Consider the following 72,089-nt stretch of genomic DNA (forward strand, 5'->3'; position numbering starts at 1 on the left):
CACACACACACACACACCTATGCATTCCTCTCTATTGTTTTCCTCCCGTCTTTTATCTGTCCATAAAATTATATCTCGTAGATTTTTAAGTCATTGTTTACCATCAGATATAATATAAAAGTTATACACCGCGCACCAGAGAACTGAGATGACGCGCCAAATTCAGTCTTGATATTCTCTGCACTGAAATAAAGGCAAATAAATAATCCCCATTGTCAATGATGAGAAGGCAAGTTATTACGGATACAATATACGTAAGTTAATTTGTTCTCGATTAGGTAGAAACTAACGAGACTACTGTTACATTGAGATTATCTACCAGTTTAGGTCTTTGTCTTCACCAAAGAGGACAACCTATTCTTCTGACCTCCTCCACTTTATATCGTGTTCCACTCTGATCCCTGTTACCTGCAGAAAGACAGCAGAGAACACCACGGAATAGAACTATCCTCGTTTTCTCCACGCCTACACCGGGAACTTTGTTGTCTATCATATTTTTCTCTCACTCCCTCTTCTCTTGATACAGGTTCAGCCCCGTGAGGATTCCGGCTTCCTCCTCCTCTAGCCTTCTATGCCACTCACCTTCTATAATTGCTGTTATGGACGTGAAAATTGGTGGAAAGGTAGAGAAAATCTTCCTGGTGGTGGCGTAGACATCACCAGTGCCCACCCTTCCACTCCCGCTTATTTACCCGGTGGGACATAAGCGGGTATCGAGCCCAACATTCCCGGTGTAACGGTCTGTTTTTGCCCCTGTCCGAAATTCCCCCCGGGGGAAACATGGCCCAGGATATATATCCCCCTGGGAGAATTTCGTCCCAGGATAATACTCCCCCCTCTGGGCCAAGATTCCCCCAACCCCACGCTGTTATAAGAGTATGGCTATGGCGACGTGTAGCAACGACAGCCTGCCACACAGGACAGTTATCGTCACGACAAAACTACCATCACGGGCTGTTGACAGTTGCACTCTTTTTATCTGTTTTCCTTCTGGTCATGGCGCCAACAGGCTTAACAGTTGTCCGAGCTGTGGCAGTGGAAACAGCTGCAATGGAGCTCACTTACCACACATACTATACACATACCAATATCTGGATAGCGGAAAGTATCCTGATGAACTGAACAAAGACGAAAAGCGTGATTTTAGAAAAAAAAAAAAAAAAAAAAGTGCGAACCATTTTGTGTTAAAGATGGACATTTAATGTATAAACGAAAAATAAATAATGAAGTTCAGTTACGTCGTGTTGATGAAAAAACGAAAGTGAGCCGAAGCTTGTCATGAAGGGTTTGGTGGTGCACATATGGGAAGGGATAAGACTATTGCTAAAAAAAATAAAAAATACTGCGAAGTATTATTTTAAAAGCTTCAAAGAACTTGTTAGTGATTATGTTTTTTAAATGTGACAAGTGCCAGAGAGCAAGTAATAAATCAGTAATGCAAGCTCCAGAGTTACATCCAGTGCCTGTTCCTGAAAAAGTTTGGTCTCAAGTAGGAAAGGACTTCATCGGACCCTTGCCCCAGACAGAGAGAGAGGACACAGTGTAACAATGACGGATTACTTTACGAAATCTCCAGTTGCTTCACCTTTAAAACACAAATCTGCAGCAGAAGTTGCACAGTTCTTTTTAGATATCATATCTAAATTTGGCTGTATAGAAACCTTGGTCAGAGAATTTGTCCACGAACTGAATACATCACATTTGCCAAGTTACAGATAGATCACGGAATTGCTTCAGCCTATCATCCACAAACAAATGGATTGTAGGAGATATTTAATCAAAAGATTTAATCAAACTTACCGTTGATTATGTAATTCATTAAAATAGTTTATGTAGGGGGGAGAAATGGCCTAAAGAGGGGAAAAATATCCTTGGTCTGAAATTTCCCCCGGGGGAAAAACAGCCCGGGCTGTTATTCCCCCGGGGGGAAATCAATCCTAGGTTAATTTTCCCGGGGGGAATTTCAGTCAGGGGGGAAAAAATTTCCTGCTACACCGGAATACATCTTCCTTCTTTTATCTGTCAGTCTTTTAGAAAGTAAAAAAAAAAAAAAAAAAAGTCTTGTTTAGTTAAGAAAGTATTATTATGTTACAATTTCAACACCACACAGTGAACAGTTGTTAAAAGAAAAATGTATTGGCGTTATAACTTTTCATATGTAAAATAAAAAAAAGAAAAAAAAACTTTTCTTAACTTAGTATCTTGCGCGCGCGCGCGAGCACACACACACACACACACACACACTTCGGATGTTTTATTTTATTTTATTTTATTTTATTTTACTTATTTTTTGTTTCCAACGTTGAATGGTTGAACTGTATTTTCATATTATTATTATTATTATTATTATTATTATTATTATTATTATGCAATTTTTTCCTCTGCACTTCTATAAGATCTTATATAAATATTCTGTAAACATGACAAAAAAAAAAAATCATACTGGACAGTGGAAAGATTAACATAAAAAATGGTGACAGCTAGACTTGTAAGGGTGTTGAAAGGCAAGTTAATTAAAAATATATATTCAGAAGAATCTGTGGGATAATATTCTATTTGCACTAACACATGAATGTAAAGCCTAGACAGTGAGCAAAGGAGAACCTTCCAAGGATTATGGTGGTGGTGATGATGAATGACTCTATGGACCATATTCTAAAACACTTCTGTACCACACCACTACTTTCACCATAAGGCTCTAGTTGATGTGATGCAAGTTTTTAAGGATGTTTTTTTTTTTTTTTTTTTTTATGATTCCAGTGACAGATTAACAAGATTTCTATATCATTGACAGGAAAAACACTCTTGACAACCCAGCTAACCACATCTTCAGCCTATGAAAATAATTGTGGTGAGAAAGAAAAGTGTTTCTGAATAATGGCTGTAAATAATGGAAGAGAATAGTGATGGTAGTGTGTGAAATGATGGAGTGGATTATTAGGAATGAATTGTGGAGTTCTGGAAGAGCAAAGGATACCATATGGATGTTCAGGAAATGGATGAAGACACATAGTTCATGGTGTTTGATAGCACAATAAAAGGTACAAATCAATGTGGAAATCTTTTAAGGATATTGTAAAGACATTTCCACCATGGTCATCTCTTATTTGAGGGAAGAAGTTGCATGAAGAACATGAGATGTCAAAGATTATGATAACATGATGGAATAACAGTTTTTAAGATAGAGATCATGGCCAAAAGCAATTGTTATCTCTTGAATCAACTTTCTTGCCTCCATAACCTGCTCACAGTGAAAAATTTGGTGATGATGAGTGATGTTAATGCATCAACACCCTGAAGTACAAATAATAATTTCTAAAACAGATCAAGACTCAGAACCTCAACTGTTCCCTTCTTTCTATAAGTGCTGAGGGATTTTTGAAGCTGCAGCCCATTCACTCGGCAATTTCATCTTTCCTTACCTCAATTAAATATTTGATATGATAAAACACATGACAGACACCTCCCAGTAAATACTTTCTGAATTTCTTTTAGTGTACCAGAGTATCAAATAAACTTACAAATTTGTTTCCTCCTCTGAAAATATAACATGTACAACTACAGAAATCTTTAGAATCCATTGCTTGGTTGTGTAGCATATCAAATGAAAATTTTCAATACCTGTGTGTTTTTACCATATGCAAATTAAAAGTATAACATATTTCATTTTTTTAATTATATGGAAAATACATATACAAAAAAATTTATGAATCCTCAACACATTTTCAACTTTACAACTGAATTGCAATGTCTCTGGTAAATCACATATGAGAATTACTAAAAAGGATGGGGGAGCATTTAAGAAAAAGGGATATATGAAATTTCTATGTGAAAAAAAAAAGAATAATAATAATAATAATAATAATAATAATAATAATAATAATAATAATAATAATAATAATAATAATAAATAAATAAATGTATTATATTCACTGCTACTTACACTCATTTAACTTATGACATGAAAAACATTTGGGCTGGAATAGTCACATGAAAAGAGTGTCAGTATGGACAAAGAGTTTATCATGTCACTATATATCTACAGACATCACCAAATATACAGATGTGTCCTCTAAGATGTACAGTATATTTACATGTCACAGCCTAAAAAAGAGACAAAAATGTCTCACCAGTGCCCTGTTGAACAAGACAATGAGGTACAGTGTAAACTTCATTGTTTCTTTACTTATATAAAAGCACCATCTACTCATCCAGTGAAGTCTTTGTAATACAATATGCATTAACTTTGACTTTCAATGTACACTTTTCAATGTACACTTTTTCTTTTCTGAGGTTTGATTTCATATATCACTACTTTCAAATTATTCATCAGTCAATATCACAAAAGTTCACTACATATCTATTGGTAGTCTTTTTGATAAGAGGGAGGCCGATCAGGTCGGTCTTTACCCCAGTCTTGAGGAGGCCTGTCTGGTCGATCAGGTCTCTCCTTTTGGCCCCAGTCTTGGCGGTGGACACCAAATGGGGGAGGCCTGTGAGGCATCTGACTTGCTTGAGAAGGTGATGGGCCAAAAAGACCAGGACCAGAGGGACGGGGAGGGTAGTATGCTGGACCATAGCCACCGGGAGGGCCATAGTTAGGGTGCTTGGGGTGATGTGGACGTGCTCCCCACTCTCCTCCACCCCTATAGCCATGCATTTTGTAGCTATCACGATGGTATCCCCCACCACCTCCATCTCTCTTGTTATAATCTTGTGGATACCGACTGAAAGAAGAAAAGAGAAATGCAACATTTTTGACAGAAAGGTTTAAGCATACTTGTAATACTGTCATAAAAAAACACAGGAATATTTGCACATAATAGTATCTTTAATGGATATTTCCTAAAACACACACACACACACACACACAAATACATCATGAAATAATTCATACTTCCTATTTGTCTATCACTGGAGAAAAAAATAAATAAAAATAAAAATAAAAATAGAAAATAAATAAAATAATAATAATAATAACTATGTTAAGATATTATCATCACTGTAAGTCAACTGTAATAAAATATACCATTTTAAAATCCTGAGCACTAGGATTCAGTGTCACAGTTTAGAGTACATCCCTTCAAAAGATTACAGATGACACTGTTTCACAAGGCATGTCATACAATATTGGCTACCTGACTTTACAAGGACCTCAGCCTGGTATATAGACAGATAGATAATGTTTAATATTTTCTAATTTATTAAAGGTTGTCACAGACAAACTTCTACCGTTCCCAGTCTTTTAATATTGTTATTCAATGATCCTTCAGTATTCAACTCACCTTTTAGGCCAGTGTCTCCATATCTGTTTTCATCCACCACAATTTAATGAGTGTGTGGGTTTGACATACAGGAAAAGGGCTGTGTTCCTACAGATTTCTATGACTGTGTGTGCCACACATACATACATAAAACATTTGCAACAGAACACCAAAGTAATGCAAGCAATTCCAAATGAAGTTAGGTATATAAGAGATAAAAATAAAAAAGGATGACATGAGAACACAATTTGCTTCTTCTGAAGTAGTTGCCGCCTATCTTCAAATTGTTTCTCAAAGTAAATTAACATGCATTCAGTGGATACACATTGTAGGCCATCTTCTACATCTAAAACCTATTGTGAAGAAAGAAAATACCACAATCAATGATTCAATCACCAGGTAGAAAATAAGAACAAAGAATAAATAACTGAGTTAATAAATCAATCAATCAATCAATAAACAAATAAATAAATAAACAAATAAAAATTTCCTACTTTCTGTGCTAGAATTAAACTTAAGAAAAATAAGTTATAAGTAATTATTTGACAATGTTATGTTTTTTTTTCAAACCTGAATATTTTCATACCAACAAAATCAGAACCATAACATATGCTTCTTTCTTATATGGGTGGAACTGGAGGCCCAACCATTCTTGTGCACTTTTCTATTCCCTAAGAGGTAATGGGGATTCACAAGTGCTGTGTGACTGTCTCTTAGAGCCAACTGGGTTTCCAAGAATAAATGGCGACTGGCACCATGCATAGCTCAACTGTCTGGCTACCCTAGTCTATCTAGGCACCTCGGAGTCCTCTTATGAGTGATGGGGAAACCCATGACACCCTCCCAATGTAGGGCCTGGATATAAGTATCTGTGGTGTGAGATGGTTGCTTGCATGAAAACCACTATCTTTGATTCAGGATGATATAAGAGCCCTTATAAGGGTTATTAAATCTTTTCCAAAGAACCCCCTATAAGGGATTCTTAGGAACAGACATCATATATCTAGAAATATATTTGATTGAAAGGATACAATATGTGCTTCTGCACATATGAAATTCAAAAGCGATGGAGTGATTCTTCAACTCAGTTCAACCTGTCAGTGAGCACCAGTTGTTGCTGACAGAATCACAGCACAAATTGCTGTTATTTGGTCAGTTCCCCTAAAGTGCTTCCCAGTTGTTCTTTTGTGTGGTACTTGGCTGCTGTCCTGTGGAACCCTATCACAGCCATTCCCTTATACAGGGTTCTTGGGAACAATGTCAGATATCTAAAAATATAAATGATTTAAAAAATACAATAAAGATTGGTGCATCTGCACACCTGAAATTCAAGAGGGATGGAGTGACTCTTTAACTGCAGGGAAATATACCCTTTGTATATGAGTCTCTTAAATGAAATCTTATGAATACAAATAAAAAAAAAAAAAAAGTAAAAAGTTCATGAATTTTACAATACCTTTCTTTGAACTCTCTTGGGCCTGGACTATTATGCCAATCTCGACCAGGGCCAGCATGATTCCTTGAGTAGTAACGATCACGGTCTCGGTCACGGTCTCGAGGCCTGTCTCCACGGTCTTTATCTCGATCTCGGTCTCTACTCTTTTCTCGTTCACCCCATTTCTCGAGTTCGCGACCTCTATAAACAAAATAGGAAATTAACATCATGTTGAAAAGTATCATCATAATTATCATCATCCACTCCCACATTCAGCCAGGCGGGAGTTCAGGTGGTGAAAAAATTAAACCTCAACACATTAAATAAAACATGCAATATATATACAGGATGTCTGTGGTTATAGTTCCTGTATTTGACAACCCTTGACAATCTTGGATGCTGTACAGTATTTGGAGAGAGAGAGAGAGAGAGAGAGAGAGAGAGAGAGAGAGAGAGAGAGAGAGAGAGAGAGAGAGAGAGAGAGAGAGAGAGAGAGAGAGAGAGAGAGAGAGAGAGAGAGAGAGAGAGAGAGAGAGAGAGAGAGAGAGAGAGAGAGAGAGAGAGAGAGAGAGAGAGAAATCACTGAAATGAAGTACTGGAAGAGGCAACACAGAACATTTAACTTTATAGAGGTTGTTCCAGTTTTCCAGAGATGACTCATTATAATCACCAGTATGTAGTAGCATCATGGACATATTTACAGCACTGTGAGAATCAATAATCATTATACATCTGTGCCTGTGGCCTGCGGTGGAGGATATCTGTTGCATCATTTACGTATAATTTTCTACTAGAGAGATGATGTCACTTACTGTGATTTCTTTCATTTTTCTGTTCCCATAGTAATTAACATTCCATATGGTTTTATTTCTATTGATATATTCTATTTCATTCAATTAAATATTCTTAAAACTTCCACCAAGGAAGAATTATCTTTATTGTGCTGTACTGTGCATAAGTGTATAAATAATCACGTGCAACTAGTAACAAAATATGGAACACTCTGTTGATTACATTTTAATGTATGAAAATGAAGACTAGGCTATGTCACAGGACACTGCCCCATCACACCATAAATACTGTATCAGCTTCGAGACTGTACCAAGACTAGTAGTCAAAATCAGTTACTTTTAAAGCAAAATAAATATCTATCAACTAAAATAAATTAAAGAAATTGTTAAATTAAAGAAACTGTTCAAAGTAAATTTTGTAAATTACAACACTGCTCCATTTGATATCACTACAAAACAAAAATCATGCCTGAGCATGAGTCTGATGCATATATAACTACATATATCAACTTAAAAAGATCAGCTTAAAGAACATTTATTTAGTCTTGCCACCATAAGATAGCAAATAAAAATGCACAAACAACTTAAGCAAACATAGGCATCAAGTATTTTGCAAAGGTGTCTTGATAAGTACTACCACAAAGCTTACATCTTTTGACCAGAGATTGGATACATACATAGGCAATCAGTTTTGCCAGAACAATTAAAAGATTAAACACTAAAGTAACAACATAACCAATATTTAATATAATGAGTATATATCACCTCATTTGTCTATATATATATATATATATATATATATATATATATATATATATATATATATATATATATATATATATATATATATATATATATATATATATATATATACCAGGCTGACATCTAGTGAAAACAGGGACACCTGAGCCATGGTATCAATATATTTACATTCACAAGCATTCCCTCCCATGTGGCATCTGAGCCTCTAGAAGAGAGAGAACTGATCCTTACTGAACGACACTGCATTATAATCAATTGTATAGTATATCCAGTCACTTCTGCAGCAGAGCTCAACAGTAGAGCTTATTTATCTTTGTTGAACTATAACAGATCTAACCATTGCCTTCACCTCACTGGACATCATTAAGTGATTGGGTCAAATGTGGAAAATTTTCACATTGAGGCTGCATTCATTCCTATCACATGTAACCAGTCTTCCTTGCTTCACAAGCATCCTTTTTGCATCTAGTGCTCTCTTCATGCTATCCATCTATCCCATTCACTTTATACTCCACACATCAGATTCAGCTACCTTTTTCAGTTCTCAACACAAATTCAAACCAACATAACATTCCTTGTTGTGTAATGAGAAACTATTCCAACAGCAGTTCTCCTTTTGTGTTCACATGATGAGTCAATTAATTCTGATGAAAAATTCTGCATTTTCTTGGTCACCTTTCAGTCAAGAATATTTGTCCTTACAATATGCAGGTAAGTATCAGCAGCAAACACATGTTTAAACAAAAACCAATAATTCAGAAAACATTTAATGGTCTACTTCAACCTGTTGGCTATGGACTTTGAACTGCAAATGTTAAGAGTGGATTCTTACCACGCATTTGCCACTGATAGAACCCATTGTAATCATTTGATGCCTAAACCCACTGGCATGCATAACCAACCTCTGTTCCCACCCGTTATAAGGTTTCTTTGAAGGGCTGTGGCCACCTGTCTCTTCTGATCTTCTCTTTTGGGAATGGTGGTGCTTATCCCGTTCATCTCTCTCCTTCTTCTTTTCATGGTCCTTTTCTTTTTTCTCTTTCTTCTCTTTGTCTTCTTTGTCTCCTTCTTTTTTCTCTTGTTTTATCTTCTTGTTCTTCTTATAAAGCTTGTGTAGCTTTCTTGCATCATATTCAGTAAACTTTGATACAAACTGCCACAAGAGACTGAAAGTAAAATAAAAAATTAATAAAAAACAAACACATGTCAAGTATCAAGAAAACATTTATAAAATACAGAGAGGAAAAACACATGTGGATGCCAACAGTTGTGATTATAAAATTTTTTTCCCATTAACTATGCATAGTTATGCATATGGAGTTTTTTTTTTTTTTTGTCTCCTTACTTTACTTCATCCAAACATGTAACAAACTACCATCATCATAACCACTTTGACAGCCTTCACATATGCTTGCATGTGATGGTCTTGTTCACCTAATGGTTAACTGTCTTATACAAGTCTCTAATTTTCAGATATCATTCAGGATTTACCATTTCAATAACAGGTCTTAGCTCTTATGTGGATAAATATGAATATTTATCCACATGCAATATATAAATATTAACTTTACCCCTCAAGTTCAGAGAAAGAGAGGAAGAGAGGGAGAAGATTTCATAAGTTCAAGACAAAACCAAGTGGGGTAAAGAAGACACAGAAACACATACCTCTTCCATTCACGTACGGCATCAGGATCTTTGATGCTCTCCAGACAACGTTCAATGTGGTCTCCAATTTGTACTAGGCAGCGACGGGTATGCATTATCTGCTCTTCTTGACTTAAACTTTCATTTGGATTGTCAAGCGTTTTCAAAGCCTTCTTCATTGGCCTCATCTTTTCTTTGCACTGTAAGAAAGCATAATAAGCCATAACAGATTACTGACATCAAATCAGGAGATATTTAGGATTCAGATATGAGAATACTTATAGGGGCTTTCCCAAACTACTCCATAAAAAAAAAAAGCAAAAAGATATTACTTATACACCCATCCACATAAGGACCTCATATTTCCTCAAGACAGATAGCAAAGATAAAGTACTTTCACACACATAAACAAACACACATTTTCATGCTAACTGCTCTTCTGATCTTGCTAACTGCATGCCTCCCCTCCTCCTGCGGCCTCGCTGCACAAGACTTTCTTCTTTTTCTCACCCCTATTCTGTCCACCTCTCTTACGCAAGAGTTAACCAGTATTCTCAATCATTCATCCCTTTCTCTGGTAAACTCTGGAACTCCCTACCTTCTTCTGTATTTCCACCTTCCTATGACTTGAATTCCTTCAAGAGGGAGGTTTCAAGACACTTATTCATCAATTTTTGAATACTGCTTTGACCCTTTTATGGGACTGGCATTTCAGTGGGCATTGTTTTTTTTATTGGATTTTTGTTGCCCTTGGCCAGTGTCCTTCCTACATAAAAAAAAAATAAATAAAAAAAAAAAAAAAAAAAAAAAAAGTTGAGACTTTGAGTATAAAAATTTTACAAGCATAAATTACAAACCTCATCCCACAATGGGTGGTTCTTGTCCAACTCCTTTGCTTCATCCAGAGGAACAGGCTGTCCATTGGCAGTGATGTGCATTGGTCCTGCATTTTTATCCTTTTCTTTCTTTTCTTTCTTCTCTTTTTTGTCTTTTTTCTTTTTACTTTTATCAGGTTCCTTGTAATCTGGTTCTTCTTTGATTTTGGCTTTCTCCCAATCCTCCTTTTCCTCCTTGACCTTGACTTTCGTATCTTTTGAGTCCTTGTTTTCTTTTGATTCCTGGTCAGAATTAAATGGGGTAAGTTACCACACCAGGAAAAGGTGTTAGGAACATAGAACCATAGTAAGATAGGAATACAGATGTAACAAATAAGAATTTGATATGAGATACAAAATCATTACCCACTTTAATATATGCCTAGAAGTAGTAGTTATTGCACAGTATAATAGTATTACTAGCACAAGGTTATTAATCCTTTCAATTTTATTTGGCACAACTTACATTAATTACCAACCACTCCAAGACAATTTTTTCTCATTCTAAATATTATACAAGCTAAGAACTACAAAATCCATTCTTTTAATACCCTTTTTTCTTTCTTGCAGGACTTGACTTTGTACACTGTTTTAGTGCTGTGAATTGTTGCATATCACAGTGAAGGTGTTCAGTGTAATGGAAATTAGTTATTTAACAAACATAACGTCAAATGGATAATAAGAAATATGGGAGTGTGGAGGAAAATTGGTGTTGTAACAGTTTGTAGATAATGCACAGAAAAGTTATAATAGTTTGGGTGAGCAGAAAAGATGAAAGAGGGGTTTGGTGAAGAGCATGATGGGATAAGATGTTAATGATGTGAGACCTGGGTTGAGATCTATAATGGGATGGAAGGACAGAAGAGAGCCTTAGATGCAAGACACATGTCTGGAGAGCAGTAAAGACTGGTTGTGCCTGATAAGGTTGAGTGAAAAGCAATTTTGGATACTTCATCTAAAATATGAATGAGAAACAAAGAAGCAATAACAACAGAAAATGAGTACATAATATTCACCTTGGGTATTTTCTTGGAAAGACTGGTTGAGGTTGCTGGAGAATTTCCTCCATCATCAGAACTATCATCATTTTCTATGATGGGCTTTGATATGCCTTTAACATCTCTGATACCCTTGCGGGGCTTGGCTCCTCGCCGAATCTTTGGTGTCTGGAAAAAATAAGATAGTTTCAAGAAAGTGACTTTGCTTCTTCACTTAAGTATCATATACTGAGCAAAATTTGTACACACATGTAATCCATGGTGAACCAATAAATAAATGTAGACCTATGCCAGTGACACATTTAAGACAAGAACAACAATAGTACAAACTAACCTTGACTGGACCTAATCCCATGTGTTTCTTAATGAGTTTCAGCAGGTACTGTGCTCTACTTTCCAAGTGCTTGGGCTGAGGCTTGACTTCACCCCCAAGCAATATTTTGTCATCCAGATTTAGGGCTGGATCACCTTTGATCTGCTCCCAGGACCCCATCCCATACTCATAGATGCCACGTAGTAATCTGAGGAAATGCATTTGTTTGAAAAAAAGTTATGATTTCTACTTTAATGCTTCAGTCAAGACATGAATACTTTTTGTACGAGACAGTTGCAAGTAAATTTAATATTACTTTTATTAAATTTGGAAAACATAAATATTACACAGACCTTTCCAAGTTCTTCATTGGGCCAATAGTTTCATAAATTTTATCTACCTATATACCAGACTGACATCCCTCTCCAGGAAAACTTGAGAAGAGAAGAATACTTACTTGGAGTCATCAGTTATACCCCATGGAGTATCCCAATGAGCATCTTTGACTCTTTTAATTTGTAATATCCAAGATGCTCTTTCTACTGGTGCATGAGGAACCACAGAATCCAGGGGTGCTAACTCATCTAATGTTGCAAGGGTTGTCTTGGCATTGATGGCCACTCCAGAGAGCTTGATGGAGGGGCCACGATCACGACGCACCTTAGGTTGAGCTGTAAAAAGTGCATATTAAACTGAAGCCTTAAGATAATAGTATGACATCATTTAACATCCTTACTTTCTTTTTTTCTTACAGGTCTGGGTATCTCTCCAATTTTCAGCTATGTGATAACTTACATTAAAATATTTTACATAAACAGAATAATGAAACAAAGTATTTCCACTCTTACCTTCACCATCTACTTCTGAAGCTTTTTCAGTCTCTCTTTGACTTTCATATTCTTTCATTGCATCTGTGCACCGTTCAATGATGGTTTCACCTAATTTTCGCAAGTCATTCTGGGGCTTCTCTCTTAAATCAGCATCTTGAGCAATAGTGTCCAGCCGACGAAGTGGATTGCTAAACCTCTTGAAGCTTTTGACAAATCTTCTAACCTGAAATTGAAAATCATATTTATCATCAAGAGAGAGAGAGAGAGAGAGAGAGAGAGAGAGAGAGAGAGAGAGAGAGAGAGAGAGAGAGAGAGAGAGAGAGAGAGAGAGAGCGAGAGCGAGAGCGAGAGCGAGAGAGAGTATTCTTCCAATTCAACCACAGAGTATGTAAGCAGGAAGTGTTTCTTACACATGGGGGACATAACACTAATTCTTTTCTCTTACCTCAACATCAGTGAAACCTTTGAAGGTCTCTTTATTGCGCATGGGTGGACGGCCACGCTTCCTCGGTCTTTCATCATCTGTGTCATCGTTGCTTGAGTCTGTTGCATCCCTTTTCCTCTTGCCACGAGGAGACTTATCGTCCTGAATCATAAGATGTTTAGAATGTAAAAGATATTCATGATTTATATACAGATTGAAAGTATTCTTTCTTAACTTTTCAGTATGTTCTAAAAGTATTCATGCCAATTACAGAAATTTATAGATTCACATTTTAGATTAAAACAAAAATACTACAAAAAACTGGTACTCAGTTACAATATCCCTCAAAATGCATTTATCACTGTGATTAGAACAGCTGGTAATATGCTGGTATCTTCACCAATAAACAGACATATGAGAGAAGGAGATTAATAGATAACAACAGACATTGACACATAAACAGTAAATACAACAGGTCCTCCTTCACTCTAACATACCTTCTGGCCTGCCTGGTTCACAGTTGTGCGTTTCCGTGGCGGCAAATAAAGGTCTGCCATTTCCTTTTGGTGTTCCTCCTCCGCCACTTTGTTCCGGAAATCTTCAGGAATGATTTCATCCTACCAATGGAGAGGATAAAGGAAAGTGATCTCATGATGAATACAATTACTTAAAAAATCTCATAATATTCTAGGTGCAAATGCTGGAAAAAATGCTAGTTAATATTAAGTAATAAACATTTTTTTTCAACATCTTTTAATCTTAGTCCAGTTCAGTTAGGTCTTTCAGTTTTCCATCACTTCAAGCCATGTCTTTGCAGTTCCCTAAACTCCAACTCTCTCATATGTATCTACACATTTGCATGTGACCATGTCTAAAAATGTCAGGATGGCAACATAAATAAAACCATACACTTCTCACAAGAGTTTAAATCTCAGTGAAGTCAGGACAAGCATCAAGTCTGGGGTTTAACAGGTTTAACTCACATCTACGTAAACCTTATCAAATGAGCAAATATGGACTTGTGATGTGACTTTCTTGTGTTCTTATTCCTTTATACATATTTTTTCTTATAAGTTCTCAATTTTCCTGGCATTCCTAAAGAACAAATGGCAAGGGATTCTTACCCAGTCCTTAGTGTTCTCATCTGTGATAGACTCAAGCTTAGAGACTTCCTCATCTTCTTCTAGAGTGAAGGAAGCCACTTTGAAGGCAGATAAGAGCTCCTCTCCTGCCATTGTTGGTGCTTCTTCTCTTGTTTCTGCCCTCTTCAATATTTCATCAATATCACACTGTTGGGAGAAATTATATTAATAGTTTCCTTATCTCAGTCTTCCCAGTATAGCTAAAAATATGCATTCTATCCCAAGTGAAAAGGAGAGTTAAAGCTTTGTTCTATTCTGTCAGTATGTTCTAAGGGATCTTTTGCAGCATTAGAACAGGGTACTTAATAAGAATCTGAATCAAATCTTGTGATAATGACAAAGCTAAGAATGATGAAGAGTGTTGCACAACATTCATACTGATTTTAGACTTTTACATTTTACATTATCTTACTATTTATATGAAACACTTACAACAGGTTCTTCTTCATTTTCATCATCATCTTTGAAAAGTTCCTCTGCACCGAACTTTAGAATTGCATTCAATTCCTCACGATTGAATGGAGTAGAATTTGAACCTGCAAAAAAAGACACATTTTCATTAAAAGCACTGCATAAATAAGGTAATTTAGAGTTGCAGGGCACTACTTTTCAATGTCATGACTCACTAAGTTGCTATCACTTACTGGATATCTTTTTGTTGAACACAGTCCGTCCTGAAGTGTCCATAGACTGAATGACTAAGTGATCCAACACCATCTTCTGCTTGGCTCTTTCTATAATATTTTCTTCAATACTGTTTTTGGTAACTAGACGATAAATGTTCACCTGAAAGAAATTATTTGTTTTAAGCTTATTTTAATTGCATTTTTCACAAGTGTGTGCATCATTAACTAAAAACATTTGAAAATCATTCAAAGTGCATCAACATTACAAACATAACATAATTATTCATTCAAAAAACAGTTTTACTCTCATAACTGATGTCAAAGTAAATAAATTAAGCACACTTCTTTATGATTTCTCTAACCAAAAATAAAGAAAAGACTTCAAATGCTATAAATATTAATATGAAAACACATCCCATCAATGTCATCATCCTTTTTATACAATATTACTGTAATATGCAAATGCAGGAGGAAAATCACAAATGAGCATTAATCAAAAAAAAAGAAAAGGAAGTCTTCTCACCTGATTCTTCTGTCCAATACGGTGAGCTCTTGCCTGTGCCTGAAGGTCATTTTGAGGGTTCCAGTCAGAATCAAAGATAACAACAGTGTCAGCTGTTGCAAGATTGATTCCCAGACCTCCAGCTCGCGTTGAAAGTAAGAAACAAAAATCCTGGAAGAAAATTAGAAATGAGTGAAAAATCAAGTCTTGTGGGAGTGGATTAGTGGAATGGCAATGACCCTGTATTCTTGTGTGTGTGTGTGTGTGTGTGTGTGTGTGTGTGTGTGTGTGTGTGTGTGTGTGTGTGTGTGTGTGTGTGTGTGTGTGTGTGTGTGTGTGTGTGTGTGTGTGTGTGTGTGTGTGTGTGTGTTCCAGGAGCCTGTGCTTACTTCTTAAAGGATTATAGTGAGACAGAAAGGATAACCAAAGTTATACCTGTCTGCTCATGTCCATCCTCAGTGTACTCACCACCAAAGACAAGGATAATAGCTTGTGGGTAATCTTTAGTCACTTGCCAGTTTTTGGAAGGAGTCTTATTCTTTTACCTCAAAATGCAAGCAAGGATTATGCTGAGACACTACTGTACAGGTGAAAGATATAACAATCTACAAATAAATGATGCCTTAATTAAAACTCTGTGAAAACAAGCCTGATATAGTTTCAATTCAACTTACACTTGATCCTTCAGCATTGAAGTGATCTAAAGCTTGTCTTCGAACTTCCCCTTTTATAGAGCCATCAAGGCGCTGGAAGGGGAAGCGTCGGTACTGCAGGTACTGTGCCAGGATATCCAGCATGCGAACCATCTGGGAGAAGATGAGTACCCGGTGTCCTGTCTCTCGCAGCCGCACTAAAAGCTTATCCAGGAGCATCAACTTTCCACTTCCTCTAAGCAAGTGCTGAAAAGTTGTACACACTCATTATTTCTACTGAAAGCTTTAACCTATCACAGCTACTAATGTTTTCCAAACCAAATATATTCAAACATTATGAAATTGATCATAGATATAAAACATTGCACAGCAATATGTATTTCTAAGACTGAGAAAAAATAGAACTATATCAGTGATAACTGCATAACAGATGAGAATAAATAACTGAGGCTAAGAATTACTTCTGTTAAAAAAATATGGACTGAAACATTTGGACAACATAAGAACACAAGAGCATAAGGAAATTCTCAGAGATTGTTCAATTACTATGCCCCAAAACCATAAAGAAACTTACTTGCAACATGTCACCCGTAGTCAAATCATCAGGAGGTTTGGTGAGAAAACAATGATTGCAGCACTTCTTCAGTTCCATTACAATATTTACAAAACTAGATGTCGATCCTTTATTACCTGTTACAAAGAGAATAATTGTTAAAATTTATACAATATAGTGAAGAATAATCACTAAACATATACAAATTCATAATAATCCCACAATATCTTACATATGTCATGAAAGATTGTAATTATCACATTTCTTTTCAAAATATACTGTATTTGATGGCATGGGCTCATAAGACACACCCAGTTTTGGTAGACATTGAAATGAAAAAAAAAGATAAATGAGTGGATTTAAGCTCTGAATATGAAGTGATGGATTTCACCTGACAATGGAAGACTCTCACATGCATTTAGATCAATATTTGATCCCAATATTTTGCATTTAAAAACTTTAATATTTGCTAGTAGCCTATGTACCAATCCTGTTGTGAGATGTAACCATATACCTGGCATATGGCATCAGCAGTGACTGTGAGAGACTAAGAGGGTAATAAAGTTTGTTCATAAGAATGTTAAAAGATAGGTGCAATTTTAATTATATGAAAGTGTGACTTACCTCAAGGAGTAACGGCATCACATTATAAAGAACGCAGTGAAGCTTGCCCATGTCACCGGGTTCAGCATGTAACTGACCGCGTGTTTGTTTTGGTACATGCAATGCATGGTGCATGGTCATGTAGGCAAATTCTTCCTGACTGGTGTCATTCTATATGAATTACTGGTAAGTATTATATATTGCTACCTTGAAAGAAGGAGTTGTTTTGTGGTCTAGTACCAATCATCACTTTGTTTACATGTGCGAAGATGTCTTGGGTTTGATTTTAGACCCTCTGTTGCCATAGACTTACCACCAACCACTGTCTTAATACTGAACCTTGGCCTCATAGGACGCGGGCTCATTTCCTGAGACTTTTTTTTTTTGGAGAAAAGGTGCGTCTCATGAGCCATCAAATACAGTAGTATTATTATAAGTTACTTTTTTTCAATTTTGAACATTTGCTAAAAGATTTATGTAAGATCTGCAAGGATTATGTAACTTTTTCACTTCCAATCTTGCATCTTGATGGCACACACAAAAGCATCTTATTGCATTATAACAGTTATATAAAAAATCTACAAGGATTAAATTATTTCTTTCACTTCCAATCCTGCATCACAAAAAGCATTTTCCAAACCTGAAATGATTCCTTTGGCTATCAAAGTATATTATCAATTAATCAGACATTACCAATAGACCTATAATAAGCACCTTTCTTTAACATGTCATAGTTTTTGGTGAGGATCCACTTGTAATACTGCTTCTGCTGTTGCATCATGTCAACCCGCAGAATTTGTTCAACCTTGGATGGAAGAGACTTTTCTACGTCCTTTTTAACTCTCCGCAGCAAAAAAGGCTCCAGCTGTCGATGCAAACGATGAATACCCTTCTTCATGTTATCTCCGTCATGCTGAGATTCAAAATATTCCCAATCATCAAACTTTTCTGGCATGATAAAATGAAGAAGTGCCCAGAGTTCCTTTAGTGAATTCTGCAATGGGGTGCCTGTGATGAGCAGTCGATGATGTGTGCGGAACTCTTTCAAAGCCAGATACAGTTGTGATTCTTCATTCTTTAACCTGTAGAGACATAGACATAACATTACATGCTGATAAGGTAAAAATAAGTACATTATATTTTTTAGGATAAATTTGTGTAGTAACTGTTCATCTTCATATTACTATCATTCCAAATGACCTACAATTAAACATCCTTTTCATTCCTCTCTGCATCCTTCTTGCTGCAATCATCTAAATTTCAACTCTACATTTACAAATTTGAACTCTACATCTACTCCTCCAACTGCAGCAACTGTCAAGTGTGTTGATTAATGGTTACCTATGAGCCTCGTCCACCATGAGACACGCCCAGTGGCAAGCATCTCGCAGCTGTTCTTTGTCCCGCAAGAGGATTTCATAAGTAGTGAGGATGGCATTGAACTTGAGCCGCTTGTTTGGGTGTGACCATTCATATTCCCGGACCTGTAAAACACCAAGCACATTTGTTATGGCTGTGTGTGTGTGAATTCATCAATCTTTCCACTTTATCTTGATGTATGACAAAATTCATTTGTGTAAAACTATGTAATGCGCCTCATTAACCTGTAGATAATTTATTTTTGCCATGTTTGTGCCACTAAAACCTGAAGTTATATTTCAAAAAGATGTAGCAGAATTACAGAAAGATGAATAAATATCAATATGTGTGAGAAATACTAAAGAATGTTAAGTAGAAAGATGAATAAATATCCATATGTGTGAGGAATAATAAAGAATGTTAAGAGTGAAAACTGACAGGAAGGCATAAAAGGAGGAACCAATTTCAGTAAATGTATGGACACAAGAAAACAACAACAAAATTCATGAAAGTAATCTCTTCAGAGACATGGTGGTTTGTAACACCTATATACCACTTTCTAGGGTGCCATCAAACATCTGCAAGGAAAAATTATGTGATACATGTTACTTACACATCTCCTGGAGTCTCTGTCACCTATGTACACTATTACGTTCATGTCAGGAGCCCAGTTTGCAAATTCTCGCTGCCAAGCATTAAGGGTCGACAAAGGCACAACGAGGATAAAAGGGCCGTACATATGGTGTGCATGAAACAGATAACTTAGGAAGGCTATAGTCTGGATGGTTTTACCTGGAAAAAGGGAAAAAATATCAAAACTATCATCTTAGAATTTATGTACACAAACACTATTTATTATGAGCATATGATACGACTACATCATGAAAATTTATTCTTACCAAGACCCATTTCATCAGCTAGGATTGCAGAGTTATGTTTGCACCAAGCATGTATGAGCCAATTAACTCCTTCCATTTGGTAGTCTCTTAATATAAGTTCCTGGAGAAAAGAACAAATAGCATGAATCAATTTGTATTCTGAATACAAAAAAAAAAATTCTTTCTCATAGGATAGCATTATGATATTCATCTTAAGATAACTTTAATCAGGACTATCTTCATTTCCCAGGCTATGGAACTCATTTTCAATATATGTATAGAAACTACTAGCAAATAAAGAATCCACTGATTAACACATCTATTCAGTCAAGTGAGTCTCCTCTGATTCCCGTTCTTGGGGAGAAAACACAAACTTAATAAGTAGTAGCACAAAACTTAATTTTCCTTCCTGTAACAGCAACACCACATGCTAAATATGATCATGATAATCTTCATGCTTGCATTGACATAAATTCTCATAAGTTAAGCCTTCATATCAACATCTCATCAAATATAATACTCTCGTCTCTACTATATAGCTTCTCTTATCATCACAGCTTTACTCTGCTCTCATACAGAATCCTAGTAACTTCACTCTCTTTACTTTAAATATAAGCTTAATCATCAGTAAAAGCTTTATATCAAATATTTAGTCTGCTATTTTGTAATATTTCACATAATTTCAATCAGCAGATTCACTTACAAACAAGAGTAATATATCAAAAGACATCAGTACAAACCGGGTTATCACCACCAATGTAATCAGGCTGTTTCTTTAATGGGGAGAATTTTGGTCTGTGTTTGAGCGCCGGACACTGCTTTGGGGTACAGGACGACTTCTGGCGAGCCTCAAAGCTTTTCAACTGGGGAAATGGAAATCATCATCAACTTAGCCTTCCATCATAATGACACTGATATATTAAGTGAATTACTTATCATCATGAACACAACACGAGAAAAGAATAAATAAAATAACAGAAATAGCACATAAGAGATTTTATTCATATTTAATATCAAAATTAGAGGCCAATACACTGATCAATTCTATGGTATGTCTGATAAGAATTAAATGAACCATCCAAATGATATTAATAAAAAAATAAATAAAGCAAAATAATAGTAATAATAATAATAATAATAATAATAATAATAATAATAATAATAATAATAATAATAATAATAATAATAAAGATCCCCCCAAAAAGTGATCCCTTTTATCTTACAAGGCTTATTTCTCCTCTCAGACCTGCCCACACTACACATAAAATCTCATGACAATAAAGTAAGCCTACTATACATACTTGTGAACTGAACCTTGACTTGACAAGATCCTCTAATTCCCAAGTGGCTTCTGAGTATGGTAGATTTTCCCACTTCACATAATAGTAATGATTGCCATTTTCTTCAGCTTCAGCAAATATTCTTTCAGCCCTGTAAAGTATTGATGCACATAACAACTTACCCAGTTATTGTATGACTATCCATATAACTATTCATCATCAACACCCAATTAAGAAGGCAAAAAACACACCTCTTCCTCCAGCTGACGGAAAGTAATGCTGCTATTATTGCCATATCAATAGACAATGGATGTGTAATGTACATGACCAATAAAAGAAATGGCAGCAACATTCTCTTTGTGTGCTGAATCCTGGGTGTTATTGTGGATACTTAAATATTTAGGGATTGCCATAAAATATGGATTCATGAATTAAGATTCTATAAAACTTGGCATATCACTATACAGTATATTCATCTTAGAAATTCTCTCTCTCTCTCTCTCTCTCTCTCTCTCTCTCTCTCTCTCTCTCTCTCTCTCTCTCTCTCTCTCTCTCTCTCTCTCTCTCTGTCTTCCTTACCCTATATGGCATCAAAGAACTTACCTCACATGTGAAGTGTAAAGCTCTTTTTCTAACTCGGACTGGATTTCCATGTACTCTACTTCTTCTGGGGAAGCCTGATTTCTCCACAACAACATCTCCTCTTCTTTTCTCAGATAATTTTCCAGTTTTTTCAACCCTTTGACCTGAAATGCATTGTACTGGTCCACAAAGGGAAAGCAATTAATAAGGTGCACACACTTGATCCATTTAAAACAGTGGGGGATTTTAATTGCTTGAAGTAAAATTCTGAGAAAAGTACTTGCTACACTTATGCTAGTTGATTACAACTGAATATAAACTATTAGTGACAAGAATCTCAATAATGTGAAAGCAAAAAAGCAACTGTGTTATGAGATTAAATATCACAACTTAAATTATTCTTAAGAGTTGGTCTAACAGTTTTGCTAGTTTTGTAATTAAAAAAAAAAAAAAAGGGAATGTATCATGCAGTGCACAGCCCAAGTGCTTCCCTCTTCTTCCTTTGGCAACTCATTTGCTATCTACCTTAGGAACAGGCCACTGCTTTGCGTACATTATCATAGATGCCTCCCTTGTGTCTTACTAACTGACCAATCATAAAGACTGATTTAAAAGTGAAATTGGCTGTGAGTAGGAGACCACAACTAAGATTCAAATCTCAACCATTTTTGGTCATGAGATGATATTACATAACTGACACTCAGATCACCACAATGTCAAACTTGAGACTGTTGATTTAATGTACAATGTCAAACTTGAGTGTTGATTTAATGTACATCTCATAATACTTTTTATGAAAGGGAAGCAGTGGCGAGTTTTTCTCAGCTGCTGCACTGGTACTAGGGTGATGAACTATGTGATTGGTGCAAACTTCTCAGCAAAAGCCAAAATTGTGCCAATTGTCAAGTGGCTTAGAATTATATGCATTATGGTTACTGTGTGTTAATAAAAGTGCAACAGGCTGTTGGCACCTAAATTCCTTTTCTTCTTCAAAGCTTCATCTGTGCTAATAAAAACAACCATAACTTCTTCACTTGATATGATTTGGAAGTGGTTATGAATTATAGAACTTCATTTGCATCTTAATCATGATCAACTTTATCAGCAGCAGTTCCACATTGAGGTATCAACAATATAACAATTACTATTACTTGTAATAATGAAGGGTTACCTAAACCCAATAATTTCATATACAAGCAATGAGCTGTAAATCATAAAACCTTCTTTTCAACATGAATTTTCTTCAATTTATCTTTTTACTTCAAAGTTATTATTGTCTATTGCACCTTTCTTAACAGAAAACCATAATGGATGTTATAATGGACACAAAGAAGGCAATTTCAAAGTAATTGACACTTAAGAAGAGGAATAGTTTTGCATTCACGGCTGAAATAGCCACCACAGCAACATTTGCCCCAGAGACACAGTGCACCACAAATTCTTGTACATATATCCTCCCTAGACTTGTGGACTGCATTGCTTTGCATGGGTGAAAAATTAATGTGTAACATTATAAGTAACTTACTGATTATATTAAGTTACATTATCTTAACAATAGGAATCCCAATGTCAGAAGGAAACATTTTAACCTGCCAAATGCCAAAGACTCTTTATCCTTCTGTCACCCTCAATGCCAAGGATTTTTTAAAGAGTTATCCTGTCTGGAGAAAACAATGTTAGAACATAAAAGCCTCCCATTTTGTTCATCTGCAGAAGAAAATGGCATCCAAGAAATTCATGGTTGATCAGCAAAACTTGGTGCCTCATCTTATAAAATACTTCACTGCCATCATTACCAGTACCATGCAGAATTGTTCATTGAACAGAGGCAGATCTTGATGTAGGAGGTAGGAATACAAATAGGTCTGTGATGATACAGTACACAGCTCTGGTACTGCTCTGACCTATGCATTCTGACTGTTCAGCTTGTGTTGACAAATTATGAATGCCATTTCCCCTAGGCATAGTCAGGCTGCTTAGCAGACAGTGGCATAATTACACAAGCAGACTATTCAAATGTAAAAAAAAAAATATGAATCAATATTAGTAATTTGCAATACTAGTTGCAATCTGTAGATGAAAGATCTCAGTCATGGTAAGCTACATATTCATTATAATGTGTAATTTATATAAATATAAAACTTTTCAGAGTAATAATTGACAAATACAAAAACTATTACAACATTGTATCAGCATTTACAATCACCCTTAGGTTTGTTACTTTCTTCAGGTAGTATTCTTGGAAGCTAGAGTGCAGAGAAAGTACTGGTTTGTATTCCCTCCACTCATACCAGGAGGCCTTAATCTTGTTCTGGGGAAGGGCTGTGTCAACCATGTGATGTTTATAAGGTGTAGGAAGGATACACTAAACACCCACTACCTATATTTTAGGTCATACTTAACTATCTGCAACCAATGCTATAAATATATGGATGTAGCAATGAGGGGTTTCAGAGGGTTATCCACACACAAAAGAATTTGGCACCTGGCAGGTTAAGGTTAAGGATGTTCTGTCATGTGGCAAAAACAAAAGATAAAATACTGAAAACACAGACACATCAAAGATGATCCACAAAAGCTTCAGTTGCAGAGCTCAAAGGAAACAGAAAGCATGAACATTCTATGAAGAATGCTCAGTTACTGCTACTAGCAAAAAAAAAAAAAAAAAAAAAAAAAAAAAAAAAAAAAAAAAAAAAAAAAAAAAAAAAAAAAAAAGCATCATGCAGGTTACAGCCTAAGCAATATCTATGCAACTACTCTAATAGGCTACAAGGCAAGTCAAAGAGGCAGTGATTGAGCCAGGGACAAAGATTATGTAGTAATATGTACAACAAAACTGCCACGACAAATACTGAAAACTAAACTCCCAATAGCAGCTCTCAGATTTGGATGGAAAATGAACTAACCCCTCCCCTGATCAGATATTCCTTTAAAAAATTAAAAACTATCAGCTTTGCAAAGTTTATGATCTTCATTTAGGTAATATGCTATGTGCACCTTCCATCTACTAATCATTGCTGTCATGGGCATTTCTTATTGAACAATTCCAGTTGCCTATGATATGTTGCATATACATTTTGACAAGTTTGTTTTTACTGATATATATTCCAAGCCTGTTATGCTGGCAACATGTTTTCCTCCAATAAAATTCAAGCTTCGAATTCTTTTCTTCTTCAAGACTGTTAAACAAGCTATACTATCAGCATAAAAAAAAAAAAAAAATAAAAAAATAAATAAATATATATATATATATATATATATATATATATATATATATATATATATATATATATATATATATATATATATATATATATATATATATATATATATATATATATATATATATATATATATATATATATAATATATAATATATAAATGCATAATATGTTATCCAGTGCATATAAGTTTTATCTCTCCCACAAGAATGACATTAATGATAAGTGTTCTATTAGCTCCCTTATGTCATATCTCATATGTTTTAATTTTTAGGTTTGGTATTACAGGAAGAAAGTATGGGGATTCAGACAGAAGCACATCCTAGGATCGAATCCCAGCTTGGTAAGGATTTTTCTCAGGTACACTCCTAGGTTCACCCAACTTTTTATATGGACACCAGTTAGCAATGACTGGGGAAGTCCAAGATAGTGGAGAAAGAAACTGGCTATCTTATTCCATATGCCAAGACCCAGAATTGGGCTGTGCTTCTAGCCCACTTTCTACATTTCATGAGTATGGCATACTTAAACCTTTATTACAGGGGGATTTTACTTGAAAAGAGGTAATCACACTGGTCAATTATTATGTTGTAAGTGGGTTGGCAAGAAAAGCATGGGCTCTACATACAAAGAAGTTCCCATCTCACCTAAAAAGAGGTCTTTTGGTGGGGCTAATGACGGCAGCAATGATTCAAGGTAAGAGCCGATTTGAAAATAATTTTGTAATAAAACAATGATCTGATGACATGAAATTCTTACCATCAAATATCAGGCTGTTACTAATAAACTTTGGTGTAAATCCTTATTATTGGCAGGACTTGCTAGTCACACCCAATCTACTTTTATTGATTTTATAAAATTCTAAGCCATTTCCAAAACATGAGACAGGCTTTAGATCATTATGATTATTATTTGTATTTCTTAAATATGAAATGGACCCATACCTAAGTTAAAGCAAGAATTAACTATACAAACTGGTTATGCTATTCACAACCAAGAAAATAATTATCCTGATCATGAAATCACTACCATAAATGAAAATAGTAAACAATAAAATGAATGCCTGAATGCAAACCCATTAATGATAATGTAAAAACAGCAGTAAATAATCCCCGACTGCCATTCATTTAGCACAAGGGAAAGCTTTATATGTATTGCAATGATTAAAATAAGCCTTGCTAAGAAATCAGTGAGATTAGCAGCAAACGTATCAGGTCAACAAAAGCACATTTACACTTTTTTAAATCTCTTGGTAACCATTCAAGATAGGCAAATGCCTCTTCTATCTATCCAAGAGCAACCAGCAAAACAGTTTTCTCTCTCATGGCAAGAACATTTCCATATTTTGCTGCCTAACTTTGATACTCAAAATCCCCCATTGTGATCAAGTGTGTATTTACCACCTCGGAGACTGGGATGCAGCAGTGACATCCACTCTTGTCTCAGCCATCTAGGTGAATAGTTGAGGATGTTTGGTGCAGATGAAGAGACTGGAGTCCCTGGCTTAGCTCTCTCAGAAACAAATATGATCAGAGAAAATTATAGAAAGAAATTGAATAACTGAAGCTCACACATGCCTCTACTCAATACCATAGACAGTGAGAGATGTCATGTACAAATGGAAAAAAAAAAAAAAATCTGATTATAATGATTAAACTAATGGATAAATATGAGGGATTCAGTAACAGGAAACTATTTAGCACACTAGCATTAATGAAAAGAAAATAATGTCAATTTAGGTAACTAAGGAACATCTTTCCAATGGCAAGGTCTCACAACAAAAGCCCATTCAGCAGCTGTTGCAATATTTAATGGCTCAAATTATGTAATAGAAATTTTCAAGAATGTCACAAGCATATAAGCTTCTTTCAAACCAGTTCATGACAGTAGTGATATGAAGATACATATATCACAACTGAGCACACACAGACACACACGTTCTCTCTCTCTCTCTCTCTCTCTCTCTCTCTCTCTCTCTCTCTCTCTCTCTCTCTCTCTCTCTCTCTCTCTCTCTCTCTCTCTCTCTCTCTCTCTCTCTCCTACACAAATTCAGGAGTATCTAATTATTAGTCAGTCATAAAATGGCAGTCATTCTGAAACATCCTCACAGTATGATCCTAAGCATGTAAACACATTACTTGACTGAAGGAAAATACAAAAGAAGAATGCTGAGCAAACACAAACACAGGATGATTTTGTACCTTCTGTGTTTTGAGAGATTCATCAGATTCCCAAGTGTTGTGCAGGTGGGCCCAACCTTTCCACTTGACAAGATATTGAGTCTCTACTTGTTCTGGGTCATTGGGATCAAAGTCAGAATTGGGGTCTCCATTTTTTTCAATTTCATATAAGTACGTCTGCATTCCAACAGCTGGAATAAATGTACAAGTGTATGTAGATGTGCCATCCATAAAGTAATGCATAATTATATATAGTTATCTATATACCACACTGATAAACTCATAAGGGAAGTAACCAGATCAATATTTAACATACATACACATCCACCTAAACACACAACTTTAAGGGGAATATAACTCCTATATACAAAGAGAAATAAACAGATGGATCCTTACTAACCTCCTCTTTTGCCAACCCGCTGATCTAAAATCTTTTCTATGGTGTGAGCATTTTCATCTTCAGCAGGAACTGTCTGAGACCAATCAACTTCAATCAAGTCGTCTTCATCCTCCTCTTCTTCTCCACTTTCTTCCTCCTTGTAGCTGACTTCCTTGGCAGCACGACTTGACCCTCGCCTGGTAATAAAATTGTCATAAAAGGCACAATAAAAGATTAAGACCATGATAATGAAATACATAAAACAACCAATAAACCATAATGATTTCTGAAGAAAAATTCTCAGTTATGAACAGTATTACTCTAGGCTCTTGGAGACAAGACCGTAATATCAATCCTAATCTCAACAATGCTAATCAACACAGCACACTACAACTGGAAACTCTTCAGAGTAGACACTAACGAAAAGCTGAAGAGATACTATATGGGTCCTCTGATCCCCTAATATTACAATGATTTCCATATCAAAGAATAAAATGGAAGAAGCATACAGTAGCATATCTGTGGGGCCTAATGAGGATCTTTAAGTGGCCCAAATGAATACAATTCTTCAAACTCACCTTTTGCCTCCATCCTCACTATCACTTGCTTCACTACTACTCCTCTGTTTCTTATGAGACTTCTTTTTAGATGATGAGGAACTTGATTTCTTGCTAGGAACTGGTTTTCTTGCTTTCAAGGAATCATAGTCTGAATTGTCACTGTCGGACTGCTCAGAACTATGCCACTGACTAGAACTGAAAGTAGTAAAGATAAACTGTAAGACAAGAACACAACAGCACAAGAAGAATTATTAATTCTCTCATAATGTTCAAAACTAGCAAGTCATCTAAAAAAAAAAAATGATGTACATATCTATATCATGTGTCTTTGAATTTCAGGACTTTCTCTTCTCTGGAGGACTTCCTGTATGAGATAACTATGACTGAAAAGTTTGCAGACACACTTATTAAAAATACAAAACTAATTACATTTATACAGAAAATGTTCCTTTAAAATCTCATAAAAACAAATATTTCAAACCACATCTATTTGGAAAACTAAACAGCTATTCATACAAGACTCACTTGGATCTTTTTCTGTGTTTTTTAGGTGCTGCCTTGATTTCAACTTTAATGCGTTCAGGTTCTTTCCTTTCCCTGGCAGATCTCCGGATTCCATAGATGTCAGGATTCTCCTCCCAACACTAAAACACAGAAATGGTAGAGCTTCACTATCATTAAGGTTAATAAATCATCAATCACATGAATCTCACTTCTACTTCCATGAATTATCTCACTGCCATCACTTCGCTCAACATCATTAATTTCCCTTATGGGGTTTGGATGGCTCATGTGTTTGTAGCAGAAAGTTTCCTCCCCAAGATAATGTTCTCTGGCAATATTTCTACTTGTAAAACTTTTCCTTTCAACTTGACTTCCTCATGTGATGATCATTGAAATAACTGTCCACATACATAGGTTAGGTTACGCAGCTAGAAGTACACCATCCTACATCCTATCCCCTTTCACTGCTATTTGACATATCTTTCCTTATCACTAACCATTCTAAGACATCTATTTCTTGTTCTACAGCCACCTTCGAGCACTGTATTGGCTAGAAATTGCAAAATCTATTCTTTTCATTCCCTTCTTTTTTTGTAGATGCTTGTCAAGCTTCCATACATTGCTTTTACTGCTGCAAATTAATACATACTGCTGTGAAAGGGGTTAACACTACATATATAAATAAAAGGTTAGCTCATTACAATGCTAAGAAATTATCCTATTGCTTAGTAGACCATAAAAGCTTTACAAGGACATGCCTATTAATCTACCAACACACACTAAAACTAACCACTTTTAAATCATCCCTCTTGCTTTTCCTTGATTTTTCCTGACTGCTATTAGAACTTCTCGAATGATCATTGTCATCTTGCTCCTCATCCTGGTCATCATCTTGCTCCTCGTCACCATCATCATCATCAGACCCTGACTGTTTGTTATCTGAGTCTGAGTCTGAATTGTTGTTGTCGGATGAATCGGATGAGCTTCCAGACCCTGAGCCACTATAAATAAATGAATACATAAATAAATAGGTATATATGTAAATAGCATTGAGTGAATCTCATTTCAGAATAATCAGAAAATGAGACTCATTCTGAATAAAAGTTGTAACTGATGAAAAAATATTAAAAAGAATAATTTCAGGTAGAAGCTAGTGTTTGGCACCCTTATCCTTCATTAAAAATTTACCATGTTAAAACAAAATCATGTGATGAGAGAGAGAGAGAGAGAGAGAGAGAGAGAGAGAGAGAGAGAGAGAGAGAGAGAGAGAGAGAGAGAGAGAGAGAGAGAGAGAGAGAGAGAGAGAGAGAGAGAGAGAGAGAGAGAGAGAGAGAGAGAGAGAGATTTCAATCAGGTAAAGAGAATATACAATAAATGCTTATTAAAATTATGAAAATATAATCCAAACTCTGAACATTACCTTCCACTTCCTGACCCAGAGCCTGAGTCACTCCCACCTCCTGATTTGCTGTCATTTTCATTATTATCAGAATCATTATCATTATCCGAGTCACTTCCAGACCCAGACCGCTCCTCTTCACTGTCTGAGCCACTGTCTTCTGTGTACTGCAAACATGAACAAGTCAAATCTCAAATAAAAAAATAGAAACACTTACAGTCAATAACACTGTATTCATTATCATACTTTCAACATGAACATTTAAAAAGGCAAGGTCAGTGTTTCACATGTTGGGCTAAGACACTTCACAGAAATCAGTGTTAGAAGCTACACATGAAATATAAATGTCAAATCCTACAATTCTTAAATCTTTCTTCACAACTGTATCTTACCTATAGTTTGTGTATAAGTACTACACTTTTTACATCCTTCAACAATTATTTAATTTCAGTCCTTTCTCCCACAGAAACAAACCAATATCCATCCACCATTACACTGGTCCACTCCACCTCAACTATATTAGCTGGAACATTTCACTCAGGTATTTCTCACTCTGTTCCTGTCAACTGCAATGATCTCTTAATTTCATCTGTTCACACTCAAAATTTCAATATACCAAAAGGCATTCAAAGTTTACACTAGTTGGTATATTTCATACAGATATTTCTCACCCTGCTCCTGTCAACTGCTGTGATCTCAATCTCATCTGTTCACATCCAGATTTCAATATACCATAAACCATCGCATTCCCTACTGATGGGGTATTCCAGCTTTCTCATGATCCTTGAGAGAGAGAGAGAGAGAGAGAGAGAGAGAGAGAGAGAGAGAGAGAGAGAGAGAGAGAGAGAGAGAGAGAGAGAGAGAGAGAGAGAGAGAGAGAGAGAGAGAGAGAGAGAGAGAGAGAGAGAGAGAGAGAGAGAGAGAGTTATAAAAAATAAAAGGGATATACTTCAAGAGGCATAGCATTTCTAGCAAGCCAGTATGTATCAGCACTATTTCTGTCCTTGCCAGAAACTACACATTTTTCTGTGAGCAATGTTCTCTGTTATTTTGTTGCTGTATGCTTTAGGAAGTACTGCTGTATACAAGTGCTTGGTGACCATTGACTGAAAATACCACAAATCTCCCCATTTCTACATTAGTGACCTTGACAATGACTATGTTAGTTCTATACACTCTAACTACCATTTATTTATCCCTACCCTTGCTTCACAGGACAATGATGAAGTCTAGTAACTGCTACCTCATTACCACTGTCATATTCAGCTTTCTTCAACTTCTAATCACTCTATTAAAAGCCTCATCGCAAAAAAACAGGATGCAGTTATTTTCATACCCACCATAATCTTCCTTTTATCTAACTAATGATTGTAATTCAGCTTGTAATAAAACAAAATCGCTTCATTACTTCATTTAACATCCTTATTTTCTCTTGTATGATTGGGCAGCTTACAAGCATCTCTTACTTTCCACAGATATTGACAATTTCTTCCCTTCTCACCTCCTATTCCACATACCATCTCCAGGTTTTCTTTGTCTTTCTATATTCTTTGAATGTTTCTTTACCTCAGCTGTATATTATTAAGCACCATCCAGCCATCTGTTGTATCTTTCATTATTCTTAGGCTTAATTATTTGTGAGCTGGCATATCATGTGTGGCTTCTGTAATGATACCCAGGTAAGGTTCCAACAAGGTATTACTTCACCTCTGAGAAAATATACTACCTCAAGATTCTATGCACTCTTACCTTATGTATCATGAATATACCTGCTTTATTTTCCCCCCCATCCCTTCTTTTACTGGTTAATTAACAAACTGATGATTTTAGCAATCTGGTTAAAAATAGTTTATTCTCTTTATTTCTTTAGTGTGGCTTATGGATATTGTAGGTAGTAGCAATACAATCCATAGTCTGCATACTTGGTGGGCTTCCCAGTTCCTCAGCCTCATAAGTTGACTCCTCTCTCTCCTTACCTGTTGCAGCTTCACCTGGTTGACTACTCCCGGGTGTCAGCTGCCAAGTATCACCTCTGTAACCACTCCTTTTCAGCTTTTTTCTTTTGTCTATGTATTTCTCGATTTTTTTTTTTTTTTTTTTTTAAGCATTTACCTTTGCTTACCATCAGTTATACCATTGAAACTTTCCTATTATGTATTATCTGGGATAGACTTAATAAATTCAGGTGTAGAACGCTAGTATCAATGTAAATGATACCACCCTTTGATGTTATCATTCTTTTGTTTTATATATCCTGTAATATACTTCTAGTGTATTCCCTCTTCTAATCCTACTAATTTTCTGGCATGATAAAGCACTGCAGGTAATTAGACAGTTCAGTTAGCCATGAATAATGTCCAGTTGTGTTTCCTTCTCTACCTTGACTTCTTCCTATTAAGCACCACTGTGTGTTTGTTTAGTTTAAAAATTAATATGAGGATATAAGGAAGGACTGAAGAAGGTAAATATTTTCATTCTGGTATCACTATTGTAAAACATCATATGGTGGCATGATAGCATTCAGTACCATTATATATTGAGTAGGAATTGTATGTGTGTGTGAAGGGACTTTTTATTAGTGTTGATAAAGCCCTCAAATCATCATTTTATTTAACATTCTTATTTTCTCTCATGTAGATGGATGGCTTACAAGTTCCTCCCACTTCAGCAGTAACAGATCTCTCATGTTCATCCTTCACGTCTTTCTCCACAATATTAAAAAAACTAGAGTAGGTTCAGCAACACATTACTAAGCTTGTGCCAGAATCACTGAACCTCTACGAGCAAAGACCGACAACACGGGGTTAAGAGGTGACAAGAGACCCTTAAAATAGTCAAGGACACAACCTAGATCAAGGTCAGCAGCATCTTGGAGCTAGCCAGCCCCCATTAAGAGTAGTTATGTTACAAAGTCATGGACCCACAGTGTGCCTTTCTTTCACCTCTTGTGATTCTAGGTGGATTAACTTAATGGCATGTAAAAAGCTTCCATATGAAGGCTGGTGGCTGACTTAAAGGAAGAAGGGGGGAAAGGGAGAAAAGGAAAGGAGGGAGAAAACCCGACCACCTGACCCTCATCTCCCTTAGGACTGGAATCAGGTGACACGTACACACCTCATAGCTAAAATGTAATTTTTTTGTACTCATACTAAGTAGTGGGGTAAGAAAAAGGAAGGGAGGAGGAGGAAGAAGTTGAATTAATAAAAGGAAAAAAAAAAAAAAAAAAAAAGAGGAAGAGAGGCTAAAGAGAGAGAAAGAGAGAGAGAGAGATGCAAAGCCAAAAGGTAATTTTGTAAATAGTATGAGTTGATTGCCTTCCTTTAAGTCAACCAATCCCCTTTGTATGGAAGCTTTCACAAGCCAAGAGTTAATCCACCACAGATTACAAGAAGGTGGAAGGCTGAGTGGAAAAAGAGTACACAGGGACACAATGACTGAGTTTACTACTGATTAATACAGCCTTAGGGAGAGTGGAGACCACTCAAGAAGATAGCTTCTTATTATCCTGCTATGTTTTCATAGATAAGCATTCAAAGATAAGGATAAAGATCAACATCAGCTGTAACAATATCGCCAACTCTACACCTAAGGCTGGGCTCATTACTTTAGCAATGTATTACCCAAATTTGGTTACAACCCAACATAAACAGGCCTCTGAACAATGACATTATAACGACAGTGTTCATTTCTCGAGCAAACACGAGTACACAGCACTACATACAAGTATTCAAACTATGAGCCATGAAAACCTTTGATATAATGATGACATCCTCCCAGTCCTTGTGATAAAGAAGTCAAATAGTAATTACATAATCTATTTCATCATGCATCAGGCCAGTTGCGCTGACCAACTCTTTACAACTGCCAGTACTCCCTTCCATAAAACGGTTGGTTAAAACACTTCCCTTTAACACTTGCTAAAATGATAAGTGAAACATCTATACTAGAAAGCCACAAATCTCTCCAAGAGAAAACAAACAGCATCACCATCACCATCACCGATCACAGGTAATCCCTTCACAGCCTGTTGCTACATTAGTTATCACCACTGTGGTCTTTCCTGAGCTGGTAACTTGCACAGCTACCTTACAAATACTTCACGATTTAGCTTCATGTGGACAGGACACCAAAGCAGGAAAGTTTTTTTTTTTTTTCAGACTACCGAGACGATTAATGGTTTAGGACTTCATTATTATTTTTTTTTCTTGCTGGCAGTGAAGAATCCTTGCTAAACCGTCAGTAAATAATGAAAACACTAGGAAAACTTGGAACTTTCACAACAGCCTGTAAACATTTATAGAGATGAGAGGGCCAAGTGTTACGAATGATGACCCAGACCAGAAGTAAACACCTCGCAGGTTGTTGATACACTAGGTAACATGGCTGTGGTCTTCCAGAGTCCGTCACACACACCACTAACACTACTACTCGACACGCACTTCTGGATCCAAGCACAAGTCAACAGCCACCAAGTCCTATCTAAGGCATTAGACGGCCAGCAGTGGTGCACCAGCCCGCACTGGAGGCTGGGGCCATGCAGCAGCAGCAGCAGCTAGGGGTCGGCCAGCTGATGTAAACAAATGCTCGCCACTCACCTCCCTCATCGTGAGCCGGTCCGCCGCCCACCACCCGATGCTTCCACTATCACTCTCACTGTCCAGTACTATTTAAATTATCACTTATTTCACGTTATTTTCTTGTGCTGCATTGCTAGACACTTCACTGTAGCAAGAATAAACAACCATAAGGGCATCACACGGCTTCAGTGACTGGGTTACGTGTCCACCAAAGATGGCTGACGGTCGGCCATTTTACCACCGCTCGTCACTGGGACGTCGTAATTTCTTATATTTCCCGCATCCACACAATCTGTAGTCTGTATTGCTGCACAGTAAGCACGATAGCACACTTTAAACCTTCAGGAACACGATAGATGCTCGACTGCAGGACTTAGGCGTCAGATGCCTGGGAAATATTAAGATTTGTGCAGGGCCAGCCACAGTCTGCCACAACTAAGTCCAGCAGCCATGTTCCTGTTACCCACAATCCTCAGGCTCGTGACGTCGCCCACACCGCTTCTTCAAAACACCAAGCACCAAAAAATTCCCTAGCTAAATTCCAATGATGCTCACACCGTTCATTCTACATACTACCAGGTCGTGATGCTACCAGGGGGTCACATATACAAAAGATGGATAAAATTTGAGTTATTTATTGACGTATTTACAATAATACAAAATAAATTAGCATTAAGAAATCAGTGACAAGTACATTCACTCCTGCATTACCTCCATACACGGTACAGCTACAAGATGAGCGGTGATTATGTAGACACCCAAGCATAGGCGCAACTATAGTTTCTTGGCTTTCCTCGGCCTCGGCGAGTTCGTAAACATGATGGGCGTGCAGTCCGTGATGGAAACCACGTTCAGGCCGCCCATTGTTAACCCCTTCACTGCTGACTGAAAATAAACAAGAAGGAAAGGTGTTGTATATAAAACTAACAACTAAAATGTCGCTAAATAAACCTAATTCCTCACAATAGCTAAACAATGAATGGATAAAAAGAAACTGATTTCTTAAAATAATTCATCAAATTAAAGTAATAAGACAGTTGAGCAATACTCTTAGGACAAGAGCTATAACTGCTGAGGAAGTGGAGATACTACACGACAGGAGGGATGAAAAATACCATCTAATAGGGGCAAATTGCTAAAATAAATAAATAAATAAAAATAATAAAAATAATAAAATAAAACAAAATAAAATAAAATATATAAATAACAATAATAATGAAATAAAAAAAATATATATACATATATATATTTAGTTGGGCTAACGAATAACAACAGTGAAAAGTGTGCATGAAAACTTCTCCCGATTTATTTGTTGTAAGTGATGTAACCACAAAAGAAGCCCCTTCGTGGGCAGCAGGATAGTGTCCCCTGAAAGGCCTGGCAAGATTCCCACAGTAATGCACAAAGACTCTGAGAGGGCAATGTTATGACTATGTGGAGTCTGAAGCTGGACACCGATAACCGTAATAGGATATGTAGTTTAAGGCATTCATATTGCTCTGATTCAAGGGCATGGAAGGAAATATGGGTGGGTATATTGTCTGCAACTGGGCACACATTTTTGTACCATTTCAAATGAGAAAGGCACAGCATTAATGCATGAATATGGTACACCTGTACTTGGAAATATAAAAGGTTGGTCTTCACGTGAAAACCATTGCCTGGACTTGGGCATGCAAGTAAACTTTAATTTTACTTGGGAAGAAGTGAGAAACTTCACAATAACTCACAATAAATTAATCTACATTCGATTTTTAAATAAAATTTGCAGAAATATAAATAGGAAGGGATGCTACTGGTAGGGGATGTGAAAATAGTTAATAGGCAATTATCTTGAAACACCAAATGTGCAGCTGATAACTGGGCCACAACTTTAAATAATTGCTTTCAACACCATATTTTTGGCCGAGTAATGTGGATTATTTGACTAAACTTTACCAATAATTCTGAGCAAATTTCTTATTGAATGAAAAATAAAAAAAAATAAAATAAAAAAAAATTTGGTTGGAAAAGCTGGTAAACATGGGAATGGTTATCCTTTGAAGTTTTCCATACTTATAAAAACCCAGTACAAATATAAATGAAAGTCCATGTTATCACCCAAAACTGTATGGTACACAGAATTTCCAGTTTAATCTGATGTAGAACGAAAGGAACTTGGATTTTTTTTTTTTTGAGAGGTAGAGCTTGTATTGGCGAGACCTACAGGTGGATACACCCCTAGTAAAACCCATGGATGGATGGTTTTTTCCCTAGTGGTACCTGATATGGTATGCACTTCACCAGACTGGAATACATTCCTAAAAGGACTTTCTGGGTGTGTTCACAGCCCAAGGGTACCTGAGGTAGATAGATACATTAGCCCCTGAAGAAAACCAAGGATGGGTACACTTCCCCTGAGGGAGCTTAAAGAGATGAATACACTAACCAGTGGTTAATTTGGGCCGAGTATGCTTCCTTTGATGGGTACACATAATGGGACTAAAGGCAGAGGGTCATCTTCCAAAGGGACCCAAGTATAAACATACTTGACTATGGGTACCTATGGATGAACAGACTCTACCTGTACCTGTAGGTGAATATGTGGTGACCAATGGGTGAATACACTTCATCTGTGAAGATCTATGAGTGAATACACTTCACCTGAGAGAATCTATGGGTGAATACACTTGACATGTGGGGATCTATCTATAGGTGAATGGGTAAATATACTTTTCCTGTGGAGTTCTGTGGGTGAATACACTTCACCTGTGGGATCTGTAGGTGAATATACTTTTCCTGTGGGAACCTATGGGTGAATACACTTCACCTGTGGTGAATATAATTTTCCTGTGGAAACCTACACGTGAATACACTTCACCTGTGGGGACCTATGGGTGAATACACTTCAACTGTGGGGACCTATGGGTGAATACACCAACTGTGCATATCTGTGGGTGAATATACTTTTCCTGTGGGAACTTACAGGTGAATATTCACTTGTGGGAACCTATGGGTGAAGACTCCACCTGTAGGAATCTTGAGTGCATTGACTTCACCTGTGGGGACCTATGGTGAATAAGCTTCACCTGTGGTTACTTATGGGTAAGCACACTTCACCAGAAAGAACTTAAGTCTAACTTCCCCTGAGGGAACTTAAGTGAGCACACTTCCCCTGTGGGAGCCTTAGGTAAACATTTCCTCAGAGGGACCTAAGGGTGATCATGATTTCCCTGAGGGAAACTCTCACTGAGGAAGCCAGTAATCAAACTTCCCAAGGGGATCAAAGGGTGAGCACTTCCCCTGTGGAGATCTAAGGGTAAGCATACTTCCCCTATGGCAGCCCCAGAGGGGGGGGGGACGCCCAAAGGTGAGTACACTTCACCTGGGGGGGCCAAAAGTGAGTACACTTTCCCTGATGGAGCCAAAAGGTGAGTACACTTTCCCTTAGGGAACCCAAAGGTGAGTACACTTTCCCTGAGGGGACCCAAAGGTGAGTACACTTTCCCTGAGGGGACCCAAAGGTGAGTACACTTTCCCTGAGAGGACCCAAAGATGAGTACTTTCCCTAAGGAGACCCAAAGGTTAGTACACTTTCCTGAGGGAGCCCAAAGGTGAGTACACTTTCCCTGAGAGGATCCAAGGTAAGTACACTTTCCCTGAGAGGACCCAAAGGCGAGTACACTTTCCCTGAGGGGACCCAAAGGTGAGTACACTTTCCCTGAGGAGACCCAAAGGTGATTACATTTTCTGAGGGGACCCAAAGGTGAGTACACTTTCCGAGGGGACCCAAAGGTGAGTACACTCTCCCTGAGGGGACCCAAAGGTGAGTATACTTTCCCTGAGGGGACCCAAAGGTGAGTACACTTTCCCTGAGGGGACCCAAAGGTGAGTACACTCCCTGAGGGGACCCAAAGGTGAGTACACTTTCCCCGTGGGAGCCCAATGGTGAGTACACTTTCCCTGTGGGAGCCCAATGGTGAGTACACTTTCCCTGAGGGGACCCAATGGTGAGCACACTTCCCATGAAGGGACCAAAAGGTGAGTACACTTTCCCTGAGGGGACCCAAAGGTGAATACACTTCCCCTGAGGGAACCCAAAGGTGAGTACACTTTCCCTGAAGGGACTCAAAGGTGAGTACACTTTCCCTGAGGGGACCCAAAGGTGAGTACACTTTCCCTGAGGGGACCCAAAGGTGAGTACACTTTCCCTGAGGGGACCCAAAGGTGAGTACACTTTCCCTGAGGGGACCCAAAGGTGAGTACACTTCCCATGAGGGGACCCAAAGGTGAGTACACTTCCTCTAAGGGAACCCAAAGGTGAATACACTTTCTCTGCCAGAACCCAAAGGTGAGTACACTTCCCTGAGGGAACCCAAAGATAAGTACACTTCCCCTTAGGGAACCCATATGTGAGTACACTTTCCCTGAGGGAACCCAAAGGTGAATATACTTCCCCTGAGGGAACCCAAAGGTGAATACACTTTCCCCATAGGGATCTTGAAGAGTGAGTACACTTCCTGAGGGGAGCTAAAGATGAGTATACTTTCCCTGAGAAACCCTAAGAGTAAGCATGCTCCTCTGTTTGGAGTAAAGGAAGGGAGCACTTCCTCCATGAGGCCTTGTGCCCTAAGGGTAGACTGCTAAAACTAACAAGGAATAAGAACAAGGGGATTCACTTGAGACCTAAAGGCGAGTCTGGAGGATCTACTATGCATGGGTACAAGGAATTCCTTAAGATTTATGAGTGGGCACACTATCATGGGAAGTAGACTGTGGGCTCTAAGCTGAAAGTTGCAGCAATTATTATTCCTAGTAAACCCAACAACTGAAGCAAAGGCAAGGACACTCATAGAACCCAAAACATCGCTTACTTAACACAAAGGACTGAAGTGCCAGTGTATGAATACACTTCACCCAAGGGATTGAATGATGGAAAAAGGGCAAATAGACTTTTGCTGAAGGCAAACGCGGGGAACACACTTCCCTAACAGGCCCTAGGGGGGGAAGGGGCACACCCCCAATAATTGGGGAAGGGGGGTGGTTAACACCTAATAGATCAAAGGGTGGGGGAGGGGGGAGGGCACACATTCAAAACACCAAAGAGGGGGAGGGGGTGTTGTTCACATCCCATAGACATAAGGCAGTGGGGGGAGGGCTGGGGAGGGGGGGTGGGCAACCATTTCTCAATACACCAAAGGAAGGTGTGGGGCACATATAGACTAATGGGAGGTAGTGGGAGGGAAGGAGATTCATAACCAAGACAAAGATGGGGGAAGGAACCCCCCAACAGACAAAGCAGGGGGCAGACATCCAACAGAACAGTGATCACACCCAATGAACCCATAGGGAAGAGAACACACCCAAGAGAATGAAGGGAAGGGGGAGCACACCCAATGAACCCATAGGGAAGGGAGCGCACACACCCAAGAGAATGAAGGGAAGGGGGGAGGCACCAAAAACCAAAAGCAGGGGGCACACATTTCAGATAAAAGAAAGAGGAAGCATTTTCCCTAAACGACCAAAAGGGGGGCACATTTTCCCCAAATTACCTGAGGGGACAAATATTTAAATAAAGGGTGGGCACACTTTTGCACATGACCAAAGGGAGGCACTTTTCCTATGGTCATTGTGATACTTTTCTGACAGGAGTGGATGTTTCTTGACCAAATTATGGGTACACATCCTGTAAGTGACCCAATAAGAGATTTTTTCTAGAGACCTAAGTTAAGCAAGCTTGCCAATAGGATCAAAAGGGGAGAAAAATTTCATTGGGGACCAAAAGATGCACACAATTTTGCCAGACCACAAAAGATGGGTACAATTTTGCCAGACGACCAGAGTGAGTGCATAATTAAAAGGTAGGGAATTTTTTGCTGTGGGATCAAAAGGGGAGAAAAACTTCATTGGGGACCAAAAGATGCACACAATTTTGCCAGACCACAAAAGATGGGTACAATTTTGCCAGAAGACCAGAGTGGATGCATAATTAAAGGGTAGGGAATTTTTTGCTGTGGGATCAAAGGATGTGTACCATGGAACCAAACAAGACACTTTTCCTGGGAACCACAGAGGACACAAACTTACAATTGTTCAATAAGGAGTAAAAAGGTTTTCAACATACAGTAGAAAAGAGGTTTGAATAATCATGACATATTTCACACCATTAACCTAACTGCACAGCACATCACTCATACACAAACCCAATAATCTTGAATCCTTACTAAATGACAGAGTAGTAGTAGTAGTAACAATAATAGTAGTAGTAGTAGTAGTAGTAGTAGTAGTAGTAGTAGTAGTAGTAGTAGTAGTAGTAGTAGTAGTAATAATAATAATAATAATAATAATAATAATAATAATAATAATAATAATAATAATAATAATAATAATAATAATAAAAGTGAAATTGCAGAAAAATAATCAAAATAAAGGGTAATTGTGTGAACGGTAAAACCTGAATTTTTCTAACTAATAATGTGAACCTGAAGGGAGTCAGCAGCTGTGGCTGTCAAGCTTGCTGCAATGACCATGTCCCATCATGAGAAGGAATATTTTAAGGTGGAAAGGATTCCATATCTATGGCACACAGACATGAATATTCATCGAGTCATGATGAAACATGCGATAAGTAGTGCCAGAGAGAGAGAGAGAGAGAGAGAGAGAGAGAGAGAGAGAGAGAGAGAGAGAGAGAGAGAGAGAGAGAGAGAGAGAGAGAGAGAGAGAGAGAGAGAGAGAGAGAGAGAGAGAGAGAGAGAGAGAGATGTTGTGCATGATGGGAAATAAATTGGTTGCTCAGTAAAATGTACGAGTAAAATGCAGATCCTTGTATTCCAAGTGACACTACAAACAAGGTAAATTAGTCCTTTAGCACATAACATTACTGAACCATTTTATGAACTTAACATCCCCATCCTGAGAGAGAGAGAGAGAGAGAGAGAGAGAGAGAGAGAGAGAGAGAGAGAGAGAGAGAGAGAGAGAGAGAGAGAGAATTTTATATTCAGCTTGAGTTCTGATGAAGAAAGCTTTGGGGCAAGATTCTGCTACATGTGACAAGTCAACATTGCAATTTTGGTGCTAAAGAAAAAATCTGCCATCATATTTGTTGAGCCCCATGGATTCAAATACCAAGAGAGAACACTCACCATTCGGCCAGGTCCAAGTCCCTTCACAGCTACCCTCACATTCCGAACACCTTTGTTGATCGCTCTCTGTTAAGGGAAGAATTATACAAATAATACTACAAATTATAATACTACATATTTCCCAACAAGTATCATCAAGGTTCATTATGGATGCATCAGCAAATGGAATACTTACCACAGCTAGGCTGATAGCTGTGGCTTGAGCAGCAATGTTGGTTCCTTTTCTGGTATTCTTGAATCCTTCAATGCCACATGACCTGAACATCTCAGCCACACCTGAAACAAGGAAATGCAACTTCATTAGTGGATAACAAACCAGCAAGAAGATACTACAGCAACTATGAACACTTCTCAACATCTATTCTGTTCCCATTCCTCTCAAGACATCAAGAAGTTTTTCTTCCTACCTTTAGAATCTGTTAGTGTCAGAAGGGTGTTATTTTTGGAAAACTTTGCATGAATGATTGGGAGGTCTGCAAATCGTACCCCATCAAACAACAAGTCTGGGGTGTTCTCATCTGGAAACGACCCGTCACTCCTATAATCAAAAGTAGAAGAGAGCGACTTACTTTACAGGAATACAATTTCTTGTGTGGTCTAAACAGCATTTTTAACACCATCCTTTCACTTTTGGAAATTTCAAACAAATCGTCTCCTGCCAAACCTATCCTATGAGGTAGTGCACAACCTGTTCAACTATACAGGTAGTGTCAAGTGAATCCAGAGGAATATAAGCAAGATCAGTATCATGTCTGCTCTAGACACCAGGATATGCACTGCAAAGCTCCTACATCAACACAAGTTAAAAGACAGGTCCAATTCATGCCATAGTTTTGTTCATCAATTGATGACACTACTAAAGTTCATCAGAAAAGAAAAGTATGCATATACCCTACCTAATTTGACACTGATGACAAAACTTAAACTACTGCATGGGAGGCAATGTGTACGGGAGGCAATGTGTACAAGAACTACACAAGGACAACAGCGGAAGATGATATACCACACCCCTCTTGAAAAGATAATTTTGGCTTCTTTCACACCAACAAAGTGATACTGAACATGGACATTCTTGCATCACAGGAATGACAAAATTATAGCAATTTTGAAGCTGGTAAGGAAATGGATACATTTACCCATGGTGAACACTGGATGGGTCAATGGTAAGAACTTTTACTAAAGAAATACATGACACCCTTTTTTTTTAACTGGTTTTACTTTTTTTTTTTTTTTGTAGCATACTGCAAGTGAAAGCTTCAGTATTTGGTGGCACTGAAATTCATGCCATCAAAAAATGTAAGCCATTAACCCAATATAAAGCTAATATGGAGACCAATTTGAATGACAACCATAACCCAATCACCTAACATCACCTAGGGAAATGATGTTTTATGGGAAATAACTTTTTTTTTTTATTTTGCATAAAAATCTTTGAAACTAACTAGCATTAACTTTAGAACAAATACACATGGGACAGACATTTCATGACCTCCAAGTAAATAAAAATAAGCTCTGTGTCAGTCTATGGTCTAACTATGCAAATTGCTTGGTTGAGGTTTTGCCAACATAACTCAGATTATTGGACTTTAATATCTGGTCAGCAGCTCGTCCTAAATTAAAACTACTTGCAGAAATGGTGAAAAATCAACTCAATATTTGTACTTGTTCTTGTAATACATTAGCTTCTACTGTACATACAAACCAAGGCAATCCTACACACAAACAAACAAACAAACTATATATATATATATATATATATATATATATATATATATATATATATATATATATATATATATACACATATATATAGATAAATAGATAGATATGAAGGCACACAGAAAATCTGGGTTATTCTGCAGTGCCTCTGTAGAATTCCATACATTCACATAAAGTAGCCAATCATCTCCCCCATTTGTCCAATGTAACAATCCACTCTAGTTTCACCTCAAGATGGGTTACTGTACATATTTTGCAAAGCAGTATACAGCAAACTTTTAATTTACACAAAGCATGCTAACATGCAAGCATTAATGGACCCCTTTCAAATGGCAATTTCTATCATTCCAAGGTAAGTTCATAAAATGTGTAAATTCAAGAATGGCAAGATGGCAATATTTTATCAAAAGATATCTACGTTAATGTATGTGAAGATAACTAAAACTTTCTTTTCCTTGTATGTCTGGTTTACATTTCTTTTTAAGTCTGATTTGCATTAATTTTCTTAAAATAATGCACACAGGGTGAAGGAAAATCTTATTTCTACCTGACAACACAAATACTATGATGAGCAGACAACCTGATACACTACTATGAAGAGAAGAGTGGCACAGCTGCACTACCATGAGAAAACATTCTACACTCGTACTATGATAGGACAACATCACACACATACTATGACGAGATGACAACCTGGCACTTTCACATGAACAAGAGACAAAACCTGGCATTGTCAACTGATGAGACAAAACCTAGCACTCATGAACTATGACAAGAAAACCTGGCACTCAAACCATGACAAGACAAAACCTGACACGTGATGCAACAAAACTTGGCGCTTGTGAACTATGATGAGACAAAACCTGGCACTCTTGTAATGAGACAAAACTTGGCACTCATGAACTATGATAAGACAAGACCTGGCACTCTTAAGACAAAACTTGGCACTCAAGAACCATGATGAGACAAAAACTTGGCACTCATGAACTGAGACAAAACCCGGCACTCATGAACTACGATGAGACAAAACCTGGCACGACAAAACCTGGAACTCGTGTACAATAATGAAACAAGACCAGACTCGTGTATCACGATGAAACAAAACCTGGCATGCATACTATGATGAGACAAAACATGGCACTTGTGTACTACAATGATAAAACCTGGCAACTGTGTACTGAGACAAAACTTGGCACTCCTGTACTATGAGACAAAACCTGGCACTTGTGAACTACAAGACAAAACCTAACACTTGTGTACTATAAGACAAAACCTGGCACTTGTGAACTACAATGAGAGAAAACCTGGCCCTTGTGAACTAATGACACAAAACCTGGTACTTGTAAACTGAGACAAAACCTGGCACTTGTGAACTGAGAAAACGTGGCACTCAAACTATGATGAGACAAAACCTGGCACTCGTAAACTATGATGAGACATAACCTGGCATTCAAACTACGATGACACAAAACCTGGCATTCAAACTATGACAAGACAAAACCTGGTACTCAAACTATGAGACAAAACCTGACACTCAAAACTATGAGACAAAACCTGGCACTCAAAACTGAGACAAAACCTGGCACTCAAAACTATGAGACAAAACCTGGCACTCAAAACTATGAGACAAAACCTGGCATGTGTACTAAGATGAGACAAAACCTGGTAGTAGTGTACTAAGATGAGAAAACCTGGCACAAACTACAATGATGAAATCTGGCGCTCGTGAAATACATGACACCTCCACACATATGCTGAACCAACCTAGCAATCAACTGTTAAGACAATCTAGCACACGTTACAATGAACTGATACATAAAAGTATGACAATACAACCTAGCACAATCATGAGACATTATGACGAGATGAAACTGGAACACAAGTACCACGGTGAGATGACAACTATTATGCAGTGCTACAACACTCCTGCTCAGTGCATACAATAGAAACCTCAGCACAGTATGACAAACTATGACAAAGTGACAATAGCAGGACTGCCATTTGTAATATGAAAACTTCATATAATAACATTAAAACAGGCAAAACTATTAAAAATTGCAAGTGATACAGGGATAAATTTGCAATGAATTCAAAGCTTTAGAATTTTCATAAATGAAAATTATTTGATCATGAGCAATGCTACCATCATGATAAAATTACACATACACATGAATGCAGAAAAACTGCAATGCATCTCCTCCCCTTCCTATTTAGGACACATTTACTACTGCTGCAACCAAAGATCAATTCCTGTAAACTTAAGATACTGATTTCCAGTATATTTACAGAATAGTAAATCATTATGGTATTCACAAAATCCTAAAGTTCTACATTTCATCAAACCAACAACTGAGATCAAACATAACCTCTTAGAAAATAAATAAATAAACAACTTGTGATAGTGTTTTCACACAATATGGTCAACTCTCTTATAAACCAAACATCCTAGCATAAGCAAAAGCCAACAATCTCGAAATTAGTTTCAAACATATCACAGGTTCCTATGAAATGCAAAATATATTTTCAATGCCGAATGCTGTCTGGACCACACACTTCCAAATTGTAATTTCTAACACTTTTTTTTTCCATAAACAGGATCCCATGAAAAGCTAAATATATTTTCAATGACAAATGCTGTCTGGACCACACAAACTTCCAAATTATAATTTCTAACATTTACATATTCTAGCCTTAAAGTACTTAACCTCCCAATAAATATTGAGTCAAACCCACCAACACTAATATTTTTTTCTTAGTCTTCCCAATCAATATCTTAAAATTCCCGAGAGAATTTTCTAACAGTTAATGAGGCTAAAATTGACCTAATCCTAGTTGATGACTTAACCAAATCAAGCAAATTCTATCTAAATACTCCATACTAATATATCATATGAGAAGAAATATCATACTTACAGAAACTCACTGATGAAACTGTTCGCGCTGCCAACTTCCAAACAACGAGAATAATACTTACCGTAAGGTGTGCCTGTATTACTTTAAACACGCTGATCTACACTCAAATCGATTACACTGAAGCTGTTTCATTATATTCCGAAATACTGTTGAGATTACTTAAAACACATCTTCACCTGCAGTAATAGACACCACTTGATTACACTGAGGACACATTAATTCACACCTAACACCTGCCACCACCCTTGGGACCTAAATCACCACCCCACACACCGCCATAGACAAATTTGACAAAGTAACATTGATATGACACTCAAACTCGATAATTCTAGTTTTGGTCCTTAGATCACCAGGGCTAAGATTATGAAAACCAACCCTAATCAGTCACTGGAATAGCACCATAACCCTCGCAAAACCACCAGAATTCCATCACATACAACATTTACCGATATTTTCAATTCTAACACCATTTCAGTCAGGCCGTTACTATGGGGGCTAGGCCACTTGAATGCCATCCTGCAGGGGAGGCTTTACGAGGCTACAGGCACCATCATTGATTGATCTCTATCATCCACCTCAGGCCCTTCTCTGAGACAATATGCTGGATAAAAATTAACTCTAAACTTACCCCAATAAAGTCTTGTACTATGGGGGTTAGGATAAGACAATATCCTGCGGGGAGGATTGCGAGACAAAGGGCACCAACACTGATCTCTCTCTCTCCTTCTCTAGCCCTTCCCTCTGATAGTACTACGAGTAAAATTTCAGTTTATTACCGCCCATGAGAATTCCAGAGCAAAGAAGCAGCAATAATCTGAACTAATACACTGATAACAAACAAGCACATTATGTTAGGAAACCAAAACCCTTATTGCAACAAAAGGCGGCAATAAAGTGATCTGGTACAGGATGATGGGGAGACAAAGCCGGCAGGAAAATGGCGCACTTACCAAGTCAGGAAAGTTACTTAATGGAGGACCTTATGGAGGCTTTACTCACCCTCTGATGTTGGAGTCTATGACGATGGTGCCTTCGCCCTCGGTGCCCTCGTCCCGCCTGGGCATGGAGGCCAACATTTCCTTGCGTCCCTCCGCTTTGCAGCTGACCAGGCCCACATGCAGGCCCCTCACGCCCTCCAAACACCTTCCTCCCCACAATTTCGCCGCAATATCATGCCCAGGACTTGTTTCAGCCGAAAATCGCTGGGGGAACGTCCTGGCGGAGGCCTGGGCCATGCAGACGGTCCTTGCTACGGCGCCCCGTAACATCGTGGCCAGCACCTCGCTCACGGCTTCAAAATACACCACATACGCTGCACTTTCTTCTTTGAAATGGCGAGTACGGGAGGAGGAATTCTGAAGGGCAAGATATAACACAGTGGTCGGCGTAACCTATAGCCACCTGCCTTTATACTATCAGACCTAAAAGCTGGTTGGTTGAGGGACTTCCCGCCAGCCAATAGGAGAGCGGTGTACCTCCAATTTCTTCAAAGTGACCAATCAGGTTGTGTCTCTCAAGAACGGCCGCACTTTCCCCCCCACCAGAGGGTTAGATCCCACTTGGTACAGTGAACTTTGTCAATTTTGTCTCCACGTCGCCATATTGATTGTACTGTGTTCGCTTTCTTTCGAACAAACTAAAACGCCTAATTTCAGTGCAGATTGGGGTCTTACAGATTAAATATTTGCTCGGCCTTTAGTAAAATGCATGACAAACTATTTGGGATATATGACTTTTCATATTTTTACAGAGGACCGCACCTACGCAAATTCCATATTTTTATCTTCTGAAGAGGCTATTTATTATTTATTTGCCTTAAAATGACTATATATTATAACATTATTGTATTACGGATAACTACCATAAGTACCTAAGCACTGGCGGGCATAACAAAAAACAAATGTATATACCCATTATTTGGATAACGTAATCTATTGTCTACTTTGTTCCAAGGGCTTGTTCAGTTCTTATATGTAGAATAGATATGTCAAGAAATGCTTAACGATCAATAAAGAGGTAAATATGGATCAATCTCAAGATATATTGATGGCAACATTGTGCAAGACATTTGATTCGGTTACGATTTCGCAAGTCATCCTCTCAAGCATATTAATCTCTATAACTAGAATATATATAAAGGATAAATCAAAGCGATATTCGTGTAGAAAACGTCGATGACATCGAAAATATTAAAAATCCGGATAAGTGAGAGAATGGTAATCGGATTACGTGAACGCGTCCGGTTTGGTCCGGCTCCTCTCTCTCCCTCTCGGACCAGTGAACAGTCTCCTGTTTTGACGTGAGGAGGGAACACGTAAAACCGGCTCTCTTGCTTGCTGTTACCGAATCCGAATATACATGAGATTGATGTGATGGAATTTCGTAGTCATAATCTGAGGAATATCTAGCTATATAACTCTTAACACGAGAGTGTGTCTGATGGCCATGAAAATCTGTCCCTTACATTATTTACATTGAAAATGTATCCGGAATCCCATGAAAACCATCATGAATATTGCTACTAGCATGTCAACCCAGCAGACTCCGGTTAGCTCGGCCTCCAGCCAACCCGCAGACACTAAATCGCTTTGTTTTCCTCTCAGCTCTACAGACAATGAGTCTCGTGACATTCAGGAATCAACCATTACATCAGAAGGCAAGAATAACGAAAAAAATCATTCAGAGGAGGGAAATGAAACCAGGAAAAGCATCGTTATCAAAGAGGAGTGGATACAGCCTCCTCCTCACTTGTTGGAGCTCCAAACTCCAACCCCAGCAGGTGAATTAATTGTGTTGTATGTTCCTACTATGCAAGCGACATATGTATTATTATTATTATTATTATTATTATTATTATTATTATTGCTATTATTATTATTATTATTATTATTATTATTATTATCATCATCATCATCATCATCATCATCATCATCATCATTATCAGCAGCAGCAGCAGCAAAATTACAGGCACTAAAAGGTATGAACTACCTTATCACTTATTTTGCTGTAATAGGATTATTTCAAAATTTTACGCAAACTTAAATCACACTTTCTTTTGAGAAGCCGTATGATTCTATGGCTTCACGCGCAAGCAGTAGATACACTGATTGAAATCACTACATGCATTTTTTTTTCATAAGTTTTGTTCATTTGAAAAGACTAGGCCTCAACTATTTTCTCCCACAGTGCTCACCAAACGGCGACGAACAGTGCTGTCCATTGCTGATAAAGCCGATTTGATACGGCGAATGCACGAGGGAGAGTCTCAAAAGCAGTTGGCACTTGAATATGGCATCGGCACTTCAACCGTTTCCGATCTGAAAAAACATGAAGTTGAAATCCTTAGGCACGTGGAGGCCAATGGTGAACTAGTCGCCAGGAATAGGAGGAAGCTCGAGTCCGGAGCCAAAGCTGATGTCGAGGAGGCTGTTCTGGATTGGTTATTGAAGGTAACACACACACACACACACACACACTATTCTACTTATTAATAAATGTATTGTGTTTTACTCCAAATTTTAACAAAGCCTAAATAAGCTAATGTATGTAAACAATTGCAAGATTATTTATTTATTTGCGTAGCGGAATGTTATTATTTCCTAACAAATATATTTCCATTTTCATTAAGACAAATTGCTCGGAGCATTTCTCACGAAATGAGATCACCTTTCCATAAGGGAAACTAAAAAAAAAACAATCCTGCTTATGTCTGGAGTAAGCTTTATCATATGTTTACTCCATGACCTTGATTTATGCAATATAAATATTCCCTTCTCACAGGAGGTCAGTAGAGGAAGAGAGGTATCTGGATCCGAGGTAATGGCGCGCGCCCGCCAAGAACATCTCCGACTGCGAGGCACCACCGAATTCCGTGCAAGCACCGGATGGCTTGAAAGATTCAAGCGACGGTACAACATCCGGGCCTTCAAGCCGGGTCAGGAGAGCAGTTGGCAACGCACAGTTCCAAGATCAATTTTCGGAGAGAAAGGCACAAGAGGTAGACGGCGAGGCCGTCCCTCCCATACCATGCCCACCAAAGTTCGTCCCCGTGATGTATTGGAACAAGTATTCGAAGGCTCCTCATCTTTGCTAAAATCTGAGGTCGAGAGTCCAGAAGAAGGCGAGTATTTGGAGTATAAGGGCGACGAAGAGTTGTTCACGGACAACGAAACCACCACCTTCCAGCCTGTTGTCCGCCTCGAGGAAGGACACTTTACTTTTAATATTCCTCCGGTTGAGGAAATTCCTTCTGCCAGCGAGGCGGCGAGCCTTCTCTCCAAAGCACTAGTGTGGGCAGCAGCACAACAAGACACTACACCTCAAGAACTGTTTGTCATGAAGGAATTACAGACAAAAGCAGCAATGCGAAGCATTGGGAAGAGTCCTCACTGATTCCAGGGGAAAAATACTAAAACTTAAGTCACCATGTCCCCAGGTGCCCAAAGAATGTTGCCTTAGTTAGTTGTAAATTCATATGTATCTTAAGGGATCCATTCGTCAGTATTGTATTTAAGGAACTTTTTTTTTTTTTTTTTTTTTCCAGTGAAATAAAATTGCTATATTTAAAGATGTAAGGAAAATAGATCATATATAAAGAATGATGTTCAAGTTTATAAATGATTAGCATACTGATTAATGTTTTATGGGTTAAGATATATAAATACTATTTCGTATGTGATTGTATTATTCACAGAGAACAAGTGAACCGATCAAGATTTATACTTTCCCTAATATAGATAGGTCAATATATATTACTATTTTCATACTATTTTCTTGTTTTTGTCGAGACCCAGAACTGTATTTATTTTATTTATTTAATTACTTATTTGTTTATTATTATTTTTTAGTCTTTCAACAAAGTTTGATACACATCGCTCTGCTTTCATCAGTTGACAAAAAGGTCGAGTCGAAGAATTGCATGCACTGGGACTGGAATCAAAATAATACTCTCCAAGTCGAGCATCATAGTATATATATTGCATGATTATATGCAATACTACAGTAACACCTAGAAAACTCAAAATACTCGTAAAATATATATGATAGAATTTGGAGAAATAGTTGAGTCTATCCTGAAGAAACCGTCCCATCTGCAGCAGCAGCAACAACAACAACGAGTTATCTTGTTTTCTGTTACTACTTCCATGGCAAACTTAAAAAGAAAACTTATTTTGACCCGTGTTTGAATTATTTTCACATAATTATTATATCACTGACATATAACGCATTTATTGATGTACTCAAACTCTTACTTCGAAAACTACATAGAGGTCTGGTACACAAACGTGGATCACAGAAATATTTCGATGAATGTTAGTAATTAAGAAAGATGACGGCACATCCACGACCAATATTAAGTAAATCCTATGCTAGGTTTTAGTCATATAAAAAGTATTCTACATTTTTTTGCAAATATATACAAGTGATTTATAAAAAGACAATATAATGTAAAAAAGATTTTGAGAAGACTTTTAAGAATTTGATACTACAATAAAAAATTAATTTATGAACTTACAGGTGTTTAGTTAAATACTGACTACATATACCTTGATATTTGTTAGAGTTGTTGGAAGCGGTGTCTCGTAGACACACGAACATTGATCGGTCACTCCTGCTCTGATCTGCTCGCTAGTGTCACATTCGCTTCTATGTAAGGGTTCCCGATGCCTTGCCGCACGGTTGAGCCCTGGGCTTCTCAACTCTCGGGCTGTGGTTGTCCTCTCCCGTAGCATCTGTCCTCATGCTAGCCTTCGTTCACAAGGGGGTGTTGATAATCGATTCATTCAGACGCTTCCAGTCGAGCGGCCCTGCAAGTGGCAGGATGCCATTCTTTTATGATATATATATATATATATATATATATATATATATATATATATATATATATATATATATATATATATATATATATATATATATATATATATATATATATATATATATATATATATATATATATATATATATATATATATATATATATATATATCATTCTTTTATGAAAAGTAAAAATCAACAGTGCATTGATATTATTGATAATGGTCGATGATGAACAATTTAATTAAACGATCAAATTAAATCGACTCATCATCAGTAGTACTATTAGAGAACAATAGCATTAAATAGTTTTCTAATAACAAATGTCTAGACTTAGAGGCTGATGACCGATATGGAAGTTTACGAAGGGGTCAATGGCCGAAAAAAGTTTGCAGGCGCCTTGCGCTATTATCTTACACACTCGTCTTTCTCACAATGTTTAGCATTTTGAGTCAAGCCAACCTTTATTAAAACCCTGCACAACTTACCTTTATTTAAGCTCCTTCAATATGTAGTTTTATTTCATCACTATTCTTTCTTATTGTCATGTAAATTTTTCGCAAAAAAAAAAAAAAAAAAAAGTGAGAGAGAAGAAAAGAAGAAGAAAAAAAAAAAAAGTTAATGAGTTCAATAGAACACGTCAAAGAGGTTCAGTCATAATGTACAAGTAGTTCCCGAGACAGACGGTCGAATCTCATTATTAAGTTCGGGTAGTGACTGATACTGGACGGTCTCGACTGAAAGATAATACGAGCGATCACGTGCACACGTACATATAGCTTTAGTGGTGCAGGTGAATGTAACGTATTTTCACATACTTTAAAAAAAAAAAAAAAAAAAAAAACGTAAGAATGTATATTACAAATACAGTCAGAAACGCATTTTTATTTATTTATTTTTTCTTAACCATAACTTTTTTTTTTTCATCCGTCTAAAGAATAAAGGAAAAAAAAAAAACATTCTATTCTTCTACTGGTGTGTAATACCCTAAAAAAAAAAAAAAGAAGAAACGCAACTTCGTGCGTATTGCGTAATCAACGACTGTGATGCGTAAGTCATCCTACTTACCTGTCTTTATTAAACCTCTTTTGTTAGTTCTGGTATTACCTCTTCCGATCCACCTCTCCTCCCTCGATCACCCCTCTCTTCCTCTCTCCTTTCCTCTACCACCTCCTCATCTTCCACCTCCTCTCTCCTCCCAATTCTTTCTACCAGAACTATCATCCCCTCCTCCACCACCCATTTTTCTCTCCCTAACCCTATTACCACCACCACCTCGACTGATTAGATAAAGTTAAGAAGCTGTACTGTACATACATACGGCTAAAGCAGAAGCACTAGCAGTTGGTACACGGTACATTGCTCCCGTCACTCGATAGTATGGGGAAGGCGACTCTTTTGTATTACCAGCAGGTGCCATTACTAAAGTTATATTCATCCCCAAACTGATAATAGTTACACTCTTATTGTTGAAAGAACTAAGTCACTCCACTCAATACTAAGAGTTCTGATAATTTTATATTGTATTTTAAGCAACAGTGTTTCACCGTGGAGTGAAAAGTTGATGTTAACGTATATGAATATGACATTGTTTTCATTCTATAGTATGCATGTCTATAGAACTAGTACAATAGTTTCGTGTCGGATAGATATATGTATATGTATTATTAAAAAAAAAAAAAAATGCGATAAAGAAAAACTGGTCTAGTGGAGCATACTTATCAATCAGGTGGAAAGCAAGGGATTTTTTTTTTTCAGAAGGATACATATAGATAATGATTACAGGTGAAGACGAGGGTCAGTATTTGATAAACAAGAGGTGTCAGTTCTAGACCATCGTCAGCAGACTACTTGTGTCCGTAAGTTCTTGTTCGTGGTCTTTGTATACACCATGTCACCCCACTTATGTAATTTCTGTGTATGTTGTGCGGATAAGTACACACGTCATATATATATATATATATATATATATATATATATATATATATATATATATATATATATATATATATATATATATATATATATATATATATATATATATATATATATATATATATATATATATATATATATATATATATATAACGGAAATGTTGATAGTCAGCCAACAGACATTATACTGCTCCATTCATATACCTTTTACCGTTATATCATTGCACTTTAATCTCAATACCAAACAGAGCTCTAATAGTACTCATTATCACTCGTAACTCTAACCCTCACCTCACACGACTGGTAATCCTTACAACCCCACAAACTTACTCTAATAATCTCAAACAATTCACCATCACAATTTCATGCATATTTTCCCCTTACAACAAAGATGTTTGACATTTGCTGAATCTCCTTCTCTTACAACCGTACAATTTTAAAATTTCCAAGCTTCCCTCATACAGATGCTAACTTCTAGAGATGTCGCCGTCCCTGTTATAGTGATCGTGGTTTTGGTCACACAGTCTAAACCGTTTTATTAGTAAAGGAGTATGGACTGTTCCATAACTGACAACAATGGTAGTTATTTCGAGAGCCAGGAGCACGTAAGCGAGAGTTTACCTTGTACTGAGCGGATATGGTGTTGATAAAGGAAGAAAGGACTAATTGACAACTCAGCTCTTATAAAAATCCGTTTGATGTTGCAATGCCTATTTTTGGGGACTGGTGTATTTCAGTGATTCGTTTGGTTTCATAAAAGTTATCACAACACTTGTCTAACCCAAAGGAAATACCTGCTTGGTACTGAACATTAATGACTGAAACTATTCAGGGAGAAGTACAAGGCATCTGTCCACTTGAAGGTGGTGGCGTAAGAACTGCCAAAATCAGCTGCGTAGTAGACTCGGGTGGTGGCTTAAACTACACACAAGTTTCAGAGGTTGGCATTGTCAAGTGAAGCAGACGAACTCAAGAACTAAATTTCCTTTGCTCACATATACAAGCAAACTTAATTCCTAACTTGAAGTTCCGTTTCTAACAAAACCCGTACACTTCGGAATAAGTCAATCAACATGGGTAGCTACGCCCGCTCACTCCAAGGTAAGGTCCTTTGTGCAGACGGGCGTGCGTCACACATGAAACTTTTATCTTAGGTGCATGATAGGTAACACAGTATAAACTGTGCACACTGGCGACATGACCACATCATAATATGAGTAATTTATTTCCTTAAAATGTCGATTGTTGAGTTAAAACAACTATATTGAATTAATTCCTTTAGGTTGGAAACCCTTGGCGTGGGTATCCTTGTGTGGGTGTGAATACTTTCAGAAAACGTAGGTCTAAAATGGGCACCTGCGCGTGATCATGTTCACTTGATATTCATTTGTGAGTCTTTGGCAAGATATGAAGTATTATTTAAAGAGGTGAGTTATTATTAGTGTCATTTGAACCTACGCTTGTGCGTGTATATTTTGTAACAGGGATCTCTCTCTATCTCTCTCTCTCTCTCTCTCTCTGCGGATGACGGTTTCTTGTGTACATACTATAATACTCGCATTGATACTAAAATGTATCGATTATCTACAACCTGGGTCACAATTTGTTGTGCAATTTTTAAGATCAGTAAGAATATGATGTCTTGTGTTCAGCCACTCAGAGATTGTAAAGCAGCTGTTCTGTCATTCACGATAACTTCGGTTACATTCTTGTCATCAACTCCAGTTTGCACCAACAGCGCAAGAGGTAGTGGTGCTTATATAGCCCACTATGAAACAAACTGTAGTGCCGCCGCCTCTAATCTGTTTAGCAGACAGTTGGTTTCCCAAGTTGTGACATCGGGGACAGTGGGGAGAGGAGAGCAGGCAAACTTTGTCTTCATATGACAATGATCTAGATTATTGCTGAGATGACTTGTATCGTCGCAGCCATAACTATACGCGGATTGTGAGAGGAAAGTTTTCAGTAAACAGAGGGCGAATTGGCCCGGTCACCACGGCATGTAAATTATATGCTACGATGAGGTGTGGGTGGAGGGACCGTGGCTTGCCAGTCCTGTCAAGTGAGGATCAAGCCTGTAGTAGCTGGATGGAGTTTCTCGCTTCTGGCAAATTAGCTCGGGTGATTCTGCCCTGATGCTTATTATTTCAGAATATGCCCCTTCACACATGCCTTCTTCTGTTCATGCCATGATTGACCCTCGTGAAATGCAGTCATGGTCTGGGTATGTCATCCACCATAGGAAGGACGCTTTACTCTCTCCTTCCGTCCCCTCCGTGGGTTGCTATACGCTTAGCTCGTTAATTATCGTGACTTCGCATTAATATTTTCACGATGTGGCAGATGTCTGGCTTAGTATTTGAATAACCTTAGAGATAACTATAATAAATGTCGCCCAGACAACAAGGCAAACTTCCCCACAAATGTCATCATGAACCTACGGAAAAATAAACCTTATGATACTAAACGCCATTTATGCTAATAGATCCTAGTAGGCAACTAGATTTTAAGTCTAATTTACTATTAAGTTTGTGAAAGTGTATTATTAGCTTGTACTACGCACCAACAAACAAAATAAGAACGGGAAAAATTTTAAATCCTGTCTTCTTTGTTTGGATGTCTAATAGTGTTGCCACCAAAGAGCTTTACATATATTTTCTCCCACTACTTACAGACATATTCTTATCGTATCTTCTTGTGTGGGGATGCCTTTCAGGGAAAACTTTAAGGCCTGAGGCATCTGTATACACCATAATATTAGCAGAGGGCAACAATCACGTATACATAATGACATCATTCCTCCGCGACTCAAACTCACACAAGTATATACAAGTACACGCAGGTGCCACGTACTCAGATATTGGAACAGGGTCCTTGAGAGAAACAAGAGAGCATAGCTCCCAGTCACCTTTACTGTGCGCCTAAGCTAAGGGAACATACTCGTCTGATCTCAGCTTTGGTTTAAGTATGGAATATTTAATGTTCCATCCAGTAAACAAGGCTATACGTGGCATACTGATATTTGGTCACGTGACGAGGATCAGCTGAGAAGTGTCAACAAAGGATGAGTGTCCTTCTTCTCTCTTTTTTTAGTGTATTTGTCAGATCATGTAATTTGACGAATAAAGCATCCCATCACCCGATTTGTTCAGAGGAATCATTCTCATCTTTCTGAATATGAATGTGCATGTAACATTATCTGCTATTATAAGGCTGTACTGACGAGGCTTACAGTTTTATTAAATGGGAAATATTATCTGAACGAAAGCAAGTGGCAAGAGGTCTCATAAGAATAGCGACGTATGGCAACTCAAACAGCTGAGCGAGCGTTTGCCAGGGTGAGAAGGAAGAGGAGTGGTGGAGCTACGGCCATCCAGTATTGATCTGTTGCCTGTGTGGATTCATTTGTGTGGGGAAAATTACTTTGCATTACCTACCGAGTAAGTATGAGCTCTCCTTAAACATTCTCGCTGCTAGGAAAGCCCGTCGAAGTGCAGTGATAGGTGTCTACTGAAGAAAAAAAAAACATTGTCTAGATGCGAAGAAGAGCCCCAAGGACTGATTACTCTTTCAGATGTAGCGTACAGCGATTCCCTGGATTTTAATAATAAATCAGCAAAATCATTCTGAAATAGTCTCTTAATGTGCGATCTTTAGTGTACGACAGAAAAAAAGGTAGGTCAATGATTAACCCTGTGCGGAAGTCCATGTAGCCAAGTGAAGTCTAATGACCTCGACAGGCAGCAGCAGCGAGCCTTAGTTTCTGCGAACTGGTGAGGCAATAGTCTGCTGGGCTCGTGCCCCAATTGGCCAGTGGTGTGTCGGCCTGCTTGCTGTGAAGTGTATGATTCTGCTAGGGTGAAAAGGAAGAGAAATTAAAGCCCAGGGACTTTCACTTCACTGAGTTCTTGAGTGTAGTATTACTTGACGGATATTGTGGTCATCGAGGATATAGTCAGATTCCTCGGTCGCGGTCCTGGCAGGCTCTTAATATTACTATACCTAGCATATACACATTGTTGGGTATATTGTTTATTTGTGATTTGAATGAGATTCCCCGTGTATTTTTCATTTACTTTGTTATGTCCAGTAAGTCTTAAGTTTTGGTTTGTTCTTGTCTTTTTTTTTCTATCATGTTTTTGTCCACTTTTCTGCTTGTATATAATTTATATGCTTCCTTGTGTTGACCCAACTCTTATTAACATATACAAGAGATAAAATAGATAAGGCACTGGTTTTCCAAGTGAATCTCCTCCATATTATTGTCTCAGGAATAGGACGAGTCATTGAAATCAAGCGAGGTTGTGGCTTCATTCCCTCCCTTGTAATCAACAATACGTATCCACGACCAGTCTCTTCCATTAGAAAAATAAGTAAATAAAAAATAAGCAACTGATAAGGGTCCTTGTGTGATATTCAGCATGACGCAACATGACTATTGGGCCACCTGTCCACACCCAGAATGTCACAAGCTGCCAGGTGGGAGTGGTCCTGCCAGATGAGTAAACACTGACTTTTAGGGAACTCTTAAACTTTTTCTACAACTCCAGAATTGCAGATATTGTGGGTAAAAACAGGTTATATAGGTTTTATATTTCATGATGACTGGAATTACCCTGTTGATATAGAGAAAAATCGTGCCAGCCAAATAAACATGCTTCTCTTTGATATGAGTATTATCAGCTTAGAAAAAAAAAAAAAAAAAGCACAGGAAGGGATATAATGGTACCCCGATATCAATATATGACGTCTTGTAAAACAGGAACAATGATAGTGATAATGTGAGTGTGTCTATCTATATCTAAACACAATAGGTGGTAGGGCAATAATTTTTTATTTTTTTTTCTATTTTACTTTGCTATTTTATTATTTGCTAATTTGTTTTCATACCAGACTTTCGTAATTTACTACAGTCACAATTGCTTGTGATTACTGTATACCAGTGTTGGGGAGGGTAAGGATTGTTCTTGGTTCCTGATACTGAAGAGATACTTAGATTCATATCGTACTTTGGCATGAATGCATTTCTCGACCCATAAATATTTTAATCCCTATGTATGTACGGTAGATGAGATGGTAATGCACTTAAAACGTTAATATAAGACCCACTTGCGCATAACATGGCTATTACTAGTAGTTGTTGACAGTATGGTAATAAAAATACTAATGAAAATATTCCCTCTGTGAAATGGGCAGTTATCAACAACACCTGAATTCACCCTCCCAAAAATTTGTAGCCAGACTGCAGACGTAGGCATCTGCAAGAGAAGGAGAGGAAGCCAAGACACTGAGCGAGGTAGCAACAACGATGCTTTGGGTGGCGAGAGCAACGCTCAAGGGAAGATGTTCCCGTGGGGCCAAAAGGTGTATATAGAACCGGGTGACCTTGCAGAGTCTACCTCAAGTGAGAACCAAATGTGGGCGTGGCCGACAACCTACTGGCTCAAAGGTGACTGCCAGGACGGATTTGGCAGCTTCCGCTCGTGTTCAATTTTTTTTTAGTCAGTCCCTGCGATAAGGATGTGTTGTTATACGTAAGACCGTATTTGAAACACTTGTATCCACTATTTTACAAGGCTGTATTTGAAGTTAAACGGATTTTTATTTATTTATTTTTTTTATGGTTCTGGTGATTTACATATTGATAACAGAAAAAAAAAAAAAACTGAGAACCCGGTTAATAATTTCTGACTGAAAATAGTAAAATAGTCATAGTGAGAGAGTAAAATGTTTCTTAATAACAGCTTATACAATGCATACGAGAACGCATCCCAAAGAGGCCGCGAAATGTCAACGAATGTCTTACGGGAACAAACTTCACTGTACCGTTGACTGAAATGTGTATAGCGTTTGGACTTCATAACACTGCTTTGTTATTTGTGATGTATATCGTAATAGCTAAGGCTTCTCTCTGGACTTGGGTGCAAAGAGAGAGAGAGAGAGAGAGAGAGAGAGAGAGAGAGAGAGAGAGTGTTCCTGAAGGCTCGTGCAAGTATTTCTCCACGCTTATTCTGACGCAGATGTGTACTTGCACGTTTTGTAGTAATAATATAATAATTGGCACACTTTCGGTTACCATTGTGGCGCGGCCCTAAGCCAAAGGAGAGATAGGAGCCAGAATGGCGCCACACACACACAAACAAACACACACCTTGCTCATCTGTTGTACTGTTTGTGCATTGAGAGGCTAAAGATGCGTCCAGCTCAGACCGCGAAGTTAACAGCTATTACTAACATTAATAGACAAGAAGAAAGGTTGTGCATTATTTCAAATGTCTTATTTAGCTTTTGATCTCTGTATAAGGTCCGCATGATATCCAAGCTGCCTGAGACGTTAAAGCTAGTAATCATGAGTCCGGCACGTGATCAGAGAGAGAGAGAGAGAGTATACATACTGGTATTTTATATTTACTAACTGAAACGAAGAAAACAGCCATTATAATTTCAGACTGTTGACCTTTCTGTTAACAGTAACTACTACTACTACTGCTACAACCATCGTCATCATTATCAGCTATTACTACTGCTGCTGTTACTGTACTAACAAATTATAATGACTAGCATATCAATACTTTAACCACCATCACCACCACCACCACACCATCATCATCATCATCATCATCATCATCATCGTTATCATCATCATCATCATCATCATCAGGGAGGTACTTTTATTAATGAGCAAGCTGACACTGGCCAGGAGCCAATGGTTGGTGTCAGTTGGCTGACTTGTGGGAGCCTTGGCATTGACGTGGGTAGGATGCAAGCTTCCCACAGCCTTCTCAAAATAGATTTCCTCAGCTGGTTGATTTAGTCACATTTTAGTGACTGCCTACATACCTATATCTGACCCCATGGACATGATGCAACTGTTTTGTGTTTCTGCAATAATATGTATTCATATCAACATCACTAATACATATGTGAATATGTCTTTATGTAAATGGTTGGATTTGTATAGCCATGTTATTTGCTAATTTAGATGTTTGACCTGCTATCTTTTTTTCAAGCCTCATATCATTGCTTCAGCTAAATATAGTGTGTATTTCTGCAGGCATATGAAGCTTGACATTATATTATCTAGAAAAGTATAAGTTATAGACTATTTATATCCAGTTGAGACCTAAAAGGTTAAAATGCAGTAGGGTACTGTGGCCATCAGCAGCCTTGTGTATACCCTTTGTTTTTTACTGCTGTGCAAAATAAAGCCTTATGTATTATATGATAGGGGTTTAGGGAGCAGTTTTGTTCAGAGACAGCAGATAGAATTACTATTGAAAATTCATTCATATTACTGATCTCTAACATATACTATACCTATGCTGGTTATGGGCAAATATGCCAGTTTTTCTGCTTTTCTTACATTGGTAATAATTCTTTGTTTGGTTTCAGGAACAATGCTGGCCAACCTGACATCACTGATCTGGGGCAGTGGAAATACTGCCGTCACTGCTACAACCACCACTACTACTGTTACGCCTTCCCCAGACCTCATCGCCACCACTACCACAACCACCACCACTACCAAGGATGCCTATGAAGATGCACCAGAAGAGTTCCCAAACTTTAACATTCGAGCCACAACGCCCACAGATGAAGAGGAAGCTGACTGGGTGTTAGTTGATAGAGCAGGTGTGTGCTTCTTCCTGATTTGTACTTTCAGAACTGTAGACTAAAGGTGCTTGAGTATTCTGTTACAAATACCACAGGATATTCATCACCATATTTAAGATAAAACTGTATGGCATTCATTGATGTGAAATGAGTAAATTTTAATAACAGGCATTTGATATGTGTATATAATCAAGTTTGGATCATTAGTGTTCCCCTATTCCTTTTTTCCTCCTCTTCCTCCTCCTTTATGGCTTAATGGCAAAACAAAGGCCTTTTATCCTTTGTCCATATTGATGGGAAAATACAGACATGACAAAGACTGCTCTCATATGTGTAATTTCCATTGTTTCTTTTAGTTACTGGAGTATCATGACCAATTTTCACATTGTACTGTACTATTTTCCAAAGTAGAAGTAACATCTTGTCAGGATCTTTCTCCAGGACCTCATATAATTCCTTTTTTGATCTACCTATTTACAAGCCTTATATTTCAATATGATTGACTTGTCTCACTTAGCCACTCTTATTGTTCCCCTTTATATTAATAACTCATCATATTCTGCCTGTTCTCCTCACCTCAGTTACTTCCTCAGTTCTATGATTACTTTAAAACATCTTAAGCGATAACTTTTTACATGCTCCCACATCATCATCCTCTGTTCCATATAATCCAGTCTCTTAACAGAATTTTTGATGATTGAAGTTTCACTACCATAAAACATCACATTTCTCACACATGAAATGTTTAGATCACTTCCATGTACAGGGAGATTAACTCTTAACTTCCTCCAGATTCCTAAAATTATAATTCTGACTGCATTTAGTTGTTTTCATTATTTATCAAATTATTCCACACCATTTGCTAGAGTATAGTACCAGACTCAGAGCACTGTGGTTACTAAATATCCCTTTTCTTTTTTCATAATACAATGATTATTATCAAACCTTTTGGAATACAAACACTTTTCAGGGGTGCACCCATGAATTTTTTTGGGAGGCAAGGTGGATGTGCTTTGAATTTTTTTGTTTTCATCTAAATATAGTGATAATTATTGGCCTACTCTCTTTGTAGAAGCCTTTTTTCATGATAGAGCAATGGATCTACTTTCCTTGGGTGTACCCCTGGCAAGTAATAGGTGTGGCCAGTGTGGGTGAGGTGTGGCGTGGCTCTAATAGCACTGGTGGTGTTTGGCAGAGGTTGGCGAGGCAAGTTGTGGTGCTGTGGATACGATAGCGAGCGCCACAGCCACCTCTTCATCAGCATTGACCACCACCGTCACTTCAAGAGCAGCAATCTCCACTCCTGTACCACCAGTTTCTCTGGGAGGAGAATGGAGTGAAGGGGGGACACAAGATTGTTGGCTCATGACCCCGCCACCGTGCTTCACACGCTCACAGCCAGCTCCTCTTGCCTCTTCGTCTTTAGAAAATTTGCTAATAGAGCATCCCAGCATGTCAGTCTACTTGCCACGCCCCACCTACACCAGTGCTGCCACCACAAGAGTATTTCCACGACATGTTGTAGCTCACTCCACACCATCTTCCTGTTCTCCTCCCTCAGCTTCCCCATCCTCCCAGCCTGCTGTGATGGAGAGAGATGAGTCTCCCATGAAAGAGAATACAGAGAATACTGTTGAGGAAGTTGAAAACCAAGTGGCAGAGGCTCCACCAACAAGAGGAGGGGTAGCTCAGCGGGCATCTAGTCTTCTACGAGCTATTGATGTACTCAGACCAGCACAAAAGGTGAACATATTTTAACATGAGTCCTTCATTTGTAACTTGTACCTACATCTAACTCTTATGATTATTGGTTTTTATGGTGTTTTTTAATGCCTTGTGCAGAGACAATATGTAAAAAGTAGGATGTCCATTAACCTCCAATTAAGACCTAGAGAAATATTAGGATACATCTTGTGAAGACACAGACACACAGTAAGCAAGCCTCTTAAGACATGTTTCTCAATCTTCATATCAGTTTCTTAAGTGTTTTCATGATGTTCCAAACAGAGGAATTAGATTTGCCTTTTTAGCATTTATTTGTTTATATATTGATTGTGTCAGTTTATACCAGTTATCATTGATTCATTTTGACTGAGACTCAATGAAGTAGGCCCTCATGGTAAATTTATCCCATTTTCATATCAGGTTCTTAGTTTTCCATAATAATCCAGAAAAGATTTTACTTTATTTATTTATATATTTACTTTTATATCACTCTGTTGGATCTCTTATCCTTGACTCATTCCATTTTGACTCAGGCTCAGCGGAGACGTGAGGAGCGGCGCCTAAAACGCACGGCTCTTGAGCGTAGTAACAAGGTGAGAGAGGTTGCCGCTGCCAGCAACAAGCGCTCCAAGAGGTGTGATATGATGGCACCAGGAAAGTTCTCTCGTGCTGTCAACAACCGCAAGTGTTAAGTGTAGGAGGATGTGCAATAGATGTGAAAGCTTTTTTAAAAACTGAATCTCACTAGCAAGATTTTATTTTTTATGAAAACACTTTCATGCAATAGTTTGGCCAACATTGGAAATTAGTTGATTGGGAAAGTTATTCAATGTGATAAATAATAAATGTTACAATTTGAAATAATTGCAGCTTTCACATGGTCACAATGTTAAGTTCATCCTTATTTTACTTTGATGTGACATTTTACTTGTCAACAATCAGAGCTGGATTCCAGCAGTAGATTCAGTGTTGAGTCTGACAAGATGTATTTGACTTGCATGTCTGGGTTCTGGATTCCCTACATTGCTCAGATTATGTCATCGTTTTTATGTATGATTCTTTAAAGAATGAGAAAGTTTGATGTGTGACATCTTAACATTCTTTGAATGTACGGTCTATACATGAATGGTAAGAATCACATTTTTAAGATGCTATCCATTAGTTGATGTTATAAGTTATATTTCTATTTTAAGACATTTAAGTTCCAGTAATCTTCTGTCATTGAGAGATGGATTTGCTTTAAAAATTGTGTTGCTTGCTTAAGTTAAGAGGGATGCACGTATACAAGTGTGGATAACTTGATGTTTAATCTTGTGTTTTAAGAGAGCACAGCTTGAATTGAAGTACTGTAGTCAGTGAAGGAAGGATGTATCACCCACTAATCTTTTCTACAAAAAGATATCAACACAGACTAACATCCTGTGTGCCTTAGATAGTCAGGAATGTTGCCCAATCCACTATAATAATTGTTTCATCTTTATTCTTCTTTTAGGCAAGTTCACTGTATACATAGGTCAGCTTTTATCACATGGCAGTAACTCATCAAGCATTCAGTCATGTGGGACTTGTCTTTCAATTCTCTTGTTTTTTATGTAATTTCTCAGGACTTATCCCATGTTGTCTTTGGTTGACCCACTGTTGCATTATCTTCAAACTGTTTATTGTGATTAATGAATGTATCCTTTCTCATCCTTTCTCTCCACATGGCCAAACTAATACAATTTGCCTATCTTGATTATATTGTTGATACTCTCAATCCATAGTCTGCTTTTTTTTCTAATCACTTACTTATTTAGCTATCTTATCTACCCAGTAATCTTGAATACCCATCTCATCATGATTTCTCAGTATGCTTCACCCTCTTCTTATTGCATACAGATAATGTAAATTTTTCTTTGACAGTAAAGAGTAAAAAAACAAAAAAACAAAAACAAAAAAAATAATAAATAAATAAAATAAAATAAAATAGATAAATAAATAAATAAATACATAAAAAAATATATAAATGAAATAAAATAAAATGAAATAATATAATAAACAGTACATCAATCTGTATTGCTTCATAATCTCTGTGTCATGGGTTTCATGGGTTAGAAATATACAAGACTTTCCCATCACATTACCAACTGGTGTTGGTTGACAAACATCCAACGCTTTCAGTGTACTTGATAAAATTTGGGTCCTGGTGTGCATGCCTTCCTCCACTGGCTGTGTCAGTGTAATTAATCTCAATCTCCAATTAATGTTATGAAGAAAAAAAGAGAACCAAAGTGAGCCATATAGCAGCATATGAATTAAGGTTTTGTTTAAGATTAACTTTGTTGGCCAGGAATTTTTCTTATGCACTGTTCTGGCCATTCTATTTTTGCTGTTGTTTGTATATGCTCCATTACAACAAATAGGTCAGTGTAATAACAGATGTGTCATCCTACCACAAATCACATGAAAATAGCAAACTTAGTAGAACTGCTGACTCTGAGAAACTTATTGAATGCTTGAATATATGGCTTTATGACAATATATGGAACTCATTATTTATTGCTGTCTTAGGTGATAAAAACAACACTTACTTATAGCATTTTTTTTTATTTATTTATTTTTTTTTTTTACAATATTTCTTGACCAGAGATTTGGAAAGGAAGTGGGTCAAGTTTCTATCATAAGTTTGTATACCTAATTACTTTAAATCTACCTTAGGAGTACAACAGTTATTCTATGTATCAAACTGTAAATGCAATGTTAAGCTACGCTCATAGTCTTTGAGTGGAGACAGTCCAATCACAGTTATACGATTTTTTAGAATCTTGCACACATAAGAACAAGAAAATAAGGAGACTGCAAAGGTTCAATTGACCTTCACAAGGCAGCCCCTGACCACTTAAAACTTCCTATCTGTTATCATTATATGTGAAGAAAAAAAAAAAAAAGAAATATAGTTAAATCAGTAGGTGCTTTAATCTATGTATGCAAAATACTGATATTTTTTGTAAAGTACAGCAAGAGCTATAGACTTTTTATAGTCCTAGCAACTTTTTCATACCTGTCTGTTTATCTTTATCTGAAGTGGTATGTGTTTTGGTATATCTCAATTGATATTGATGTTTTTCTTCCAGATATTTTATGCTTTTTGTCTATTTATATAAATTATTTCAAAAGCATCTTTCCCATGTATGTAATATGTGAAAAAAGTATTCAAGATAGATGTGGAGAAATACATCCATATGTGGTATAGCTCAGAAAGACACACTGCCTGTGTAGTCAGAGTTGAAAATGCATATAACCTAGTATCTGAATACATAACACAACAATATACTTGTAAAAAATCTATAAAGAAAATTTGAAACTTGCTCACAGATTAATTATGATGAAATATGCATATAAATTTTATGAAGAGAGTAATGAAGAAAAGAAACATGCTCACAGATTAATTGTAAAGGAACTTGCATAGTGATTTTATGTGGTGAGGAATGAAATGCATTAAAAAAGACTGACATGAGATCAGTGAAACCATAACACATGAGTCCATCAAGAAATTAAATGTACACAAGAAAATTGGAATGACACTGCATATTAGTATGCATTTGCATACATATGAAGTTTTCCTCCAAACTCCTTTCTAATGACTAACTAAAACTTGGAATGAAAACCTATAAGAAAAGCATCTTGTATATGGAAGGCATATGAATGATGAGGCACTTGAAGCTGACAGACTTTTTTTTTTTTTTTGCCATATTATTGAATTGATTCAAATAGAAACAAGTATACAAGTCATTAGATTAACAAGAGTTTGATTTGCTGGGTAATTCATGCCAGGCTTGAGAAAAATAAGTATGTGCATAAAATATATTGGCAAAGGTTTGTGATAAAGCATGGTCATTGTTGTTTGCTAAGTATTTTCAGAATCCATGAAGTCCAAGTAATACAGATAGTACAAAAGCTATATTATTTAAACTATTTCAACATGAAGACATTTATTTCAGTCACATAAGTACGGTTCTGGCACCCATATTTGATCTAGTTGCTCTAACTATTAATATCTGTGTTTGTAGTTATAAGGAAAGCAAGAAAACTATTTTTTGTGCATATCTCCTTGAGGCAACTACCAAAGGAACAGAAGATATACATAAAATCAGTACTTAAGAGTATACTCATTAGATCAGATCTTTATCAGAAACTTATATTATGTAAACAAGATGAATGTGAGCATTTTAGAGTTAAGATAAAATGAGTATACTTTGCATATGGACTAATTAGATAAATTATGTCTTGCAGGAAATCTAAAGCAAGACCTAATCTGATACAAATTTTTCTTTTTACTCTCTCAATTCTCTTAGGTGCACAATAAGTGAATAATTGTATAATGCAATGTGTTACGCTAAGTTAGGATTGAACATCTATAGTTATCATCTCATTTGTATAAATCAGACCTCTAATTTCATAACATCAAAGTTCTTTACCAGGAGACCAAAGTAGTGATGTCCGAGGAGTTAGAAATCTCGGCTTGGGACACATCAGGTTTTGTGGAAAGATTATGTCAAAAGAACACATTGATTGCAGAGGGCAGTTGTTATTTCAACTGTTTCTTAAAGATTTTTTGTAGCTTAGTTGATGCTTTTGGCCTTGTTGCAGCATGGTTGATATTTTCATTAATAGCCATGCTTGTTGTTCAATAGCACATTGTAATAGCTGTTATCATTGGATTATGACTGGTATATATATGATGTACCAATAGTACCACTGTAATTTTGATATGTCTGAAGCTCTGACAGGATGGACTCCTCTCAAGAGAGTAATTGCTATGGTGATTCATGTAAAAAGTAAATTACATATATCCCAAACTCATTCTCTATGGCTAGCACACAGTAAAGAATAAAAAAAAGTAGTAACAGGAGATGCATTAGAATTAGCTGATTCACATGAATATTAGAGTAGGTTTTTAGTAAGGTAGTTTTCAACAGGGTAAGAGTGACAGTCTACAATCTTCCACTTATATTTTGACAAGAAGTGGGTACAGTAATGGACACTTATATTTTGACAAGAAGTGAGTACAGTAATGGACTGTTTCATTAAAAGGTTGACTGTTTGTTTATATTCATAATTTGTCAAGTACATCACCTACTATCATTTGTTTGTCAGGATTTGAGTTCAGTGTGAATACAAAAAGTTATACATGTGTATGACTATCATTATTGGCATAGATTTTGAAGTTATATGATTATTTGAATTATATTTCATCTAAGTTGCTTTCTTCATTTTGACCTATATTCAGTGTTAAGTATGGCTGGTGTGGAGTTCTTTCCTAGGGTGAAGGAAACAGGACACTTTTCCATCTGGTCCTTTCATTCTGTGATTTCTAAAGGTAAAGGGGCTGGCTGAGGCTAAGGATTAGACCCAAAACTATTCCTCTGTGACCTGAGCAAAGTATGGTATGGAGCTACTGGGGGTGTGGGCTCACAGTTCTGGTGTGCTTACTGGACTGGGAATAAGGAACTTTCCCTCAGTTTGGGGTTCTGTGATCCTTCCCTTGGCTCCATAGAGGTAGAGTTTGGGGCCTGGCTTCAGGCCTTGGCCAGTCCCAGTTAGTATTATAAATCATGGAGTAAAGGGACCAATCAGATAAGTGTTGTTTCTCTGTACTCCACACTAGTCATACTTGACACATTGTAAAACTACTGACTGCTGACTTTGTCTTTAGTCTTCACATACTGTAATTTGAATCAATGTGTTGACGTATTTGCAGCTGTATGACTTCTGTGAGCATGTCTACAAATGTAGATCCATGAAGATCTGCTCTTAGTTTCTTAATGAACAGTACACCTTTAAAGTCATCACTGTAGATCATCAATATATATGCAAGTATTAAGACCTAATACACATATAACCATCACTAAGTGACATAGTTGTTGACATTTTCATTATCTTCACCGCAGCTAGGCCACAATATAATTTCTGGAGTTGTACCTTCCATAGTTGCACCATATACACACACACAAACACACACACTCATGCCAATCGTGATGCCTGATGCAGCTGGTATGCTCCCACTAGAGGTGATGTCACAACAAGCAAGGTGGCGGCCATTATCTCTGGTGCATCTCCTCTCATTTACATTCATCATTAGTTGTGATATGGGTGTTTTAGAGTATCTCTAGCAAACACAACACATCATGTGCATATGCTGACTTCATATGAGCAAAGACATTGTGAGTGTGTTAGAAAGGAACAGAAATGAGGTAGTACTGTGTGTGAAATGGGGTTTGCAGTTGGTATAAATACCTTATATGGACAAAACTGGATTTATTCTTGAAAATATTTTGTGATGTGTAGTATATTTAATATTGAAGAGCCACTTTCATTACATAAAGTTTCACATTGTCACTTTTCTGCTGATGGTGACATAGCAACTATGTAGTGTAATATTTCAAACACTCACAGTACTGGACAGGGGTTTTTGCTCACTCTGGCCATGTTTAGATTTAATAATCAATTGATATATGAGTGTTCCATGCCAGTTTTTATTGGCCAATCAGTGACCAGCTCATAGCTCACAGGCCTGTGCTGGATTATTGAACCATTGGATGTCTTTAGCCACACCACTTAAGAAGAGCCTGTGTTATTAAAGGGCATATTAGGGATGGCATGAATGTGTGTGTCTGTATAAAACTGCAGCTGCTTTTGAAATGTGTGAATAGTTCACTGCTATATTTTTTCCACTTGTCAGAGAACTCAGTGAGAACCTTAGGATTAAGGAAAACCTATAAAAATGATAAAATGAAAAATGTGTATATATAAAAAAATGTCTTTCAATATTGTGTGGATGTAGTGCACATGCTTGTTGTATGAAATAGTATGTTGTGTATGTGATCTTGGATGATTACTGCAATGGTTTATTGTCATTCTGCCATGACAAAATGATACTTACACTGCCACTTCTTAAAGTGAAAATAACAGAACATATTGCAAAGTCACCAGAAATGGCATTTTCAATAGTGACAGAGTAGTATTTAATGTGTATATGCATATGTATATATGAAAGGAGCCTGAAGGTTTGGGTTAAATAGATCTCACAGGTTATATATGTATACCTATATACGCTTACTCATGTAAGTGCAGTACCTAAATGATTGCTGATTTGAGTGCATAATTTTGTGAATGTTTATTATAAAAGTGTTGCTAGTAGTGCCTCTGTACACTACATTTTGTGAATGATAGAAATATTTAATATATTAAATTTTGTATCACCTTAGCGAAAATGGGAATGTAATGCCAGCATTTTGAAAGAAACTGTAAAATACAAACTCAGTCTTGTACAGGTAATTTTAGACTTGTTGGCTGTACTTGTATAAAGATACATAAACAGCTCAGGGACTCCGAAGTGTTTTATCTTCATCACAATGAAACTTTCTTCCTTTTAAAATTTATTGCTGCTACTTGCCTTTATCATCCATATACCATAAAAGAAATGTAGGAATGTAGCAACAACTATCTGTAAATTATGTACTTGAGAGTTACTCTTGTGAAATAACCACATGGCTCACAAAAAATAATGAAGATGCATATTTAGAAGCTATAGTATTCTTTTAAGGCACAAATTATATGATTTCTTAAAAAAAAACATGTGCTGTGTAATGTTTGACAGTGTGATTAAAATTTATGTAATTTTTTTTTTTTTTTTTTGTAAATAATGTATAATATTTTTGAAAAAGCTGTGAATGATTTTATTTATTAGTGTTTGAAATCAAAGCACTGTCTCATCATATCCATTGTCACCAAAGTTTTGATTCAGTCACTACGTTTCAGAATAAATTTCAATTTTTATATCTGCTTTTTATATAAATCCCATCGTCACCATGATGTACAAATATGGTGACACAACAATCAACGCTAAGGAGACATTAAAAATTTGTAAATAAAAAAATAAAAAAATAAGCCGGGGAGAGAGAGAGAGAGAGAGAGAGAGAGAGAGAGAGAGAGAGAGAGAGAGAGAGAATTGTTTTATAGAGAAAAGATTACAGTTGTTGAGAATACGAGCTAGATTAAATAAATAGTGAAGGAATAAAAAAAAAAAAAAAAAAAAAAAAAACAGCAGACAGACGTCAGTTAGGAAAGATAAACGACTGATTAAAGATAAATAAATAAAAAATACACACACACACAGAGAGAGAGAGAGAGAGAGAGAGAGAGAGTTGACAGTACAAAGTAGATTAAATAAATAGTGAAGGAATAAAAAACAAAACAGCAGACAGACGTCAGTGAGGAAAGATAAACGACTGATTAAAGATAAATAAATAAAAAAATACAGATATATATATATATATATATATATATATATATATATATATATATATATATATATATATATATATATATATATATATATATATATATATATATATATATATATATATATATATATATATATATATGAGAGAGAGAGAGAGAGAGAGAGAGAGAGAGAGAGAGAGAGAGAGAGAGAGAGAGAACCGAATGAATAAAGAAAAGGACGGAGACAAGGAGGGAGAGAAATATGCGAAATTAATAAAACAAAACGTCGCAAAGGAGAGAAGTAAATACACTAATTAATAAAGAAAATAATAAGAGAAAGAAGAAAAAACAAGAGATAGGAGGGTTGTCTCTAGGGAGAAAACAACGAGTAAATGAAGGACAGACCTGTTGTTTAAGGAGAGAGCTGAATAAATAAAGTTTATATATATATATATATATATATATATATATATATATATATATATATATATATATATATATATATATATATATATATATATATATATATATATATATATATATATATATATATATATATATATATATATATATATATATATATATATATATATATATATATATATATGAGATAAATATTCCAAGTATGGAACAAAGACGTTATACT

The 72,089-nt window shown here is 37.0% G+C and overlaps 4 protein-coding genes across 8 annotated transcripts; 2 read left to right on the forward strand and 2 right to left on the reverse strand.

Annotated features, from left to right (window-relative positions):
- Positions 1–4,209: 4,209 nt before the first annotated feature.
- LOC135106842 (chromodomain-helicase-DNA-binding protein 1-like) lies at positions 4,210–34,800 on the reverse strand. Of its 4 annotated transcripts, none has more exons than XM_064016207.1 (31): positions 34,353–34,800; positions 29,779–29,924; positions 29,149–29,359; positions 28,380–28,498; positions 27,873–28,049; positions 27,316–27,491; positions 26,937–27,106; positions 21,536–21,678; positions 20,954–21,083; positions 20,393–20,515; positions 19,674–19,773; positions 19,388–19,566; positions 18,757–18,899; positions 18,130–18,497; positions 16,834–16,949; positions 16,281–16,505; positions 15,628–15,777; positions 15,123–15,264; positions 14,911–15,014; positions 14,461–14,625; positions 13,834–13,953; positions 13,358–13,498; positions 12,931–13,135; positions 12,540–12,753; positions 12,104–12,290; positions 11,788–11,937; positions 10,754–11,014; positions 9,918–10,096; positions 9,155–9,418; positions 6,721–6,900; positions 4,210–4,727 (listed from the first exon to the last, which is right to left on the reverse strand). In XM_064016207.1, the coding sequence occupies exons 1-31, from the start codon at positions 34,359–34,361 to the stop codon at positions 4,361–4,363; spliced, it is 5,364 nt and encodes a 1,787-aa protein (XP_063872277.1). In that variant the 5' UTR covers positions 34,362–34,800; the 3' UTR covers positions 4,210–4,360. The 4 variants fall into 4 exon arrangements, with proteins under 4 accessions (XP_063872277.1, XP_063872276.1, XP_063872275.1 ...); XM_064016206.1 differs by having other exon boundaries at positions 9,167–9,418; positions 21,536–21,693; positions 34,353–34,799; XM_064016205.1 differs by having other exon boundaries at positions 21,536–21,693; positions 34,353–34,799.
- A 153-nt stretch (positions 34,801–34,953) lies between these two features.
- Positions 34,954–51,834, reverse strand: LOC135106845 (uncharacterized). Its single transcript, XM_064016211.1, has 6 exons — positions 51,634–51,834; positions 47,087–47,442; positions 41,863–41,993; positions 41,631–41,731; positions 41,456–41,521; positions 34,954–35,219 (listed from the first exon to the last, which is right to left on the reverse strand). Exons 1-6 carry the CDS (start codon positions 51,817–51,819, stop codon positions 35,109–35,111), a joined length of 951 nt encoding a protein of 316 aa, XP_063872281.1. The 5' UTR covers positions 51,820–51,834; the 3' UTR covers positions 34,954–35,108.
- Positions 48,379–50,667, forward strand: LOC135106843 (uncharacterized). 2 transcript variants are annotated; one of them, XM_064016210.1, is made up of 4 exons: positions 48,379–48,456; positions 48,691–48,866; positions 49,274–49,536; positions 49,868–50,667. In XM_064016210.1, the coding sequence occupies exons 1-4, from the start codon at positions 48,446–48,448 to the stop codon at positions 50,477–50,479; spliced, it is 1,062 nt and encodes a 353-aa protein (XP_063872280.1). In that variant the 5' UTR covers positions 48,379–48,445; the 3' UTR covers positions 50,480–50,667. The 2 variants fall into 2 exon arrangements, with proteins under 2 accessions (XP_063872280.1, XP_063872279.1); XM_064016209.1 differs by having other exon boundaries at positions 48,442–48,866.
- Positions 51,835–58,270: 6,436 nt separating the features above from the next.
- Positions 58,271–66,109, forward strand: LOC135107119 (uncharacterized). The gene is made up of 5 exons (XM_064016829.1): positions 58,271–58,318; positions 59,036–59,288; positions 61,232–61,471; positions 62,649–63,196; positions 63,712–66,109. Exons 1-5 carry the CDS (start codon positions 58,271–58,273, stop codon positions 63,868–63,870), a joined length of 1,248 nt encoding a protein of 415 aa, XP_063872899.1. The 3' UTR covers positions 63,871–66,109.
- The last annotated feature ends 5,980 nt before the right edge of the window (positions 66,110–72,089 follow it).

This window comes from Scylla paramamosain, chromosome 14, assembly GCF_035594125.1.
Source record: "Scylla paramamosain isolate STU-SP2022 chromosome 14, ASM3559412v1, whole genome shotgun sequence".
In the NCBI taxonomy this organism is placed as follows: Eukaryota; Metazoa; Arthropoda; class Malacostraca; order Decapoda; family Portunidae; genus Scylla; species Scylla paramamosain.

What these genes read in the sequence shown, in the direction of transcription:
- LOC135106842 (XM_064016205.1), bottom strand. An exon ending in AGCTGATGAAATGGGTCTTG is followed by an intron (nt 19,567 to 19,673) that starts GTAAGAATAAAT and finishes CCCTTTTTCCAG; the next exon opens with GTAAAACCATCCAGACTATA. An exon ending in CTATGACATGTTAAAGAAAG is followed by an intron (nt 16,950 to 18,129) that starts GTGCTTATTATA and finishes TCTTTGTAACAG; the next exon opens with GTAATAAAGGATCGACATCT.
- LOC135106843 (XM_064016209.1), top strand. Translation starts at nt 48,584, where the DNA reads ATGAAAACCATCATGAATATTGCTACTAGCATGTCAACCCAGCAGACT. An exon ending in CCAAACTCCAACCCCAGCAG is followed by an intron (nt 48,867 to 49,273) that starts GTGAATTAATTG and finishes TTTCTCCCACAG; the next exon opens with TGCTCACCAAACGGCGACGA. An exon ending in TTCTGGATTGGTTATTGAAG is followed by an intron (nt 49,537 to 49,867) that starts GTAACACACACA and finishes CCCTTCTCACAG; the next exon opens with GAGGTCAGTAGAGGAAGAGA.
- LOC135106845 (XM_064016211.1), bottom strand. Translation starts at nt 51,819, where the DNA reads ATGCTACGGGAGAGGACAACCACAGCCCGAGAGTTGAGAAGCCCAGGG. An exon ending in GACACTAACAGATTCTAAAG is followed by an intron (nt 41,732 to 41,862) that starts GTAGGAAGAAAA and finishes TCCTTGTTTCAG; the next exon opens with GTGTGGCTGAGATGTTCAGG. An exon ending in GACTTGGACCTGGCCGAATG is followed by an intron (nt 35,220 to 41,455) that starts GTGAGTGTTCTC and finishes GTTTATTTTCAG; the next exon opens with TCAGCAGTGAAGGGGTTAAC.
- LOC135107119 (XM_064016829.1), top strand. Translation starts at nt 58,271, where the DNA reads ATGACTATTGGGCCACCTGTCCACACCCAGAATGTCACAAGCTGCCAG. An exon ending in GACAACCTACTGGCTCAAAG is followed by an intron (nt 59,289 to 61,231) that starts GTGACTGCCAGG and finishes GTTTGGTTTCAG; the next exon opens with GAACAATGCTGGCCAACCTG. An exon ending in GGTGTTAGTTGATAGAGCAG is followed by an intron (nt 61,472 to 62,648) that starts GTGTGTGCTTCT and finishes GGTGTTTGGCAG; the next exon opens with AGGTTGGCGAGGCAAGTTGT.